Source organism: Arachis hypogaea, chromosome 17 (genome assembly GCF_003086295.3).
Source record: "Arachis hypogaea cultivar Tifrunner chromosome 17, arahy.Tifrunner.gnm2.J5K5, whole genome shotgun sequence".
Lineage (NCBI taxonomy): Eukaryota > Viridiplantae > Streptophyta > Magnoliopsida > Fabales > Fabaceae > Arachis > Arachis hypogaea.
The window spans coordinates 88,758,621-88,830,709 of record NC_092052.1 but is presented as its reverse complement, the minus strand read 5'-3'; the positions used below and the strand labels follow the sequence as shown (position 1 = coordinate 88,830,709).

The 72,089-nt window shown below is 40.1% G+C and overlaps 2 protein-coding genes across 2 annotated transcripts in view; one reads left to right on the top strand and one right to left on the bottom strand.

Annotated features, from left to right (window-relative positions):
* Window positions 1-34,821: 34,821 nt before the first annotated feature.
* LOC112763499 (uncharacterized) lies at window positions 34,822-35,430 on the bottom strand. The gene has a single exon (XM_025809153.1). It carries the CDS (start codon window positions 35,428-35,430, stop codon window positions 34,822-34,824), a length of 609 nt encoding a protein of 202 aa, XP_025664938.1.
* Window positions 35,431-66,342: 30,912 nt separating this feature from the next.
* LOC112763498 (uncharacterized) overlaps window positions 66,343-72,089 on the top strand; it is an 18,402-nt gene continuing 12,655 nt past the window's right edge. Inside the window, exon 1 of the mRNA XM_072221907.1 lies at window positions 66,343-66,447. Coding sequence (XP_072078008.1) covers window positions 66,343-66,447 — 105 coding nt within the window. The remainder of the gene's footprint in view (window positions 66,448-72,089) is intronic.

Here is a 72,089-nt window from a genome sequence, read left to right as displayed (position 1 = left end):
TGCCCTCACGCGTACGCGTCACTGCAAATTTTTCCAACTCCAGATTTGAACTCTTTATCATAGGCGTTGGACTCAATGTTGGTTTGGCAACGTTCCCTCCAACGTTGGCTTTGTCACGCGTGCGCGTCACCCACGCATATGTGTGTATTGTCGATTTCCCACTGTCACACGTGCGTGTCACCCATGCGTGTGCGTCGCAGCCAATTTTTCCAACATCAGAAATCAAAATTTATCGAAGACATTGGAGGTAACATTGGTTTACCAACGTTCCCTCCAACTTGGCTCGAAAACTGCAGAACATTTCCAGCAACGTTGGTGAGCGAACTTTGGCCACCAACGTTGCATTTCACACCTTTTTCCTCAACGTTTGAGGCAACGTTGGTGTGCCAACTTTGGCCACCAATGTTGCTTCCTCTGCTCCTTTCCTTGGCCTTTTGTTGCTTGCTTGCTTGCCTTTCTTCACCTATCATCAATCAACATATACATCAAAGCTTTGCTAGATTCACAAGAATTTGCATCATTTATAATCAACAAGTAGATATTGCATAAATCTTATGAAAATGCATCAAAATAACAATATTTGATTGAATCAAGGCATGCATGAAATTCTCGTCCAAATACTTACTTATTACCTAAGAAATGCATGAAACAACCTTAAAACAAACTAAAAATGGCTTGTGAAACTAGCCAAGATGCCTTGGCATCATGTACCAGTTCCTGTTCCTAATATTCTGCATGATTAAAACACACGTAAAACAAAGGAAAAATAGTAGAAGTCTTCAGTGGGAATCTTTTTGTTTCTCCATTCCCTGGGTACCTTCTTCTTTTTGGAAACCTCCTCCCTCGTGGATGATGCCTTCCCGACACCAAACTTTGGTTTGATGTAAGGGGGAATTTTGTTGATGGTCATCAAAGGAGGTTTGAGCTGTAGATTTTGTTGTGCATCATCAGGGGGTTTTGAAGGTTTGAATTAATAAGCTCAGTCTGTATGCACCTCTCCTCTTCACCTAATAAATGCATATCTTTGAAGACATGAAAGACCATTTGCTCATTATGCACTCTAAGCACTAATTTACCTTCTTCCACATCAAGCAGAGCTCTTCCAGTGGCTAGGAATGGTCTTCCTAGAATTATAGAGGCATTTTCATCCCCCCATGTGTAAGAATCACAAAATCTACTGGGAGGAGGAACTTACCCACTTTGACCAAGATATTCTCCACTAATCCATATGCGGGCTTTAGAGATTTGTCTGCCATCTGTAATGCTATCCTTGTGGGTTGTTCCTCTTGGATTTGCAACTTCTTCATCACAGACAAGGACATTAAATTGATGCAAGCTCCCAGATCACATAACGCTTTCTCAAAGGTTGTGCTCTCAAAGGGCAAGTTATTCTGAATGATGGCACTACATTCCTTAGTCAAGACCACTGTCTCATCTCCCTTTAAAGGATTCTTCCTTGACAGCAATTCCTTCATGAATTTAACATAGAGAGGCATTTGCTCCAAAACCTCAGCAAAAGGAATATTGATTTGTAACTTTCTGAAAACTTCTAAGAACTTTGAAAACTGCTTGTCCTTGGTCTCCTTTTGAAGTATCTGAGGATATGGCATCTTGGGCTTGTACTCAGGAGCTTTAGGAAATGTAGGATGAGTGTCAAGAGAGACTGGGAAGGGGTTATCTGCACGCCTAGGAGGGTGTGTACTACTGTGTCTTTAGTCTACTCTGGAGCTTCTTTTTCAACCGGCTCCTTAGTAACTTGTGCTTCTGTACTTGCCACTTGTCCACTTATCAAGGTGATAGCCTTACACTCCTCTCTTGGATTTGGAGTTGTGTTACCTGGAAGGCTATTTGCAGTCCTCTGATCAATTTCATTAACTTTTGTGGCTAATTGACCCATCGAAATCTCCATGTTCTTGATTGATGCTCTGGTTTCATGTATAAAACTCGCCATTAGTGCTTCCAAATCAGTAGTATTCTGAGACTGAGGAGTTGCCTGCTGAGATGACTGAAACTGGTGGTTATTAAAATTCTGTTGAAAATCACCCTGAGAATTATTATTAAAATTCTATGACCTCCAAGGTTGCTCTCTCTACCCAAAATTTGGATGATTTCTCCATCCCTAATTATAGGTCTTTGAGTATGGATCATTATTGGGGTGTCTAAGAGCACTCCCCATGTAACTGACCTGTTCAGAAGAAGACTGAGCATAATTATAATTCTCATGTTGTATAAAATTACCTGTCATGTCACAAGGGATCTCATGAGGTGTATTCTGGGTGTTGACAGCTGAAACTTGCATTCCACACAACTATTGAGTAATTAGATTTATTTGTTGAGACAAAAGTTTGTTCTGAGCAAGAAGAGCATCAAAAGCTTTCACTTCCAAAATGCCTCTCTTCTGAGGGGTCTCAGTTCACAGGATTTCTGTTGGAGGAATATAAGTATTGGTTGTTAGCAACCAACTCAATAAGCTCAGTAGTCTCCTCTGATGTCTTCTTCATGTGCAAAGAACCACCTGTAGAATTATCTAAGCGCATCTTGGACATTTCACATAAGCCCTCATAAAAAATATCCATCTGGAGGGCATTGCCTAGTCAATAGCTTGAATCTCTCCCAAGCTTCATAAAGGGTCTTACCACCTTTCTCTCTGATGATCTGAACCTCCACCCTTAGCTTAGTCAGCTTTTGAAGTGGAAAAAATTTATTCAAAAATCCAGTGACAACCTTATCCCAAGTATCCAGAGTCTCCTTGGGTTGAGAATCTAACCACAGCTTTGCTCTATCCTTCATAGCAAATGGGAAGAGCATGAGTTTATACACCTCAGGATTCACTCTATTGGGCTTCACAGTATAAAAATCTGTAGAAAATCAGAAATAAACTGATTTGGATCTTCCTGAGGGAGTCCATGATATTGACAATTCTGTTGCACAAGAATAACTAGCTACGGCTTCAGGTCAAAATTGTTTGCTTGACTGGAATTCAACCCCATAAAAAAATGATGAATCCATTCTTTTGGCAAGCACACCAAAAATTATCGTGAAGTAATAACCCACAGTGGAGCGGGATCGTAACCACAGAGATTGGTAGATTTGAGCAACTTTAATTGATTGGTGAATTAGTCAAGCTAAGCAGAATAGATTGTGATTGCAGAATTATAAAAGTGCAGAAACATAAATGGCTCAAAAGTAAATATAAGCAGTAAAGTGCAGGAATAAAAAATGACAATGATGTAAAGTGCAGAAATTTAAATAACTCAAAAGTAAATGGGAATGGGGATTTGCAGAATATAAAGAAAGCTATAAAAAAGTGAAAGATAAGAATAGGGGAATTCATTAAGATCAGGAGATGTTGTCTCTTTGGATTAACTCCAGTTCATATCCTCTTCAATCATGCAACTCATTGACCTCTTGGCAATCATGATTGATTGAGCCCCAATCCCTTGGGACTCACTCTCTCAGATCTTGATCAATAGCCAATTCCTTGGTCTAATTGCTCATGAAGAGAGATATGCTTGGTCCCTGATTATACCACACATCATCATAGGTCCAAGTAGAGGGAGGATTATATGTCACCATATCCAAACACCAAAATGCAGATCCTACTCAAGTGTGAGAAGGGATTTCTAGCATGGTTTCATGTTTCCTTTTCCAAGGTTCCCATAAAACCCATTTTGCATTCAACCCCTTTTCCAAGGTGATTGAACACTAGCATTAAAATGAAATTCCTTCTTGAAAATCAAAGAGAAGATGAAGAGAAGAAGAAATTCACTATCATTAATCCATCAAGTACAACAGAGCTCCCTCTCTCAATGAGAGGTAATTTAGCTACTCATAGCTCAGAGAAAAGTACAAGAGATGGAAGAAATGAAAGAGTGAAAATTAAATCTAACTATAGCTAATAGCTTAACTTCTTAACTCCTAGCACTAGAAAATAAAGAAAATACAAAAGTGAAAAGAAAAAAATACAATTTGGAGGGAAAAGAAACTCAATAAACATGATCTTCCAGCTGGCGAGTGACTAGCGCTTCAGTGGCGTGCCACGCCTAGCTCTAAATCTGGCTTGGCATGCCACGCTCAACTCCTCAAGTGGCAGGCCCTCCTTCATAGGCGTCTCTTGCGTGCCACACCTTTAAGCCCAAGTGGCATTACTAGGGTTCTTTAAGCATTTGTGTAGCCTGGCGTGCCACGCCTTCGACCTCAAGTGGCACGCCAAAGTGTTCTCCCTCTTCTTCTTGCTTCTGGAAAGTTAAACTACCGTGTCACGCCCGGGTTTGGCGTGCCACACTGATTATGTGTGCTAGGTCTTTCTCTCTGGAAAACTGAACTAGCGTGGCACGCCCAGGTTCTGGCGTGCCACGCCCATTTGTGTGCTCGGTTCCTTCATTGGCGTGCCACGCCCAGAACTCAAGTGGCACGCCCAGGTCTTCTTGTTGATGGGTGAAGTTGGTGTGCCACGCCTGAGGCTCAAGTGGCACTCTGAAGTGAGAAATGGTAGCTAGCGTGCCACACCTTCGATACCAAGTGGCACGCCCATATGGTTGGTCTCCTAACTCCTCCTCTGGAAAATATAACTGGCGTGCCACGCCCTGGCGTGCCACGCCCAGTATTTTGCCTCGGTCCAGTGACTGGCGTGCCACGCCTGGTCCTTCAAGTGGCACACCAAAGTGAGAGTTGAGAGTTGGCATGCCACGCCTTCGACACCAAGTTGCACGCCCAGCCTTTTTGGCTTTCAACCTTTTCTCTGGAAACTTGTACTGGCGTGTCATGCCATGATGCTCAAGTGGCACGCCCACTTTAATATGGCTCTTTCCAGCTTGGCGTGCCACGCCTGGCTCTTCAAGTGACACGCCAAACTGACAATTTGAAGCTGGCGTGCCACGCCTTTGATACCATGTGGCACGCCCGGCATATTGGGTCTTTAATGTTGTTCTCTGGAATCTTGTACTGGCGTGCCACCCTGATGCTCAAGTGGTACTCCCTTTTAGTGTGATACTTTTTAGCTTGGCGTGCCACGCCTGGCTCTTCAAGTGGCACGCCCAAGTGACTTTTGAAGCTGGCGTGCCACGCCTTCGATACCAAGTAGCACGCCAAGGTAATGATCTCTTCTGGAATGATGAACTGGCATGCCACGCCCATGGCTCAAGTGGCACGCCCATAGTATGTGATGGGCTAGGCGTGTCACACCCAGCATGGCGTGCCACGCCCCTTTAGTGGCCTTCAACATTACTCTCTGGAAAATTACACTCGCGTGCCACGCCCAGTTTCTGGCATGCCATGCCCATGTAAGGAATTTGGGCATCCTCTTCTGGAAAACTGTGCTAGCGTGCCACGCCCAGCTCCTGGCGTGCCACGCCCATGTAAAATGTTCAAATGTGCTTCTCTGGAATTCATAACTAGCGTGCCACGCCCATATAGATAGCTTGAGGATCCTTTCTGGAATTTAGTACTAGCGTGCCATGCCCAGCAACTGGTGTGCCACGCCCATACATTTTTATGGCATTTGCTCCAAGTGGCACGCCAGTTTCACACGCCCAGCTTGTTTTGTTATTTTTTTCCCTTTTTGATGTCTTTTTCACCTGAAATTCAACACAAACCCATTTCAAAGCAATGTACTATAATATTCATCAAATAATGCATGAATTGCAATGATCAAATAAGATTATGCTCTTTTATGGTCCTTTTTTATGCAAGAAAAAAGGGTAGATGATGCAAGTCATCACAATACCAAACTTAAGTTTTGCTTGTCCTAAGCAAATCACTTGGAGTAGTTTTTAGATAAACTGAGACTTGACATTGAATGGATGCAACATTACTAAGGATGAGGCTAAGTGTTTAACACATGAATATTTCTATTTCAATGTCACAAAGAACTCCTAGGTTCTTGAAGGTTATTCCAAGTATAAGCTTCAGGGGTCCTTTTTATTGATTGTCACCTTGAAGTAGCAAGAGTTATTTCTTTTTCTTTTGGTTGTTCTTTCCTTTTTCACTTTCTCTTTTTCATTTACCATGACTCTAAATGTTTTATCTCAAGACAACCTTTTACGTAGGCTTTCAATTAGCACTCCCAAGCCAGTTGGCTTTAGGGTACTAGGTGTTGAAACACCCCTAAGAATTTACTTGCCCATGTCTCTTCTTGACACATCTTCACCACAAGCATCTACTAGGTTTCATAACTCTTTTCAAGCTAATTTGTGTTTCTTTTCATCCTAGTAGTTGATGCTCAGAGCCTTGGGTCTTTATTACTTACTACTTCTCGGTTCTATAGATATTCAAGGAACACCTCTTAGCACCTACTTGTCATACCTTCTAAGCCTAGTTGTTCTTCATGACTCATTTTCTTTCCAGTTCATTCAAGGTTCTACACTTGGTTCCTTATTTCTTAGTTTTTGAACATTCCCACTTGGTCTTAGTCTCTTTTATTCTTGTTTTTGTAACACTCACAACAACTCTTATGGAAATAAACTAATCTTTTATTGATGTAGATGAACTTGAACTAACATTGCATTTTCTTTCTAGTAATTCAAAGGACTCATAAAAGACTTCAGGCATAAAATAAAACTAAGCACTAAACATAAACTATCCTAGCATTGCTATTTATTATCAAACAGAAAGTTAAACATAAAGAAACTAAACAGAAATCCAGAAATTTAGGAGTGTCAACCATGGAACTCAACAACCTTGAGCAGCTTCAGTTCATTGGCCCCTTTCCTTTGTCCTTCTTTTTGGAGGGGGAGGAGTCATCATCATCCTTTTTGGAGGATCCTTCTTATGCCTTTTTGTCCTTGGGCTTCCAGAATGCTAGCCTCCTCATGTGTGATTTTACATTTTCTTTGTGCTGATATGCAATTTCTTCCTGCCTAGCACTGAGCTCCTCTATCTTCTGCATGTAGGTTGGATAATTGGGGTTCATGTTGGCTACTGCATTGCACAAGTAGCTTAATTTTGTCTGTGCATAGCAGTCATACTCCCATCTTGCTATGGTTCTGGCTTCATAGAGGTGCCTAAACTCAGCAAGGCTCTCTATTTGGCTTTGTTGTCGCTCCAGAATTATTCCGAGGTTGCCTTGCATTTGTCCCCAATTGATCTGATCTTGCTGCTCCTTCAATTATTCCATGATCCCTTGGAGTTATTGTATGTTCTAGTTCACTTGGTTCCATTGTTGTTGTTGATTATCCTTGAGTTGGTTGACATCTTCTCTCAAATGGTGTATGACTCCCTTCATTTGGTGTATATTTCCCTGCAATTGCTCCTAGTTAAAACCTTCAGGAAATTGTTGATATTGTTGGTATTGTTGATATGGTGGTAGTTGAAGTGCTAGGTGATGTGGTTGTTCCTCTTCTTGTTGTCGCTACCCTTGTGGCACATAAGCATGTCCTGTATCCCTTCTCCTCTCAAGTGGGTTGACAGCCACCACTTTGGCCATCTTCTTGGCCGTTATGGGCTTGTCTTGTTCTACCAACACCTCATCAATAATCTTCTCCACCCCTACTTCATCATACAGCCTTTGGATGATGCTGGGGAATGCTAGCCTTGTGCTATCTTTGGTGCTTTTCAGCACCCTGTTAATGTTGTTGGCAATCATCTCCCCAACATTCACATTCTCACCTTTCATAATGCTGTATATGAGCATAGACCTTTCCACTGTCACCTCAGAAGTGTTTGAAGTAGGGGTGAGAGATCTTCTCACAAAATTCAGCCACTCTCTAGCTTAGGGGCTCAAGTCTCTCCTCCTCAGCTGGTTAGGTCTCCCATCTTTATCTCTGATCCATTGCACGTGCAACACACAAATCTCATTGAGGATTTCATAAAATCCTGGGTCTTCTTGCTTCATCCTTTCTTCATAGCTCCGAGTGGAGCTTGTTTGTCTCACCATGAGCATCCTATCTATGTTAGAGTGACTGTAATTAAAGGATTTCCCTCTCACATAGCTAAGATAGCCATAGGGTTGCCCTGGCTGAGGCACAGCATTAGCGTAGAACTCTCTTACCAAGCTTTCCACTACTTTCCTTGGTGGGTTGCATAAGAGTGCCCAGCCTCTACTGTTTATCTCCCTGTTTATCTCAGGGTGCTTGTTTCTCCCTAGTTGGAAATAAACTTCTGGAATGATTTGCCTCTCACTCACCCAACCATAAAATGGGTTTTGGTTGAATGATGAAAGGAACATGTATTTATTGTGGCTTGAGGACCCTGAGGTTAGTTCCTTGGTCTTTCTTTTCTTTGTTGATGAGGCTCTTGGTGGTGCCATTGTGGTGAAGAAAGTGTGTTTGAAGTGTTAAAGAAAGTTGAAGAAGTATGCGAGAGAGAGCAAGCAAAACACAGTTTTGCTCCAACACCAAACTCATGGCTTGATTGTCCTTAATCAAGTAGAAGAAAAGGTAAAGAAAAGAGGAAGGAGATGAAAAGAAAGAAGGAATTGTGAGGGTCTTTTCGTGTGTGAGGTTGGGGTTTGAAGTGTGAGGAGAGGTGGGAAAAAGTAAGGGGTTTTTATAGGGGTGGAAAGTATGGTCTGAATGGTGGAAAGTGGAGGCAATTCAATGTTTTCCCACTTGGGGAGTGGTGCCTAGCGTGGGAAGAGGTGCCAATCCTTATCCCACTTTGCTTCCTGCATGTGTTGAGTTTCAAAGTGCAAGTACACTTTGGCTCTCTTCTTGATGACTTATCAATCATGTTGGCCCCATTCTCTCTCCTGAAAAATGAAACCGAAAATCCCATCAGTAATGACAAAAGAATCCTTCACATTCCTTGAGCAAATGAACTTGAAACTGATGAGTGTCCCTTGGGACACCAAACTTAATTTCCTTGCATCTAATAAATTGTGTTCATTATTGGGTGTTTAATGTGTCATAAGGGTGAATTAACTTCTATCCTTTCACATTCTTTTGCTTCTAAACCCCTTCGGAAAACATTTAAAACCAATTTTCATACATTTATCAATTTATTAAATGCTTTTAACTTGGATGGCATTGGGCTTGCTAGGTGATCTTCGTATGGTGGTGGCCACACCAAACTTAATCTCTGGGCTTACTTCTTAAAATTTATTTCATACAAAGGGTTGTAAGCCTAGATTAAGTGGGTTGGTGGCCACTCCAAACTTAGCTTGTTAGCCAGTTCCTAGCCCAATTACTCATCATCAGAGAATATGTTCATCAAGTTGCATTTTCAGGAAAAAAAAAGAAACAAAATGTAAAGCTACTAACTACTAAAAATCGAAATTTAAACTTCCTAATCTACCACCTTCAATCTACTTTTATAAGGCAATGAAATAGAACATTAAACTGAGACCTAAACTACCTAAACTAATAAGTTTTAAGCTACTTCTAATAAAGCAGTAAATCAAAAGGATATAAGGTGTTGGGGTGCCTACCAACCAGCGCTTCTTTAACGTCGCTAGCTTGACGTTCTTCCTTCTTTAGCTGAGATGGTAGCTCACTCTCTTCTCATCTAGTGAGTCTCCCAAGTAATGCTTGAGTCTATGGCCATTCACAGTGAAAGTTCTTTGTGTTTTGTCTTCTATTAGCTCTACATGACCATAAGGTGACACTTTGAGAATGGTGAAGAGTCCAGACCATCGAGACTTGAGCTTCCCTGGGAAGAACTTAAGTCTTGAATTGTACAGCAACACTCTTTGTCCCTCTGTGAACTCTCTCCTTGTTATGTTTTGATCATGCCACCTCTTTGTGTTTTCCTTGTACATTTTTGCATTCTCATATGCTTGATTTTTAAACTCCTCTAGCTCATTGAGTTGCATTAGCCTCCTTTCTCCAGCAGCTTGATTATCAAAATTCAGCATCTTCAGAGCCCAAAATGCTCTATGTTCAAGCTCAACTGGTAAGTGACAAGCCTTACCAAACACCGATTGATATGGAGACATCACAATAGGTATTTTGAAGGCTGTCCTGTAGGCCCATAAAGCATCATCTAGCTTTTTAGACCAATCTTTTCTTGAGCTTCCAACAGTCTTTTCAAGAATTCTTTTGAGCTCTCTGTTTGAAATCTCAGCTTGCCCGTTGGTCTGCGGATGATATGGAGTTGTCACTTTGTGTTTCACTCCATATTTAGAGAGGAGTGCTTCAAGTTTCCTGTTGCAGAAGTGTGTTCCTCCATCACTGATGAGAGCTCTAGGCACTCCAAATCTGCTGAAGATATTCTTTCTCAAGAAGTTCATCACAACCTTGTTGTCATTTGTTGCTGTGGCTATGGCTTTTTACCATTTTGAAACATAGTCTATAGCCACCAATATATAATTTTTTGAGTAGGAGGAAGGGAAAGGTCCATAAAATCAATTCCCTATACATTAAACAATTCTAACTCCATTATAAACCTCTGTGGCATCTCATTTTTTTTGGGTAGATTGCCAGCCCTTTGGCATTCATCACACCTTGATACCAATTCCTTTGCATCCTTAAACATGGTTGGCCAATAGAATCCACATTGTAGCACCTTGGCTGCAGTTCTTTCTCCTCTGTAATGGCCTCCATATGCTGAGCCATGACATTGCCAAAGTATTTCCTGCCCTTCTTCATGGGAAATACACCTTCTCAAGATCCCACCAGCATATTTCTTGAACAAATAGGGCTCATCCCAAATGTAGTGTTTAGCATCTTTGATCAACTTCCTCTTCATGTGTTTGTTGATGTTAGTTGGTAGTTCCCCAATAGCCTTGAAATTGGCTATGTTCGTAAACCAGGGAGCTTCTTGGATCACCATCAACTGCTCATCAGGGAAACTCTCATTAACTGTAATTTGGGGTGCATCATCTTCTTCCTGTGGGATCCTTGAGAGGTGGTCAGCTACTTTGTTCTCTGCTCCACTCCTATCTTTAATTTCAATGTCAAACTCTTGGAGAAGCAGGATCCACCTTATTAGTCTGGGCTTGGACTCTTGTTTGGTAAGCAAGTATTTGAGTGCTACATGATCAGTGAATACAATTACTTTAGAGACAATAAGATATGATCTAAACTTATCAAAAGCAAAGACAATGGCAAGTAATTCCTTTTCTGTAGTGGTATAGTTTCTTTGATCCTCATTGAGGACTTTGCTAGCGTAGTAAATAACATGCATGATTTTGTCCCTCCTCTGTCCTAAAACAGCACCAACAGCAAAGTCGGATGCATCATGCATCAACTCAAAGGGTAGATCCCAGCTGGGTGGTGCTATGATAGGTGCAGAGGAGAGCTTGTTCTTAAGCTCTTCAAAGGCTAGCATGCATTCTTTATCAAAAATACAAGGTACATTAGAGACAAGCAGGTTGCTCAAAGGTTTGGCAACCTTGGAGAAGTCTCGAATAAAATTCCTATAGAAGCCAGCATGTCCTAGAAAACTTCTAATTGCTTTGATATTGCAAGGTGGGGGTAACTTTGCAATCACCTCCACCTTGGCCTTGTCCACCTCTAAGCCTCTTTTTTAGATCTTATGGCCAAGAACCACCCCTTCTGTAACCATAAAGTGGCATTTTTCCCAATTCAAAACAAGCTTGGTTTCTTGACATCTCTTTAGCACCAGGGCCAAGTGGTGCAAGCAATTAGAATGTGAATCACCAAAAAATAGAAAAATCATCTATAAACACTTTAATGAATCTTTTAATCACGTCTGAAAATATGGAGAGCATGCACCCTTGGAATGTTGCAGGTGCATTGCACAATCCAAAGGGCATTCTCCTATAAGCAAAAACACCATATGGACAAGTAAATGAGGTTTTTTCTTGGTCCTTAGGGTCTACAACAATTTGGTTGTAGCCAGAATAACCGTCCAAGAAGCAATAATACTCATGTCCTGCCAATCTTTCAAGCATGTGATCCATGAAAGGTAGGAGGAAGTGATCCTTCCTGGTGGCCTCATTAAGCTTCCTATAATCGATGCACATGTACCAACCGGTCACTGTTCTTGTAGGTATCAGCTCATTCTTCTCATTTGGTACAACAGTGATCCCTCTTTTCTTTGGGACTACTTGCACTTGGCTTACCCAAGGGCTGTCTGAGATCGGGTAAATCACCCCAGCTTGCCACAATTTTAACACCTCTTTTTGGACTACTTCATTCATGGTTGGGTTCAGTCTTTTTTGCTGCTGCCTTGAGGGCTTGGCTCCTTCTTCAAGTAGGATTTTGTGCATGCACATTGAAGGACTAATTCCTTTCAAATCTGCAAGTGTCCATCCTATAGCATTCTTATGTTGTCTCAGTACTTGGAAAAGCTCCTCTTCTTACTCCTCACTCAAGCTTGAATTAATGATCAATGGGTAAGTGTTGTTGTCACCCAAGTATGCATACTTCAAGCTTGGAGACAGGGTCTTCAGCTCTAGTTTTGGTGCCTCTACTTCCTTGTTATCCTTGTGGTTCAGCATGATTGAATTCTCTATGATCTCTTGGGATAATTCTACACCTGATGCTTGTTGCTCTAGCTCCATAATCTCTTCACATTGTTCTTCCTCCAACACTCCTTGAACTATCTCTTCTATGGTATCTACCATCATGCACTCTCCTATGGATTCTTTGGGATAACTCATCGCGTTGAAGACATTGAAGACCATCTTCTCTTCATGTAACCTCAAGACTAGCTCCCCTTTTTGAACATCAATAATGGCTCCAGCAGTAGCTAGGAATGGCCTTCCTAGGATGATAGATGTGTTGGCTTCCTCTTCCATATCCAGCACAATAAAGTCAGCTGGGAAAATAAACTCTCCCACTTTCACCAACAAATCCTCCACTTCCCCATGAGGGAACTTGAATGTTCTATTAGCTAATTGGAGTGCCATCCTTGTTGGTTTGGCTTCCTTAATCTTCATCCTTCTCATCATGGCCCAAGACATGAGATTGATGCTAGCCCCTAGGTCACACAGTGCTTTTTCAATGGTGATATCACCTATGATGTATAGAATTTGGAAACACCCAAGGTCTTTCATCTTCTGAGGAAGCTTCTTTTGTATGATGGCACTGCACTCCTCAATTAACACTATAGTTTCTTTCTCTCCCCAGTTCCTCTTTCTTGTCATGAGCTCCTTTAAAAATTTGGCATAGAGGGGCATTTGCTTTAATGCCTCAGCAAAAGGGTATGTTGATTTGGAGCTTCTTGAAGATCTCTAAGAACCTTGAAAACTGGCTGTCTTTTCCGTCTTTCCTTAGCCTTTTGTGGATAGGGTGCTTGTGGCACATAAGGCTTTAGGACTGGCTTTGATGAGGATGGTGCAGGGGTCTCTTCTTCTTTCCTGTTTTTAGGCTCCTTTGCAACTTCTTTTTCTTGATTGCTTTGATTTGGGGATGCCCCTTCTACAACTTTTCCACATCTAAGTGTGATGGCTTTGCATTTCCCTCTTGGGTTAACCATGGTATCACTGAAAAATGTATGTGTGGGCATTGAAATTTGCTTAGATAAGCTTGTAAGTTGTGCTTCCAATTTTGAAATTGCTGCGCCTTGATTCTTTATGTTTGATCTGCACTCTTCTTGATTGGTATCCATCTTCCTTTTGGCCTGTATTTGTCTATCCAAAACATTGGAAATAGCCCCTGTCAGCTGTGATGACATCTGTGCTATTGCAGCCTCTATTCTTTTAAAATTGCTTTTGATCTCACATGGCTGCATGGTCAAGGTTGACGCTTCTTAGTGGTGGGTATTGTGTGGTTGTTGGGTGGAGTGGTATGATGTATTTTGTGCATTGTGGTAGGGTCTGTTGTTGCTTGCTTGATGGTTGGAGTTATGGTTGTTGTACTGGTTGGATTGGTATGGTTTGGTATGGTCTTGGTTGTGGCTTTGTTGGTTTTCCCATCCAAAGTTTGGGTGGTTCTTCCAACCTGGGTTATATGTCTTGGAATTTGGATCGTATAGTGGTCTAGAAGAATTGTTCACATAATTTGCCTGCTCCCATTCATTTTCAACTTCTGGGGCATCTTCTTCTTGTAGTGGTGCTAGCTGTGCTGCAATCATCTTGTTTTGTGCTAACAAGGCATCCATAGGATTTAGCTCCAGCATTCCCTTCTTTTGAGTCCTTTCTGAAGCATAGAAGTATTCATCTTCAGCTATAGTCTCTATAACATCTATGGCTTCTTTAATGGTTTTCTTCTTGTTGAGTGAACCCCCTGAAGAGTGGCCCACATCTTTCTTTGCCTCATATGATAGCCCTTCATAGAAGATGTGAAGTTGAACCCATTCGTTGAACATATCTGGAGGGCACTTCCTTGTCAAGTCTTTGAACCTCTCTCAGGCCTCATAAAGTGTCTCACCATCTTGTTGTTTGAAGGTCTGCACCTCAGCTCTCAGTCTATTTACTCTCTGTGGAGGGTAAAATCTTGCTAGGAATTTATTTATAACCTCATCCCATGTGGTTAAGCTCTCCTTCGGAAATACTTCCAACCACTTTGCTGCCTTATCTCTGAGTGAGAACGGGAATAAAAGTAGCTTGTAGGTGTCAGGGTGTACACCATTGGACTTTACAGTGTCACAAATTCTCAAGAATGTAGTGAGATGTTGGTTTGGGTCCTCCTGAGCTCCCCTTCCATATGAGCAATTATTCTGGACAAGTGTGATGAGTTGAGGTTTCAACTCAAAGTTGTTAGCATGGATTGTTGGTTTGAGAATGCTGCGGCCATAGTTTCCTGGATTTGGGTTGATGTAGGAGCCTAAGACTCTCCTCTCTTGCCCAATATGATTACCAGCATCTAGACCAATATGGTTTTGTACTTCTTCTTCCATAGTGGCTTCCAGATCTTCCTCTACTACTTCCTCTCCAACTATGCCTTTGCCTCTTGCTTCTCTCCTTAATCTAAGGAGGGTCCTCTCAGGTTCATTATCGAAGGTGGATGAAGTTTCTCCCATTCTACCTGTCATACATTCAACAAACAGCAAGCAGAGGGCAAGTGAAGGAATCACTCTTGTTAGGATTAACGGTTAGCTTGGTTGATGCAATTAATTAAACAGTTAGAAGAATGGAAATATGAACAATGAATAACTAAAATCTAAAGTAAAGTCAAAATAAAACAGAACAGATGAAAAATTAAAGAACAAAAAAAATAACATGGTAATTAAAATGCTTAATCTAGCTCTTCAATTAATTTAATCATTGTCAAATTCAAACCGATCCCCGGCAACGGTGCCATAAAACTTGATGACCGAAATTCACCCTCATATAAAAATAATGAATCCTTTGTTTTGGCAAGCCCACTAAAAATTATCGTCAAGTAATAACCCAGAGTGGAATGGGATCGTATCCACAGAGATTGGTAGATTTGAGCAACTTTAATTGATTGATGAATTAGTCAAGCTAAGCAGAATAGATTGTGATTGCAGAATTATAAAAGTGCAGAAACATAAATGGCTCAAAAGTAAATATAAGCAGCAAAGTGCAGGAATAGGAAATGACAATAATGTAAAGTGTAGAAATGCAAATGACTCAAAAGTAAATGGGAATAGGGATTTGCAGAATATAAAGAAAGCTATAAAGAAAGTGAAAGATAAGAATAGGAGAATTCATTGAGATCAGGAGATGTTGTCTCTTTGGATTAACTCTAGTTCATATCCTCTTCAATCATGCAACTCATTGACCTCTTGGCAATCATGATTGATTGAGCCTCAATTCCTTGGTGACTCACTCTCTCAGATCTTGATCAATATCCAATTCCTTGGTCTAATTGCTCATAAAGAGAGATATGCTTGGTCCTTGATTATACCACACATCATCATAGGTCCAAGTAGAGGGAGGATTATATGTCACGATATCCAAACACCAAAACCCAGATCCTGCTCAAGTGTGAGAAGGGATTTCTAGCATGGTTTCATGTTTTATTTTCCAAGGTTTCCATGAAACCTATTTTGCATTCAACCCATTTTTCAAGCTGATTGAACACTAGCATTAAAACGAAATTCCTTCTAGCAAATCAAAGAGAAGATGAAGAGAAGAAGAAATTTACTATCATTAATCCATCAAGTACAACAGAGCTCCATCTCTCAATGAGAGGGAATTTAGCTACTCAGATCTTAGAGAAAAGTACAAGAGATGGAAGAGATGAAAGAGTGAAAAGTAAATCTAACTATAGCTAATAGCTTAACTGCTTAACCCCTCTCCTAGTACTTCCAGGGGTTATTTATACTACTCTTAGCACTAGAAAATAAATAAAATACAAAAGTGAAAAGAAAAAATACAATTTGGAGGGAAAAGAAACTCAATAAACGTGATCTTCCAGCTGGCGTGTGACTGCCGCTTCAGTGGCGTGCCACGCCCAGCTCTAAATCTGGCTTGGCGTGCCATTCTCAACTCCTCAAGTGGCACGCCCTCCTTCATAGGCGTCCCTGGCGTGCCATGCCTTCGAGCCCAAGTGGCACGCCCAGGGTTCTTTAAGCACCTGTGTAGCCTGGCGTGCCACGCCTTCGACCTCAAGTGGCATGCCTAGGCCTTCTCCTCTCATTATGTGTGCTTGGTCTTTCTCTCTGGAAAACTGAACTAGCGTGGCACTCCCAGGTTCTGGCGTGCCATGCCCATTTGTGTGCTTAGTTCTTTCATTGGCATGCCACGCCCAGAACTCAAGTGGCATGCCCAGGTCTTCTTCTTGTTGATGGGTGATATTGGCACACTGAAGTGAGAAACTAACTGGCAAGAGCACCGGGTCGTACCAAGTAGTACCTCAGGTGAATGAGAGTCGATCCCACGAGGATTGATGGATCAAGCAGTGTTCATACCCTGGGTCGAGCTATGCGACCTGGGCTGATTGAAGACAAAAGTGACCGACCTCCTTAGGTCAGGTCCCCCGACCTCTCCTTTAAAGAGTTCGGCCAAATCACCATAAGAAGCCCAAGCAAGCCCAAACGAAGGGACACAGCCCAATCTAAAGGCAGCCAAAGCCTAGAAAGATAAAGGCGGTTCCCCTTAAAGATAAGATGACTTCACTCAAAGATAAGATAAGATAACTAACTTATCTCAAAGGGAGGTCACTCCACATTACTATAAATACATTGGAGCACCCAGGAATAACTGGTACTCTGATTCTACAAAAAATACTTGCTCAAAGCCCATGCTAACTTAAGCATCGGAGTCTCTTGCAGGTACCACCACCCTCCGGTGACCAAGAATCAGCAGCACCACTAGAGTCAACAAGTCAGACACAACAGCTCCGGCCACCACAGCAGATCTCGTCCGAGATCGACCTTCAGTTTCAGGTAACCCTCGGAACATTAGCGCCGTTGTCGGGGAACCTGGAAGTCATCCCATCATCATGGCGGACAACCTTGACAATGATCACAACTCAAGTTTGGAATAAAGAACCCCGCTTAAAAATACGGTTGCCACATCAAAGGATGTGCCTCAAACCAAGGGAGACAAGCAATCTCCAAACACCGAAATCTTGGATGCCCTACAAGCTCAATAGGATCATCTCAAACAGCTCGAAAAAGAGGTCGAGCATCAACGGAAAGCCGAGAGGGACCTCCAGAGAGAAACTAGGCGACGTCGAGAGCTAGAAGACAAGCTCCTAAAGCTCGAGGCTGATCTCAAAGCTAAAACCGTTCAGTCCAGTCACGATGATAGCTCCCAGAAGGACCAACATCCCTTCACCAAAGAGATCATGAAAGCTAAGGTTCCAAAGGATTTTAAAGCTCCCGACATGACCCCATATGACGGTACCTCTGATCCAAGCCATCATCTCAGCAATTTTAGAAGCAGAATGTATCTTACTGACGCCTCGGATGCCATTCGATGCAAAGCCTTCCCAACCACCCTAACAAAGACATCAATAAAGTAGTTCGACAGTTTGCCTCCTAGCTCCATCACGAGTTTTGACGACTTAGCCAGAAAATTCCTTGCCAGATTCTCCATCCAGAAGGACAAAGCCAAACACGCCCCGAGCCTATTAGGGATCAAGCAAGGAGATCGAAAAAGTCTTCGCAACTACATGGAAAGATTCAACAAAGCGTGTCTGGACATACAAAGTCTGCCAACAGAAGCAGCCATCATGGGTCTCATCAATAAACTGCGAGAGGGATCCTTTAGCCACTCCATATCAAAAAAGCATCCAACATCTCTAAACGAGGTACAAGAACGGCATAAAAGTATATTAACATGGAGGAGAATTCTCGACTAGGAAAAATCTCAAACCTGGATTCTCCTACTCCTCTCGGGACAAGGATAAAGAGTCCAAGAAAAAGGAAGATCAACCTAGTGAGAAGCCTAGAAAATACCACAATTACACCCCTCTTTAGGTGTCTCTTGCAGATGTTTACCGAGAAATATGCAACACTGAGAAGATCCCACCACCCAGCCCAATCAAAAACAAAAGAGGAGGGGGAAGTCGGACAGAGTACTGTGAATACCACCGAATTTATGGACATCCTACTAATGAGTGCTTCAACCTAAAGAATGTCATAGAGAAATTGGAATGAGAAGGGCGACTAGATTGGTACTTAGCCAACAAAGCGGATGAACCAAGAAAAAGAAGAAGGGACGAAGAAGTCGGACGGGTTGAACGACCACCCCACACTCCTGAGAGACATGTTCATATGATAAATAGAGGATTCACAAGAGGAGTGATCTCAAATCATCTCGCAAAAGACACCTTAAAGAGGTATATCATGTCGAAGAGAGAGGTCATCCGACCTCTCCACTATTACTTTCACCCAAAAAGATGCAACAGGCATCATCCCGAGGCATGATGATCCCATGGTCATTACTATCATATTGGACAACGTTAATCTCCACAGAACACTGGTAGACCAAGGAAGCTCTGCGGATATCTTGTTTAAATCCACCTTCGATAAAATCGGTTTGCAAGATAAAGAGCTCAGAGCATATCCAAATAGCTTGTTCAGACTGGGAGATACTCCAATCCAACCACTTGGATATATCTCACTACACACAACCTTTGGAAAGGAAACCCGGTCAAGGACACTCAACATAGACTATATCGTAGTCGACGTGAGCTTACAACGCCCTAATAGGTCGGGCAACACTGAACCAACTCACCGCGGTAGTCTCGACTCCACATTTGTGCATGAAGTTTCCAACCTCGGAAGGGATCGCCACGATAAAAGGAGACAAAAAAATTGCGCGACGCTAATACAATGAAAGTTTGAACTTTAAAGGAAACCCCAAAGGAGAGGAAATCAACACCATTGAACTCGGGGGAGTTTGAGTTCGCGAGCAACTTCGTCCACAACTTGAAGGCGAGACTGAAGAAGTCCAAATCGGCAATGCCCGGGATAAGACAATAAATGTTGGGGCAACCTTAAAGGGAGACTTAAAGGAGCCTCTGATACAGTTCCTAAAGGATAATGCCGACCTCTTTGCATGGAAGGCCGTAGACATGCCGAGCATAGATCCCAAACTAATGTGCACAAAATGGAGGTATACCCAAGATCTCGGCCAGTGCACTAAAAGCGTAGGAAGCTCGAACCGGAAAGGTCCCAAGCTGTGGAAGAGCAGGTACAAGCCTTACTGGAGGTAGGATTCATAAGGGAGGTCAAATATCCACTATGGCTAGCCAACATTGTCTTGGTAAAAAAGTCAAATGGGAAGTGGTGGATGTGCACCGACTACACCGATCTCAATAAAGCCTGCCCAAAAGATCCCTACCCACTCCCAAGTATAGACACTCTAGTAGATGCCTCTTCCGGATACAAGTACCTCTCCTTCATGGATGCTTATTCAGAATACAATCAAATCCCGATGTATCCACCCGACCAAGAAAAGACCTCGTTCCTAACCCCAAAAGCAAATTACTGCTATATCGTCATGCCATTCGAGCTCAAAAACACAGCAGCTACCTACCAAAGATTGATGAACAAAACCTTTGTAGACCACATTGGAAAACTAATGGAGGTTTACGTAGACGATATGCTGGTAAAAACACAAAGTGAGGAATCCCTGTTCCTGACCTCACCAAAGTGTTCGACACCATCAGAAAGCATGGTATGCGACTTAATCCCACAAAATGCACCTTTGCGGTAGAAGCCGGCAAATTCTTGGGCTTCATGCTCACGCAAAGAGGAATTGAGGCGAACTCAGATAAATGCTGCAACGTCCCGTCCACAAAATACCTTTCTTAAGTCAGGGTATTTATACTAGAAAGAACATTACGTAACCTTTTCTAGTATTAACTACTTAATTATTGAGCCTTTGTATCGAAATCATGTTTTAGTTTTAATAAAATGCCAGAAAATTTTGTTTTTATTCACTAAAGTCATGTTTCAAAGATTTCCAACAAATAATAATAACATAAATATTATTAATAAAATAAAATCTCAAGGGATAACAGCGAGGGGACTCTATGAAAGCAATTAAAACCATAAAGAAAACCTACTAATCGCTCGCAGCTTCAAATTGCGTCTTCAAACCTATCACTGAAAGGGTGGAAAATTTAGGGGTGAGAACCAAACCAGAAGTTCTCAGTAGAGGTCGAGAATGCCGTAAAAGTAAAGAATAAATCGCAAATAGTTAATTTAGTTCAACAATATTCATTTTCATTAATTATATAAAACTCTTTGAAATTACGTTGAAAGAGAATTGGGTATTAGCTTATGTAAATCTCGGTATGAATAGTCAGCCTGTCCCAGACATAGGTTCATTAAGTCTATGCTGAACCAGTATGACTTTTCATATAATACCTAACCCTAAGCGAAATTCAAAAATAGGCAAGTAGAACACAAATAGACAAATAGAACACAAACAAACAAAACAAGGAACAAAAAAAAGCACAGAAATATCATAGAGAATAATGCACAAACAAGATGATGCATGTCTAGCCATAGTGCAGGTAATGAGCTCATCTGTCGGTTTCTACCCGCTCCCGACGTAACCCAGCATTACTAGCCGGATATGGCTTTCCTGTTGGCTATACCCCTGTGTACAGGAAATAACCCATCTGCCACCACAGGGTCCACTGCACGGAGAAAATAACACATCGGCCACTGCAAGGATGTATGCCGACACACCTTCTGTATACAGGAAAAAACCCTCTACCACTACAGAAATGGAACAGGTGGTCACGGTACTTCTGTGGCAGGAAATAACTCCTCTGCCTTACAGAAATGAAATATGGATCTGTACCGCAGGAAAGCATTCTCAGTGGTCGCACCACCATTTATCTGACTGCCTTCATGCAGCAGATGAATATATAAATATCTCTAAAATTGCCTTAGTGCAACAAATGAATAATCAACATCTCTTGGGTTGCCTCAAGCAACAAATAAACAAACATTTCTTGGTTGCCTCAATGCAACAGATCATCAGACAATAAGTACTTTACTCTTTCCTTTTTTTCCATAATTGCAAATACGCAAGCGGGACAAGACCCACGCCCTTGCCAACAATCTCATAAACCAAATAATCTTTTCAAAAGAATCAGTAAAGTCATCGTCTTTAAACAAGCCTTAAGTATTCATTTTGATTAAGTCCTTGTACTTTTATAAAATTCGGACATGATCTATTCTGAAAATAGGACTTAACCACCCTTACGGGTCCAAACCAAACAATTTACCAAATTCTTTTCAACCTTTTCAGCATCACATCAATCCAGAATCAAACAAATTTCAACATTTAATCAGCCATATAACGCTAATGTTCATCTTTATTTTATGAACTCATAACTGTCACTAAGACATCCTCAACACTCTATCTTCTTTTCTATTTTAAATATAGAAAATAAACTTGGAATTGTGCAAACTTTATGTCTAGGCGTTCATCTTTAAATAAGCTTTCTAACAAACCAGAGATCATAATTTTCTGATTTCTTTAGCCTTAGGAATAGAGGAAAAACCGTGACTACTCTACAGTGCATAAAACCAGAAAAACAACAGCAGCATGTGATATTCAAAATTCAATATAAAATCCAAGTTAAATCCAATGACTTTAAAAATTAGTATAGTTCAACTTCACTCATCCCGGTTTGTTTCTCAATTGGTTTTGAGTTAATACCATTTTTAATGAAGAAGTTACATAACCTGGAATTTAAGTAAAAATAAGTCAGAATCTCTTTTAGAAACCAACAAGCTTAGTACCTTTCAATTTGAATAACTTTTATTACAAAACTCCAATTAAGTAAATTTTGGTTTGGAACTCCTAGCTCATCAAGAAATAAGTGTGTTCTAGTTGCAACCCAATAACTATTCAATTCTAAGAGTTACAAGCATTGGAAGTTGATGCATTGCTTGCTGAAATCTGTTTCTTTCCAGCTTTGACCACCAATATTCAAAAATTCACAACTCCCAATCCTTAACTCCTAAAATTCTGAAGCTTTAGAGAAATAAACTAAGTTAATCAAATTTTATAACAAAATTAGTTTTGCTCCAAAACTCAGCTCATAGAAATCGCAGCAAGACAAACAAGTTGCTGCCCTGTTTGTACTTTTCTGCTGCAGGACAGATTTATCGACCTAACTTCAAAAAATCGCCATAAATTGTGTATTTAATGAAAATGCCTCAAATTTTCCAGTCCAGCTCTATACATTCCTATAGAAGATATCTCTGGTACAGGTTGAGAGATGGATCGAGAACTTGCGGGTTGAGGCAGATGCCGGATCGCTTGACTGGAGCAATGGGGGATGTACCTGCAAAGACGCTCCGACGCTCAAGTCAGAATGGATCTGAGAGGTATAAGGTGTGAGGAATGAATGAATACCTGGGGGGACCTGGGTCCTCTTATTTATAGGTGGTGATAGTTATCTTATCTTATCTTATCTGAGTAAGATAAGATAGGTGTTTGAATTCGAAAGTCGGTTGGGGGCTCTAGTCGGGCCAGTTCCTGGCCTTCTAGAGGGTTTTGATGGTCCAGACCCAGGTGGCCGGGTTTGGGTTTTATCCCAGGTCATGGATCTGTGGGCCGGATCTATAACAGTTACCCCGCAGCGGGAGAGCGAACGAGGTCGGTCTGTCGCTGGGAGATATGGTTTCGACCGTGAGCTAGGTCGGTTTGTCGCTGGAAGATGTGGTCTTGACCGTGCGCGAGGTCTCTAATTCCTCTTGGGTAGTCGTTTGACTCTTTTTGACGAGAGGTCGGTTTGCCGGCCCCGGTCTTTTAAGGTCGTGCCAAAGATTTGCCTGGCCGTTTTGGTCTGACGCGACTCTTGTTTTTAGGCGTCTTTCCTCTATTGCCCCTACGAGCCATTTTATTGTTCAGGGCTATTCGCGTCTTTGTTCCCCCTTTTGAAATCGTTTTGGCTTTCCTTCTTACTTCCCTCGTTCATTTTATTTTTCTTTCGTTTTCTCTTCTGAAGGAAAAATCTCCTTCTCTCTATGCCATTTTCTGGTGTTCTTTCGAGGTTGAGTTTCTGCTTCCCAGCTTCATTTTCCAGGCTCGTTTTCTGCATTATCAGGTTGGTATTCCTCTGTTCTGTCTTGCTTTCACTCTTGTGATGATTCGTTGTTTTGCATTTGCTATGCATTGTTTTGCCATTTTTTTTTGTAGGTCGGTCTAAGTGTAGTAGCGTCGTAAGTTGGCGGCGTTCCATGTTCTTGGGATTTCGTCGCCGTTAAGTCGTTCAAGCTTGTATGCTCCCTTTCTGATTGTGGCTTTGATTTTGTATGGTCCTTCCCAGTTGGGGTGAGTTTCCCTTCCCCTGGGGTCGGGGTTCCGATATCGTTTCGTCGTAAGACGAGGTCGTTGGGTATGAATTCCCGTCGGATAACGCCGTGGTTGTACCTTAGGCTGATTCTTTGTTTTAGGGCTAGCTTTCTGACATGGGCTATGCTTCTTTCTTCATCGATGAGGTCTCGTTCTGCATCTTCGTCGTTACCCCCGACCATTCTTCTTGGGCTGGGGTCTCCTATCTTTACTGGGATGACGGCCTCCACGCCGTATGTTAATCGGAAAGGGGTTTCCCCGATGGTCATCTGAGGGGTTGTTCGATATGACCATAAGACTTATCCGAGTTCGTTGGCCCATAGTCCCTTGGCCTCGTCGAGCCACTTTTTGAGCCCTTTGACGATTATTTTGTTTGCGGATTCCACCTGCCCGTTTGTTTGAGGGTGTTCTACGGAACTGAAACGGTGGGATACATGTAGCCCTTCTAGGAATTCTCTGAATTTTCTATCGATGAATTGGGTTCCGTTGTCCGAATTGACAATCTCGGGGATTCTGAACCGGGTTATGATCTGTCGCCAGAGGAATTTTTGGCATTGGGTTGCCGTGATGGAGGCCAGGGTTCGGCCTCGATCCATTTAGTGTAATAATCTACGGCGACGATGAGATAACGGAGTTGACCTGGTGCCGTAGGAAAGGGCCCGACGAGGTCGATTCCCTAGGTACCGAATGGCCATTCCGCGATATAATGCTGAGTTGGTGCGGGGCGACTTGGTGGATGTTGGCGTGCTTTTGGCATTTGTCGTAGTTTTTTACCAGCTGCATGAATCCCGGATGACCGTGGGCCAGAAGTTTCGGCCCTGATGATTTTCTAGGCTAGGGTTTTACCCCCGATGTGTTGGCCGCAGCAGCCTTCATGTATTTTGCGAGTATGTAGTCCGTGTCCTCGGCTCAATGCATTTGAGAAGGGGTTGCGAGAATCCGCGCTTGTATAGTTGTCCTGCGATGACCGTATAATTGGCGGCTTCTCTTTTTGTCCGTTTCTCCTCCTTGGGGTCTTCTGGCAGTGTTCCGTTGAGGAGGTATTGTAGGATAGGGTGGGTCCATGATCATTGGTTGGAGTGTGTCAGACAGGCATTAGTCGTGGTCGATATGGATGGTGACTTAATGACTTCCTGAATTAGTGACTTGTTGCCGCGTCCTGGTCTGGTGCTGGCTAGCTTAGAGAGGAGGTATGCCCTGGCATTTTGTTCTCTAGGAACGTGTTGTATGGTCATGTGATTTAATCCTTCTTTCAGTTTGTTTACCTTGGCAAGGTACTGTTGGAGTAGAGGATCTCACGTTTGGTAGTCTCCGTTAATCTGGGAACTGACTACCTGGGAATCGGTATTTACTTCTAGGACCTTAGCTCCGACCTCCTTGGCTAGGGCTAGGCCTGCCAGGAGGGCCTCATATTCAGCTTGATTGTTTGAAACTGGGAACTTGTATCATACTGACGGTTCGATTACGACCCCGTTTTGGCTTTCGAGTATGACTCCGGCCCCTCCGGAGGTGACGTTTGATGAGCGTCAACATGCAGTTTCCATGAATCGGGGGTGGGGTTTCCCGGCGTCATCTCGGTGATGAAATCGGCCATAGCTTGTTCTTTGATTGCGTTTCAGGGTTCAAACTTGATTTGGAACTGGACAGCTCGATGGCCTGCTAGCATTCTTCTTGCTAGGTTTTCTAGGCATAGGAAAATATTGTCGCAAGCACCGGGAAGCCGTGAGGAGCGCGAAGGCTAGTTTTTCTAGGCGTGAGTAGCGGGTTTCTGTGTCTTGTAGGGCTTTGCTTATGAAGTATATGTGTTTTTGTTCTTTTTTCTCGTTTTCAAGGATGAGTGCTGCTGTGAGTGACTCTTCCGTTATGGAGAGGTATAGGTAAAGGGTCTCCCTGGTTAGGGTTTGGCGAGAATTGGTGGTTCCGCCAGGACTCTTTTGAAGTGTTGGAATGCTTCTTCATATTTTGCTTCCCATTTGAAGGGGGCTCCTTTCTTCATCAGTTTGAAGAAGGGAATTGCTTTTTGTGCCGATGCTCCGAGGAAGCGGGATAGCGCAGTGAGCCGGCCGGTGAGCTTTTGGATGTCGTGAAGGTTTTTTGGGCTTGTCATGTCGAGGATGGCGCGACATTTCTCTGGGTTGGCTTCAACTCCGCGTTGCGTGATCATAAAGCTGAGGAACTTTTCTGCCTCCATTTCGAAGGCGCATTTTGTCAGGTTGAGTCGCATTCGTGCTTTCGTAGAGTGTTCATTATGAGCATGAGGTCGCTGATGAGTTGCTCTCCGGATTCGGTTTTGGCGAGCATGTCGTCTATATAGACTTCTAACTTGGTCCCAGACAGATTTTGAAATATCTTGTTGACAAGCCTTTGGTATGTTGCTCCGGCGTTCTTCAGGCCGAAGGGCATGACTGTGTAGCAGTACATCCCGTCGGGGCTTGATGATTAGACTTTCGTGTGGTTTAGAATTCACAAATGAATTCTCGTTGCAAGTATAGTTTCTAAACCAAACAATAGTCCTTTCATACAAAAATTTGTTTGTCACAAGTAACAAACCCCTAAATTTATAAACTGAAGTATTGGAACCTCGGGTCGTTCTCCCTAGGAATTGCAACAAGTGTCTTGTTATTGGTTATGAGATATTTTGGGGTTTTTGAGATGATGGACAAGAATTATAAATGGCAAAGGAAATAAACTAACAAAAAGGTCTTGGCAAGGTTAGGTGGTCAAGGATCTCTATCCTAATCACTAACCACAACATGAGAATTGGCAATGATCAATCCCACTAAGTTAACCCCTAACTAATAGTAGAGGAAAGTCAAGTGAGCTATATCAATCCAAGTCCATAAGTCCTAGTTCTACACCAAATCAATTAGTGAGATCTAGAGTTAATGGCTCCCAATCATCAATTACTTGGACATGAGTAACTTAAGAGTTCCTATGTTACCTTCCCAAGCCAAGAGCACTAAAATTCTACTCTAAAATCTAACTAAGCATTTTAACAAACACTTGGAAGGCATAAAAGGAAATCATAGTAAAATAACAAGGAAAGTAAATCTACACTACTCAATTGCAAGGAATTAAACAACACAAATCAAATTAACAATAAAGGAACATGAATCATAAATTACATTAAAGGAAAATGGAAGAACAAAAGTGCATCAACATAAAAGTAGAGAATTACAAGAATTAAATGCTAAACTAGAGAGAAGAAAGGTAGAAGAAGAGGGATTGCAATGAGAAAAGTAAATCAAAGCACGAAATTAAACTAGATCTAAGATGGAAATATCTAAGAACCCTAATTCTAGAGAGAAGAGGGAGCTTCTCTCTCTAGAAACTAAACTACATGATGCTAAGATACCAAAAAATCGCTCTCCTCTTTGATCAAACTTTAATTCTATATGAAATAGTATTAGAAATGAGTTGGGTTGGGCCCAAAGTGCTTCAGAAATCGCTGGGGGCAATTTCACTTTAGTGGGAAACGGGCATCATCGGTGCGCACGCGTACATGGTGTGTGCGTGCCCCTATACGCAGAGCAAAATATGGCAAATTTTATATCATTTTGAAGCCCCGGATGTTAGCTTTCCAACGCAATTGAAACTTCCTTATTTGGACCTCTGTAGCTCAAGTTATGGTCAATTGAGTGCGAAGAGGTCGGGCTTGACAGCTTTCCGGTTCCTTCATTTCTTCAAGTGTTCTCCCGCTTTGCATGCTTTTCTCCTCACTCCTTCCATCCAATACTTGCCCTATGAACCTGAAATCACTCAAAAAATATATCAAGGCATCAAATGGAATTAAAGTGAATTGAATTTAGCTATTTTAAGGCCTAAAAAGCATGTTTTCACATTTAAGCACAATTCAAGGGAGAATTATAAAACCATGCTATTTCATTGAATAAATATGGGAAAAGGTGATAAAATCCCCTCAAATAAGCACAAGATAAACCACAAAATTGGGGTTTATCAAATCTCCCCACACTTAAACTAAGCATGTCCTCATGCTAAAATCAAGAAAGAAGCAAAGGGACATCAACATTTATTCAATGCAAACTAACTACATGCAACCTATCTATATGCAATCTATCTACATGAATGCATCCACTTAGTCAAAATAAATCAATTCCCAAGAATACATATACAAACACAAGGGCTAAGGCAATAGCAATCACTCAACCCACAATTGAATTGAATTATTAAAAAGATTTTACAAACTTGCAAGAAAAGAGATGATCATGGGTGGAAACATGTAATTGAGCAATCGAACCCTCACCGAATGTGTATCCGCTCTAGTCACTCAAGTGTATGGGGTTAATTCACTCAATCCTCCCCTAATCATGTTTTTCAAGATTTGTTTTTCATCTAACAATCAACAATTATTTCATGCATGCATACAAATATCATGAGGACTTTCCATAGGTTGTAATGGGGTCAGGGTCAAGCTAGGATGCATATGGTCAAGTGGGCTTGATATTTGAATCTTTGATTAACTTAAACTTCCCACCTAACCTATGACAACCTATACAATTCTAAACAAACCTAACGACCCATTCTTCACTTTTTCACACACTCATGTATTCTCTTTTTGATCACCACCCATATGCATTGACTTTTACTGAACCTTACTTTGGGGCATTTTGTCCCCTTTTTATTGCAATTCTTTGTCTTTCTTTTTCTATTACTATTATTTATTTTAATTTTTTTTGAGTCATTAAAGTTTTTTTTCTTTTCAAACTAAAATATATACACAAGAACATCAATGCATATGGTTTACACATGATTAATACATGAGTATGTACCCAATTCCCAAGATTCTCAACACAAGTACAAAAATACAGTTTTATCTCTACCCAATGTTCCCAACTCTCCCAAAATGAAATGATAAACACTCTCACTAGCCTAAGCTAATCAAAGATCCAAATTAAGTGATATTTATTGTTTTTCACTTAGGCTTGTAATGTGCTACAATTAAGAACAAATGGGTTAAGCATAGGCTCAAATTGGTTATCAACGAAAGATAAAAGGTAGGCTTATTTGGGTAAGTAAGCTATTTGAATAATGGCCTCAATCATATAAATGCATGTATACATAAAGTAATGGACATAAAGAATCAAAAAAATCAAAGATTACAATCATAGGAAGAGAATAATGCACACAAGAATGAAAGTAAGTGGTTATGTATGATGTAACCACACAATTAGGCTCAAATCTCACATGCTTGTGTTCTTAGCTCAAAACATGATCGACAAAGTGTATAATTCAAGCAAGTTCTAAAAAATTTTTTTCTTTTCAATTGGGGTGCCCTATAGATAAAATCCTTGGAAAATATCATGATTTTGACTAAGCTTAATATATACATATGCATTGCAACCAAAAATCCTAAAAGACCTAAAAATGAAATGCAAAAGTGTTGGATTAGAAATTTGTCACCCAAAAATGCCGAGCGGTTGGACGACCTCCCACACTTAAAAGTTTGCACCGTCCTCGGTGCATCCAAAGATGAACAAGGGGGTTCGACAACTTTCCTAGTTGCTACCTTCAGTTGGTAGGTCAACCGGTGCTGCGTGTTCTTCTCCCACTTCCATTTTCTCTTATGATGATTCATCCTGAACATAGAAAACAGGAGATAATAAGACAAGTAAATGTACAAGCAAGGAAGCATGGATTGTTGGAATGAGGTAAATCACTAGAATTGAGTGAGTGAATTGGTGTGACATTAATGAAAAATAAGTGTATGGGTCCTAACTTGCATGCGGTTTAGAACTCACACTCTAGTATTTAGAAACCATGTCACAATTATACAAAAGAAGACATACATTTCACTCATTCTAGTGTGCTTGAAATACTTTAAAAGACTTGTAGGTGAAGTCAACCACAGAAGTAGCGAAGAGGCATGGAAGCATTCAAGCAATTAATCAAGCAATTGTGAAATTGGATAATGCATGGACATTGATTGATGTGTAGGTAGACTTAGTGAACAAAATGGTACATGAAACTCACACAACAATCAATGATACATATTAAAGTTGATGCAACACCTAAGTGACATAGAGGTGAAACACATTGATGCTATGGAACTTAGGAAAAAGAAGATAGAAGTGGAAATCAATCTCATAGCAAGCATGGCCCACAAAGCTTTACAAAGCTCAAAAATATGTCACTAGGTAAGCTTTGATCCAATTTCATAATTCCACAATCTCAATGCATGAAATTGGTGATGGTCACTTAGAACAAGCATCCTAAAAAAATGCATTGATAATGTACAATTGCCTAACAATAGATGATGAATGAATGGTGGCCAAAACATGAAATTCAAAGAGGTACGATGCATGAAGGCAATGTAACCAGTACTTGGTATTCAAAAGTGTTAAACATGAAAAATTCCAAACCAAGTAATAAATTGAAACCTCAACAAAGGAATCCAACAATGACAATAACGACAATGATGTTAAACTAACATCCCATTAGTAATAAGCAGCAGTAAATGGTAAACAAGATTAGGAATCCAACACTTATAATGAAAAACAAAAGTTAAACTAACTAAAAGAAATGGTGTTACATGATGCTTGGTAGTGTTGGATGATGATTGAAGGGTGGAAAGAGAAGAGAAGATGGAAAGAAATGGAAAGAGGAGAAGAAAAGAAGGTGAGTGAAACAGGGCAATCCACGCGTGTGTGTCATGTGCGTGTAAGCGTGGATTGATGAAAATAGAAGCGACGCATACGCGTACAGCGCGCGTACGCATGCATGGCAGAGCAGAGAGTTGACGCGGATGTGCATGGTACGCGTTCGCGTGCCCTGGGGCACAAAGTTGGCACACTTTAGGCACAACTCTCGGGTGAATGTATGGGTGGTGGAAAAAATCAATCCACGCGTACGCGTACATGGCGCGTCCGCGTGGATGGCTGAAATTGCTTGATTCACGCGTACGCGTGAAGTGCGCGTGCACGTGGGCGGTGCTCTGTTTTTCAAAATTTTTCTATGTTTTTGCACCAAACCAAGCATTCCCAACCTCCAAACAACTACCGAAACATCACAAAACCTTATTTGACCTACTAGACTCCCAATTAAACTCAACTAATCAAACAAAACATGAAATTAAACCTAAATTACCAATATTTACAAAGAGGAAAAGGGAAAGATGTTACCATGGTGGGGTGTCTCCCACCTAGTACTTTTGTTTATTGTCCTTATGTTGGACTTATGGGGAGCTCCTCATCAAGGTGGCTTGTGCTTGAAGCCATCTTGGAACATCCACCAATGCTTGGTTCTCCATTGTGCCTCAAGATTCCTTATCATTTGCACCAAGTGTTGATGGAGTTCTTCACAAGTTTGGCTCCCAAAATTGATTTTCTCCTTGTAATCCGGGGTCCCACACTTTGTTTTCACACCCGTCTTGAAGTTGACTCTCATTATTAGCCCATCCGGGTGGTGAGCAAGGTGAATTCTCTATAAAGTGACCAACAATCCTTCTAGACCCATCTAGGTGAGCACTACTCCAACCTTTATATCTCATGTTTGATGCATCAACCATAAACGAGCCTTGATTTGCAACGCCAACCATGAAACATCTTTCTTTTACGCTTCATCCCACAAAGCATCCTAATAAAGCTAATAGAAATGAGTTTTACCCACTCAAATGAACATGTACATGGCAACCTAGGCAAAGGTGATTCCAAGGGTCTTGACAAAGCGTATTCAATTCCCATCCTTGTCTTTCTAAGGACTTCCACCTCTTCACAAGATCTCTTAATTTCAATCCTTTGTTCAATAATTTTATCTAAACCTTTTCCCTTACTCAAATCATAAATGGGAGGACGAGAGAGATTTACCTCCACATTGCTTTCAAATACAATGGGGGAAGGTTCTTCATGTTCAAAGGATTCTTCACCACTAAGACTTGGTGCTTGATCTTCCTCACCAAGGGAACTCAATTCTTGCTCTATCCCATCCAAGGCTTCATATGGAATATGCCTTGGAAGGTGTGCACTTTCCTCCCTAGCATCAATTTCAATCATCTTGGAGGGGTTTTCTTCAACTCTATGTTCCCAAGGAGGTTCCTCATCTCCTAAGTCTTCAACCATCTCTTCCTCTACTTCAACAATTATGGCTTCCTCCAATTGTTCCAATACAAAGAAACTTCTCTTATTCTTCACTAATCTCTCCTTCATGTTATGCTCTTCATTTGATTCTCCACATGTAGCCATGGAAGTTCCTTGAGTGTTTAAGCATTGGGATGCTAACCAGTTTACCACCTCATCTAAGGCAACCGTGAATTGTTCTACATCCCTTTTCATCTCCTCTTGTCCTTGAACAAGAACATTAAGGATATCATCCATTGGAGGTTGGGGTGAATGGAAGGGTTCATCAATTTGGGGGAAGGATTCAGAGTCGGAAGGTGGTTCTTCTTGGTAGAGTTGTGGTGGTCTAATGTTTTCCCTTTTTTCCATTTGTTGCACAACACACTCCATGGTTGCTTGGAATTATTCCAATGTCTCCTTGAAACGATCCCTTGACTCTTGCTCCTCTTGGATATCATGAGTAGGATCATATGGCTCTTGGATTGAAGGACATGAGTATTCTTACATAGGAGGTTGTGGTGGAAAGTAGAGTTCATCTTGTGGTTGGAAATTTTCATACATTGGAGGTCGTTCATCTTGGTAATAATATGGAGGGGGTGGCTCTTAAAAATGTTGATGTTGCAATAGTGGTGGCTCTATATGTGGTTCATATGGCTCATATGGTTGTTGGTAGGATAGATATGGATTAGGGTTATATGAAGATGGTTGGTGAAAGGTGGCTTGTGAGTATGGTTGATGGCTATGTTGAGGATATGGCTCATAGGTGTATGGTGGTGGTTCTTGGAAGTCACAAGGGGATTCACCATAACCATTGGATTGGTATGCATCATAGAATGGCTCTTCTTCATAGTGCATTGGTGGAAGTTATTGCCAAGAGGATTGATCATATGCATATGGCTCCTCTCACCTTCGGTTATCCCATCCTTGATGCACATCTTCATTGAAGTTCTCATTTCCTACAACATAGTTGTAATCGCACTCATAGCCAAAGTGAGAATTCATAGTGAAAAGTGAAAATAAGAAACAAAAGCTAACAAGAAATAATGAAACAAAGTCCTAAAACTAACAAAAATTAACAAGCAATCCAAAAATCAAGCTATTCACAATATTCACATGTATACAATAACCAATAACATAACACCATTGCAACTCCCCGGCAACGGCGCCATTTTGATGATTGAACTTTCGTGTTGTTTAGAATTCACAAATGAATTCTCATTGCAAGTATAGTTTCTAAACCAAACAATAGTCCTTTCATACAAAAATTTGTTTATCACAAGTAACAAACCCCTAAATTTATAAATCGAAGTATTGAAACCTCGGGTCGTTCTCCCTAGGAATTGCAACAAGTGTCTTGTTATTGGTTATGAGATATTTTGGGGTTTTTGAGATGATGGACAAGAATTATAAATAGCAAAGGAAATAAACTAACAAAAAGGTCTTGGCAAGGTTAGGTGGTCAAGGATCTCTATCCTAATCACTAACCACAACATGAGAATTGGCAAGGATCCATCCCACTAAATTAACCCCTAACTAATAGTAGAGGAAAGTCAAGTGAGCTATATCAATCTAAGTCCATAAGTTCTAGTTCTACACCAAATCAATTAGTGAGATCTAGAGTTAATGGCTCCCAATCGTCAATTACTTGGACATGAGTAACTCAAGAGTTCCTAAGTTACCTTCCCAAGCCAAGAGCACTAAAATTTTACTCTAAAATCCAACTAAGCATTTTATCAAACACTTGGAAGGCATAAAAGAAAAGCATAGTAAAATAACAAGGAAAGTAAATCTTCACTATTCAATTGCAAGGAATTAAACAACAATAAATCAAATCAATAATAAAGGAACATGAATCATAAATTGCACTAAAGGAAAATGGAAGAACAAAAGTGCATCAACATAAAAGTAGAGAATTACAAGAATTAAATCCTAAACTAGAGAGAAAAAAGGTAGAAGAAGAGGGATTGCAAAGATAAAAGTAAATCAAAGCATGAAATTAAACTAGATCTATGATGGAAATATCTAAGAACCCTAATTCTAGAGAGAAGAGGGAGCTTCTCTCTCTAGAAACTAAACTACATGATGCTAAGATACCAAACAATTTCTTCCCCCTTTTCTCAAGCTTGAATTATGCATGAAATAGCGTTAGAAATGAGTTGGGTTGGGCCCAAAGTACTTCAGAAATCACTGGGGGCGATTTCACTTTTGTGGGCCACGGGCAGCATCGGCATGCACGCGTACATGGCGCGTGCATGCCCCTATACATGAAGAAACATATGACAAATTTTATATCATTTTAAATCCTCTGATGTTAGCTTTCCAACGCAACTAGAACCGCTTCATTTGGACCTCTGTAGCTCAAGTTATGGTCGATTGAGTGCGAAGAGGTCGGGCTTGACAGCTTTCCGGTTCCTTCATTTCTTCATGTGTTCTCCCGCTTTGGATGCTTTTCTCCTCACTCCTTCCATCCAATACTTGCCTTATGAACCTGAAATCAATCAAAACATATATCAAGGCATCGAATGGAATTAAAGTGAATTGAATTTAGCTATTTTAAGGCCTAAAAAGGATGTTTTCACATTTAAGCACAATTCAAGGGAGAATTACAAAACCATGCTATTTCGTTGAATAAATGTGGGAAAAGGTATAAAATCCCCTAAAATAAGCACAAGATAAACCACAAAATTGGGGTTTATCAAGGGTGATGAACGCTGTTTTTTTCCTCATCGGGTCGGTGCATCGATATTTGATTATAGCCGAAGTATGCGTCCATAAAGCTCAGGAATCGGTGGCCGGATGCAGCGTCTACCAATCCATCGATGTTTGGTAGGGGGAAGGCGTCTTTTGGACAGGCTTTGTTGAGGTCCGTGTAATCGACACACATTCGCCACTTTCCGTTGGACTTCTTTACTAGCATGACGTTTGCTAACCACGTCGTGTAGGGTAGTTCCCTGATGAAGTTCGCTTCGAGTAGGGCTTTTACTTGTCTGTTGACCTCGGCTGCCCAGTCTGGGGACATTTTTCCTCTCCTTTGTGCCACGGGTTTGGCCTTGGGATCTACAGCTAGCCAGTGGGACATTAGGTCAGAATCTATTTCGGGCATGTTAGCTGGTGTGAAAGCAAACAAGTCTCTATTTTGCCTCAAAAATTGGGAAAGATCCTCTTTCAGGTCGTATGGGAGGTTCCTGTTGACGAAAGTGTATTCGTCTTTGGTTTGCCCTATTTGTAGCTTTCCATGTCGCCTTCTGGCTTTGGCCTAGGCTGGTCGTCTTGTCGGGCGTCCAGGTCGGCGAAGAATATCCTGGCCGCGTCGCAAGACTTCTTCCGTAAGGCTAGGCTGGTATTGTCACATTTTGCTGCGACTTCCCGATCTCCGTGGATACTTCCGACGGAGCCGTCCTCCGTTATGAAATTCATAAAGAGGTATTTGGTAAAGATGATGGCCGAGAAGTCCTTGATTGTTTTTTTTCCGAGGATGATGTTGTAGGCGGTGGAGTCTTTTAGGACCACAAATTCGGATAGAATTGTCTTCCTTTGGTTGCCTGTCCCTATGGTGAGGGGGAGGGTGATGGAACCGTCCGGTTTGAAGAAGTTTTCTCCGAGTCCCGTGACGCTGTTGCGGTAGGTTTGGAGATTTTCATTGCGAAGCCCGAGCTTGTCGAAGGCTCCTCGGAAGAGGATGTTGGAGTCTGCACCGGTGTCCACCGGTATTCTTCGAACCAGTCCTATTCTGATCCTTGCCGAGATGACGAAAGGTGCGTCTTCGGCCGTGGTGCCGTACTGGCAGTCCTCGGGTAGGAAAGTTATCGTTTTGTCGGCAGTGGTCATTGGGGCTTGATCCCTGACGGCCAAGACTTTGAGGTCCTTTTTTAATGTTGATTTTGGCTTGCCGGACACGTCTTTTCCTGTGATGACGTTTACTATGATGGTCGGGTCATCTTCTGGACTTTCCCTGGGAGGTTGTTTTTGCGTTCTTGGATTGCGTCCTTCTCTCTCAAGTGACCTATCTTTTTTTTCGCATTTTGGTTTTTTGATGATTTTGGCAAACTTTGGGAGCTTGCTGTCTCTTTTGGCTTGTTCGAGGACATCTTTTAGGTCGAAACAGTCTTATGTCTTGTGCCCGTAACCTCGGTGGTAGTCGCAATAAAGTGTTTTGTTGCCACTAGTTCTTTCTTTGAGTTGTCGTGCTTTTGGGATGATACCTCGATCTGCTATCTAGTGGTATATCTCAGTAATTGGGGCTGTCAGGGGTGTGTAATTAGAGAATTTGCTGATTCTGGATGGTCGGTTTGTGTTTGTTTGTTTGGGCTAGTCTCTCTGATTCTCTCTGGGTATTGGGTTTTGCCGGGATGTCGGGTTGCCGTATTGGGTGTTGTCGTGGTGTCGTTTGTTGGTGGCAACGACCTAGCTGGCCTCCTCCTCGTTTATGTAGTCTATAGCGACGTTCTGGATCTCGTGCATAGTCCATACCGGTTTGGTGGTAAGGTGTTTGCGGAAATCTTCGTTCAGGAGCCCGTTGGTTAAACAGAGGCTTGCGACGGAATCCGTGAGTCCGTCTACCGTTAGGCATTCATCGTTGAAGCGGTCGAGGTATTTTTGTGTGGATTCATCCTGCTTCTGTGTGACCCCTAGCAGGCTGATGGGGTGTTTAGCCTTGGTGATTCTGGTTGTAAATTGGGCCATGAACTTTCGTGAAATATCGTGGAAGCTAGTTATGGATTCGTTAGGGAGGGCGTTGAACCATTTGATTGCCGGTCCAGCTAAGGTTACCAGGAAAGCTCTGCATTGGACTGCGTCGGCTGCACCTTCTAGGTTCATCCTGGCCTCAAAGGCCGTTAGGTGTTCCTGGGGGTCTTTGGTTCCGTCGTACTTCATGTCCGTGGGTTTGTCAAATCCTTTAGGGAGTTTTGCTTTTAAGATCCTCTCCGTGAAGGGAGTGGCTACCATTATTGTATATTCGTTTCTCGTGCGCTTAGTTTCTCGGTGTCGCTGATCTTCGTACGAGTCGTGTTGATGGCTTGGATCTCGGGAAACACTGCGGTTGTACCTTTTACTATGTCGCCATTCTGGCGATTTTTCATGTCTGGGGCCACGCGAGGTGCTATGATTGCCTCTTCCGTCGTGTTGTCGGGTTGGTGATTGGCCACGGCGAGATTTTGATATAGAGGTGTCGTGGCTTCCGTTTTCGGCGTTGTGTCTTTCGGTGGCCACTCTGCCTTCGAGTTCCTGGACTCGAAGGCAGAGATCTTGGATTATTTGCGCTGCTTTTTCCCTGGTGTTTTCGGGGTGCCGTGGTTCTGCGACGACGTGTTCGTTTTCTTTATTCTGCATTGGAGTGGCATGGTGGATGGTGCTTGCTATCCTTCCACGATTCGTGACCTCTTGGTGTTCGGGGGTCGAGTTTCTTGTTCGAGATTTATGTTGGCTTAGCGAGGTTTCTTCTAGTATGTCCCCATTCCGGCTTAATCGGCACAAGTTTCCAACAGACGGTGCCAGTGTACAAGATATCTCTGGTATGGGTTGAGAGATGGATCGAGAACTTGTGGGTTGAGGCAGATGCCGGATCGCTTGACTGGAGCAATGGGGGGAGGTACCTGCAAAGACGTTCCGACGCTCAAGTCAGAATGGATCTGAGAGGTATAAGGTGTGAGGAATGAATGAATACCTGGGGGGACCTGGGTCCTCTTATTTATATGTGGTGATAGTTATCTTATCTTATCTTATCTGAGTAAGATAAGATAGGTGTTTGAATTCGAAAGTCGGTTGGGGGCTCTAGTCGGGCCGGTTCCTGGCCTTCTAGAGGGTTTTGATGGTCCCGACCCGGGTGGCCGAGTTTTGGTTTTATCCCGGGTCATGGAACCGTGGGCCGGATCCGTAACAATTTCCATGCTAAATCCAGACTTAGTTCCATGCAATTCCGATCATCATAGAATTAGTTATAGCTTTTCAAAGTTTCTGACTTCGTTTTAAAAGTAATGCAGAAAATCAGATTTTAGAGTTCAACTTTGAAAAATCATAACTAATTCTCTAATTGATACGAAACCATCAAAATTGAATATTAATAACTATACTTGTTGTAGTTCGATTAGCTTTTAATCTCATAATTTTCCAATCTCTATTAAGTTGTTGGTTCACTTTCAAAGTTGCCATTTAATTTCAAAACTCAAATTTTTCAGCAAGCAATTCAACATATCAAATTCAATCCTTTAAACATTCTCTAAAACCAATTCCAATCAATCATCAACGAAATCCATCGCCAATACAATAATCATATAACCAGCTCAACAACAACAAATCCAACATAATCCATCAGGATTCAGCATTCCATCAAACAGTTCACAACCCACATAATCAGTCAATATTACTAATCAATAATTCCAGTCACACTTCATAGGCACAATTCAGCATCCATATCATCAATTAATCACTCACAACAATTAAACCTATTTTCAATTTACCCAATAAACCTTGTGAGCATTCTTAAATTAAAACTGTTTACTTAAACCCCCTACCTCGATGTCGCAACAGTCCCTTTTATTCCCTTTTATTCCTAATTCATGGCAGCAACTGCAACAGTGACGCCAATGACCTTCCACAGCAGCGACATTAACAATAATCGCAGTAACGGTGGCTAAACCGATACAGAAACATTTGTAGGTGTTCTTTCTATGACAGTGAAGCGGCAAGCAGCGATAATAATCAAGATAGGTCGTGAATGATACCGAATTTAAAGACAAGGACGAAAGAGGTTGTGGTGACCGAGCAATACCAGGACAGCAGCTGAAACAGTTCACAGCAGCAATGATTCTCAATCAATCGTAACAATCCACAGCCCAGCTCGTGATTCCGGCGGCAGCAGTGGAGCATCCTTCGACGGTGATGGCTAAGAGAATACCCACCACCAAGCGTTCTTCTCCTCCTCTGGTTGTTCACGGTTATCTCTCTCCCTAACCTAATCGACGACGCAGCTTCGGAGATGATGGTGGCGGTCTCCATGGCGACCGTTACTGCGAGCTCGACGGCAGCTGAACTAACGGCAGCGACAGGCAGGCGAGCTGCAGCGACTCCCTTCCCCTCCTCTTCTCTTCTTCTTCCTGTTTTACCCTCTGCTTCTCGTTTCTTTCCTTTTCTCTGAACATATGTAGCGTGACTTTTGTGAAATTAGGGAATCAATTAGGAAATTTGAGATATTAGGGTTAATATTAGGAATTTTTAGGACTAGCGTAAAATATATACGAATGATATAACAATTTTATAAAATATTTGTGATAGAATAATCATTTAGAATTTAAATATAATGCTATAAAGATTACTTTTAAAACACATAAAATTTTATTCTATAAATATATTAACGAGCTCAAATAATTATTTCTAATTTTAATTATAAAGTAAGCATACTAATAACATTTTACAAAATACAGTTAAACTCGAAATATTAATTATCTAAATTGAATCATAACCTTTCATTATTTTTCTATCTTCGAGACTTTAATTTTAATTTAAATAAAATAACTAATTAAAATAAAAGTTGTACATAAAAATTAATTGACTTAAACTTAGAGTATTTACAAAAATCCATTTAATCATTCCTAATAAATTAATCTCTAAGAGCTTAAACTAATAAAATAAACCATAATTTATTCATAATAGAAATTTCTTAAATTTAATTATATAACACTTCAAATACTGAGTCCTAATTTGAAATTATATAAAATAACCAATTATAAAAATTTACGCAAAAATATTAATTAACTTAACTCCAAATATTAATAAAACTCATTTAGTTATTCTTAATTGATTAATTTATAAAATAAGATATCAAATTAATAAAATAAATCGTAACCTTTTAAGAATAAAAGTTACTTAAACTAAATTATACAATTCTTTCTTATTTTTCAATTACTAAAATTATACAAAATATTCTATTATATAAAATTACTTAAGAATATTATTTGATTTAAAATGAAATTATCTCCGAATCTATTTAATTGTTTCTAATAAAATAATTTCTAAAATTATAAAGTTTAAACTTAATAAAATAAAGTCATAATCTATTCATAATTAGATTTTCAAAAATGCGGGATGTTACAAATGCTAGGCTATTCTCGACATGAAAAGTCCGACCTGCGTCAAAGAGGTACAACAACTCAACGGAAGACTGGCATCCCTGTCCAGGTTTCTAGCTGGGTCAGCCATAAAATCTCTCCCCTTTTACGCCACATTAAAGAAAGGAAAGAGGTTTAAATGGACCACAGAGTGCGAGCAAGCCTTCCAAGATTTCAAAAAATTCTTGAGGCAACCACCCATTCTTACTCGACCATGGGAAAGAGAAGAACTCATATTATACCTCGCAGTAGGAAATCGGGCAATAGACTCAGCACTAGTCAGAGAAGACGAAAGTGGGCAACAACCCATCTACTTCATCAGCAAAGCTCTACAAGGGGCCGAGCTAAACTATCAAAAGATAAAAAAGTTTGCCTATGCTCTCATACTCACTTCTCGACAACTTCGCTCGTACTTTCAAGCTCACACTATCAAGGTTCGGACCAACCAGCCCATAAAAGGCATCCTACAGAAGACAGACTTAGCTGGAAGAATCCTGCAGTGGGCAGTCGAGTTATCCAAGTTCGATCTTCAATATGAAGCTCAGACAGCCATCAAATCACAGTATCTGGCCGACTTCATAGCCGAGTACACTGATACCCTGGGAACTCCCACAAAATGGAATCTCTACATAGACGGCTCTTCAAACAAAACCGGGAGTGGCGCAGGTGTAATAATAGAAAGCGATCAGGGAACCCAAATCGAACTCTCGCTAAAGTTTGAATTCCTTTCTTCAAATAATCAGGCCGAATATGAGGCATTACTGGCTGGTTTGAGGTTGGCTAAGGAGGTAGGAGTTCAAAAGCTTACCATCTTCAGCGATTCATAAGTAGTTACCTCACAAATAGAAGGGAGCTACCAAGTTAAGGATCCTACCATGAAGAAATATCTGGACAAAACTAGAGAACAGCTCAGATAATTCGGGGAATATGAGGTCTAACATATACCTCGAGAACAGAATGCTTGGGCGGATGCACTCTCAAAACTAGCCAGCACCAAACCAGGAGGCAATAACAGAAGCCTCATTTAGGAAACATTGCAAAGCCCATCGATCTCGGAGGAAGAAAAGCTCCTAACCATATCAGATCAGGATCAAAGATGGATGGCCCCCATAATCAACTACCTCAAGTAAGAAACACTCCCTACAGACAAGAAGGAGGCAAAGAGGCTAATACGAGAAGTGCAATACTACACTATAATGGGCGACATCTTATATAGGAGAGGGATCTCAACACCCCTCCTAAAATGCATACCGACTTCCAATACAAGGGAAGTCCTAAAGGAAGTACACATCGGCATGTGTGGCAACTACTTGGGAGCACGAGCTCTTTCCAAAAAGGTACTCCGAGTAGGGTTCTTCTGGCCAACTTTGCAAAAAGAAGCAACCGAGTTCGTTAAAGCGTGCCCACCATGTTAGAAGCATGTTAATTTCCATATCGCTATACCAGAGGAGCTCATCAGTGTTACATCACCCTGGCCATTCGCAAAATGGGGGCTCGACCTCCTCGGACCCTTTCCCCAGGGGTCGGAACAAGTCAAGTTTCTCATTGTAGGGGTAGATTATTTCACAAAATGGATTGAGACAGAGCCCTTAGCTAATGCCACCGCTCAAAGAAGTCAGAAATTTCTATACAGGAACATTATAACAAGGTTCGGGGTCCCTTACTCCATCACCACAGATAATGGCACCCAATTCATTGACACAGGTTTCAGGAACTTGGTAGCTGACTTGAAAATAAAGCACCAATTCACATCCGTAGAACACCCACAAGCCAACGGACAGGCAGAAGCTGCCAACAAAGTCATACTAGCTGGGTTAAAGCATAGACTACAGGATGCAAAGGGAGCTTGGGCCAAAGAGCTCCCACAAGTCCTATGGGCATATCGGACAACTCCGTACTCCACCACAGGAGAATCACCCTTCTGACTCACTTACGGAATGGAGGCAATAATCCCAGTGAAGATAGAAGAGGGATCTCCCAGAATGATCCTCTATAATGAAGAGGCCAACTTCCAAAGGCAAAAGGAATAGCTCGACCTACTTCTAGAAGTCTAAGAAAGAGCTCGGATTAGAGAAGAAGCACTAAAGCGTCGAATGGCTTCAAGGTATAATCAGAAGGTAGTCCAGCGAAGTTTCACCAACAACAATCTTATCTTGATCTGAAATGATATCGGAGCTGGTCGATTAGGAGAAGGGAAGCTATCAGCTAACTAGAAAGGACCTTACCAAGTTATAGAGGTACTGGGAAAAGGCTACTACAAAGTGTCTGACCTCGAGGGGCGAGAGCTACCAAGGTCATGGCATGCCTATAACCTAAGAAGGTACTATAGTTAGAAAGTAACAAAGATCTTAGGCAAAGGTGCACTCTTTTTCCTGAAAGGGTTTTTTAATGAGGCGCCAGGCCAAGATCCACAAAATTGCCCGACTTAGAAGGGTAAGTGCTCATATGTATATATGCTTGTCTATATTCCTATTTTCCATTTGAATAAAATTTTTCAGATTCCCTAAAAAGTTCCCTACCAAGACGAATTAATATGAGCGCATAAATTCATCGCCCGATTACAAAGAAGTCGGCAAGGTGAAAATCAAATTCATCGCCCGATTACAAAGAAGTCGGCAAGGTGAAAATCAAATACATCACCCGATTACAAAGAGGTCGGCAAGGTGAAAACCAAATTCATCGCCCGATTACAAAGAGGTCGGCAAGTTGAAAACCAAATCCATCGCCCGATTACAAAAAAGTTGGCAAGGTGAAAGCGATAAAAACATATTAATGCAAGAAGTTATAAAAAGTAATCCATAAAAAGCAGCCTGACAATGTCTGACTAAAAATGGACTACTAAAAATAATTTAAGGACCGACAGGAGAAGTCTGACCAATGAAAGGATCACTAAAAAGGGACAAGACACCTCCAAAAGGTCCGAGCCGCTTAGCTATAAAAGTACAAGTCTTGCAAAAAAGACACTACCTAAAAAGAAAAAAACACAAGTCAAGACGGCACTAAAAAGTCATCCAAACAAACTATAAAGAAAAGGTTCCTTAGCGGAACACTGCCTAAAAAGTTGTTGGAATGTGACTAAAAAGCCCGGGTAACAAAGTCCTACAGGTCGACATCGACCAAAAGGCGCAAGCACAATCTCAAAAGAATAAGCCAGAAGGTTGAGAAACAATCTAAGGCTTAAAATGCTTGGCAAAAGGGGAACAACTCCATTCAAAACAATGGAACAGGGCTACAAGGAAGTCGATAACTAAAAAGGTTCTAGGAGAACACTAAAAAGTTGTCAGAAAAGTCAGCCGGGACACCAAGGGATCACCTCACTCAAGTAGAAAGTAAAGTGTGATCCAACAAGAGCCAAAGGCCACACTGCAAAGGAGGTCGGACAGTACAAACACCAAAATCCACAAAAAGTATAAATTTGTGATCAACATATCAAAGAAACATATCCAGCAAAATAAAACATTAAAGACTCAAACGACCACCTAAGGGGCAGCCTCTGAGTTTAAAAGTGTTTTGTTTTTTCAAAATAAAGTTGCATAGAAGCAACCAAAGTATTAGAAAAGTCACCCACATAAAGAGTTACAAAAGATAAAATTTTAAAAGTCCACAGGCCGGACTATGCAAATATAGAGAAAATCACAAAGGATCTAAAGTCTCCCCGGTAGCAGCATCCGTGGCTGAAGGAGGAGGAATGGTCTTCAAAGGAGTGACATCCACAGTCGCATCCTCCCGATTGAGAATTTGAACATCAGGATTAGATTCAGGATGGTCGACCTCAGCTGAAGGAGTTGAAGAAGTCATGGTGGCAGAAGCTTTGAATGGCGGCGCAGGGGGAGGTCCGTCATCTTCATCATTCGGGACAGGCACAATTTTTCCGTCCTCCACTACATTATCCAAACTGAAGAGAGTCAGGTCGAGTTTGGGGGCAAGGACCCAGACTTGAGCCTTCAAGTTCTCATAAGCATCAGTCACACTATCCACCAGGTGACCCTGATGCTCGGCATAATCAGCATGGGCGAATTGAAGCCTTTCCCTGATCTCTAGCAGCTCGCCATATGTGCGGGTGTAGCTCTCCTTGTGTTTTTTATGTTTCCTCCACCAAGTTCGTAGCTGCCTTAGCTCTGGTAGCTCGGGACTTTTCCTTCTCTAGATCTAACTCCAGCTTAATTACCTTAGCATCAAGCTCATTCTTCAACCCCTTGATTCTATCAAATTCCGATTTAGCATCCTCTATAAAAGCCTTAGTAGTATGGACCGGGGAACCCTGAATAGTACGGAACAAGGCTGCACCCATATCGGCCATCCGAACACTATTGCTGGTAATGAAATCCAAGTGGCGAAGGATGTACACGTCATCCATTGGAAGATGGCCATAAGGAGCAATCTGATTGTCAACAAACCCCACGGCGTCAAAATCAGAGGCATTCAAGTCATAGGGATCAATAGTCTTTTGCTTTTTTGGAGGAAGACCAGAAGTAGGAGCAGAGGCAGCACCAGAAGTCGGCTGGAGAGGGTCGGAAGGAATCACGTGAACCTGGGGAGTCGGAATGATTTTCCTCGGCCCGAAAGTGTCCAAAGTCGGCTTCTTCAAGGGAACTTGAGAAGATCCTTCTCCAAAAGCCTGTGCCGAGATGTTTTGAGCAGCTTTTGCTTTCTTAGCCCTACGAAAGTGTTTCATGGAGTCCATAGATTTCACCATCTCTGCAAAATAGAAACCAAGAAAACAAGTCACAAACAGAAAGGGGTAAAATTCAACCACAAAATAAAACCACAGAAAAGAGGTCGACCACTACCCAGTTCAGCACGAAGGTGGGAAGGATCTCCTAAAAACTTCTTCGTATCGAGATGAGGAGGCTCTCCCCAATTCTCCTCTAACACACTCACAAAAGCCTGTTCAACCTCATCCAGGCTCTCCCAAGAATACATAGTAACAACTACATCTTTTTGCCAACACAAAGGAAAAGTCGGCTCGTTATTTTCATCTAAAAAGAAAGGGTGCACGTCTTCAACAGCTCGGACTTTAAAGTAGTAATTCTTAAAGTCCCAAAAATATTCATCATACATAGAAAATACATTCTTTTCCTGGGTACCTCAGAACGAGACCCAAGAAGCCTTTTTCTTGGCTACTCCAGGTTTGGTCAACATGAACAGATAAAGGAAGAGAGATATGGAAGGTCGGACACCCAACTCTTGACACAGCAGTTGAAAAATCTTAATGAAGGCCCAGGAATTCGGATGAAGCTGGGAAGGGACTACATTACAAGACCACAACAGGTTGGTTTCAAAAGCAGTAAAAGGGATAGTGATATTTAACAAACTAAAGAAATAGTCATAGGCATAGAAAAAGGGCCGTTCTCCCTGAGTTAGGGATGGAAAGCTAACCCTCTCCTCAGGGTCAGGCGACACCAATTCATACTTCTTCTCCTCGTCCCTATTACTACAAACCCTATAAGACCTCCTAAGTCTCACAAAATATTCAAGGTCAGCCACTGTAACACACATTAGGACTATAGAGTCCAGCCAGTCAGACATGCCTTCAGGGACCTTGGTAGACATTTCAACAATATTTTTTCGTGAAGACATAGGCCAACTATCCCTACATTAAGAAAAAAAGAAGAAAAAAGGATTACTACCGAACAACTCAGGCAAATAAGGAAAAAACTCAAATCAGCAAGTATAGGCAGTAAAAGGGAAACCCCAAGACTCACGCTGAAGTCCAAGGGCACCTGACGTGGCGGAAATTGGCGAGTTAAAAAATTATTATAAGAGATACGTCGCAAGTACAGTTCTTAACCAACCGAAAATCCGTTTACCAATTCAGAAGGGTTGTCACAAAATTAGAAATAAAATACTGGGAGTATGAGTCCCAGGTCGTCTCCCAACGAGTTGCAGAAAAATGTGCTATTTTATTAATCAGATGTTTCAAAAATGGTTTGAGTTGATAAACAGGAAATTAAATTAGGGAATTTATGTAATTTTAAATAAAGACCTTGATCGGGAGTAGATTAGTTGGAAGCCCTATTCTTGTTGGAGTACTATCAAGATTAATTGATGATTGAAGGTTATTCTACTTAGTTATCCCTTACTAGGTAGGGGAAAGTCAAGCAAGTTGGAAAGCTATTTCTATTCACAAGTTCTAATCCTCTCTCTTGGAAAGGGTTAGTGTCAGTGACTAGAGGACAATCCAACAATAAACCCAATTACAATTTTTCTCTTGAGCATTCCAACTCAAGGTCCTCCTTTCAATCAACTCCCTATCAAGTTATGGAACTACTAGCTCATTATGAATGTAAACTTCACAAAATAATAAAGAGAGATAAAGAAAGACATGATAGATAATAATCAAAAAGATCAATTTAAAATAAAAATGGTTCTTGTATTAATAAATTCTAAAGATAATCCAATAGTAATTCTGAATAAATTAAGGACATGGAAGAGTAAGAGACAAGTAAGGAAAAACAAACTAGAATAATGAAGTCTTGACAGAGGTAATAACTCTTCTCAATATCCCAATCCAAAAAGCAATGAAAACAAAATCCTAAGAACTACTAATGTGTAGAGAGAAAACCTAGAGAAGGAGTAAAATCAGATCTAAAACTTGAAATTATGCGGAATGAATGTTCTCTTGGTCTCTGCATGTTCCCTGACTCTAATCTGCTTTTCTGGGCCGAAAATCGGGTCAAAACAGGGCCCAAAATCGCCCCCAGCGAATTCTGCAGATTCTGCAGATCGCGCTCGTCACGCGATCGCGTCATCCAGGCGTTCGTGTCATCCAACGTTTTGCCTTGGCACGCGTGCGCGTCGTCCACGCCTTCACGTCACGTGTGCAGTTTCCAATCTACGCGGTCGCGTGAGCCATGCATCCGCGTCACTGCAATTTTCTCTATGTCACGCGGTCGCGTGAGCCATGCGTCTGCATCACTTCTCGCTGGTCATCTCCTTAATTTCTTGTGTTCTTTCCATTTTTGCAAGTTTTCTTTCTAATCTCCAAGTCATTTATGCCCTATAAAGCCTGAAACACTTAACACACAGATCACGGCATCAAATTGAATAAAGGAGAATTAAAATACAAAATTAAAAGTCTCTAGGAAGCAAGTTTTCAACCATGAAGTATTTTTAGGAAGGAATTATAAATGCATGCTTATCATGTGAATAAGTGGGTAAAGATTTGATAAAACCGCACAATTAAGCACAATATAAACCATGAAATAGTGGTCTATCAGCACCCTTTGGAGGCAATAACAAGGCAAGAATTCAGGAAAAGGAAGACGACAGTCTACACCCTAACACCCCTCAACGAAAAATATAAAAAGTTCAACTCTTTTCTGATAACATCACTCCATACAAGCAACAAGAAAACCACCATCATCAACAGACCATGCAAAAATCATCAAAGCTACAATCTCTTTCCTATCAACAGTTCAACAAAGGCTAAAACTTTGTACAAGAAGATTTCATAGAAGGGTGAAAAGAAATAGCGACAAACAAAAACCCTACGGAAAGCAAGATCACCAAAAAGAACGCATTTTCCTCAAACAGAAACAAGTAAAGGGAATCACAGCATTGATCAAAAATAAAAAGATGCAAACTTTGGTAGAAAGGATCAAGCTTTTCAAAACAGACTTGGTGAAAACCAAAAATTTCACAGACATGCAGTATAAAGGCTACCATCGAAATGAAAAATGAAGAAAGAAATATCAACCTGAAAAGAAAGAGGGAACAAGCGCGAAGGAAGACGCAACAATCAAAATCTATACCAGTAAAACACTCTCAAGCAGAGAAGACAGAGAGCTTTGGGGCGTGAGAAAACAGATGAAAGAAGCACCTCAGTGGATAAAGAAGCAAAGAGCGAAGAGAAAAGAAACTGAAAGATGATGCTTTGAAATTCAAAATGAAATGTAGAAGAGGGAAAGAAAGAAACGGCAAAGAGGAGTTAATGGGCTTTAAACCTTCGCACATTTCCAAGAAAAAGCACAAACGCTCACTACAATTAAAAAAGGAAGAGAAACGCTTCGTATTCAAAGAATCCCAACAGGAGATCGATTTAAAGCAAATTGCTCGAACTCGACTTCCTCAAAGAGTCGATGTTTAAAAAACACGACCTCAAAGGAAAGAACGAGCTCAAGCAGGGGCACTGTTTATACCTTGGGTCAGGCTTTGCGACCCGGGCTGATTGAAGACAAAAGCGACCGACCTCCTCAGGTCAGGTCCCCCGACTTCTCCTTTAAAGAGTTCGGCCAAATCGCCATAAGAAGCCCAAGCAGGCCCAAACAAAGGGACACAACCCAATCTAAAGGCAGCCAAAGCCTAGAAAGATAAAGGCGGTTCCCCTTAAAGATAAGATAACTTCACTCAAAGATAAGATAAGATAACTAACTTATCTCAAAGGGAGGTCACTCCACACTACTATAAATACACTGGAGCACCCAGGTATAACTCATACTATGATTCTACAAAAAATACCTGCTCAAAGCCCATGTTAACTTAAGCATCGGAGTCTCTTACAGGTACCACCACCCTCCGGTGACCAAGGATCAACATCACCACCAGAGTCAAAAAGTCGGACACGACAGCTCCGGCCACCACAGCAGATCTCGTCCGAGATCAACCTTCAGTTTTAGGTAACCCTCAGAACAAGCAGCAACTGTCAAGTGATTTGCTTAGTCAGACAAACAGAAAGTAATGGTTGGGTCTCAATTGCATTAACAGTAAATCAGAGAATCAGAAAGTAAACAGTAAACAAGTAGTGAATAGTATATGGAGAAACAGTTAAGGCTTCAGAGTTATCTATTTTCCGGATTGACTTTTCTTACTAACTATTTTAATCATGCAAGATTCAATTCGTGGCAAACTATATGTCACTAAACCCTAATTCCTTAGACCTTTTTAGTCTCCTCTAACCTTCATCAACCACCAATTCCTTGGTCACTTAATTCGAATTAGAGGGTGAAGTTCAATTCTAGTTTTATGCCACAAAAACCCTAATTACCCAAATAGAAGAGAAGAGAAGAGAGAGCCCGAACGGCTAATTTTTTTTCCTTTTATATCTAATATTAATTAATGTAAAAATATATTTCCTAAAACTAAATAATATATTTTCCTAATTATAAATAAAATAAAATTTAATCAAAATTTGCAAAGCCTTCATGTTTAGTGCATCTTGGGACGAGTGGGGATCATTGGCTTCATTAAGGGTGGTGCCAAACTTGGAAGAATCCAAGTTTGGTGTGGAGTGGTGCATAGCCTTTCTTTGGAGTTCTTGTGTTGGCGCCGAACATCAGTAAACTCAAGTTCGGCGTGGAGATGGCAGCGTGATTTCCCTTGGGGATCCTTGAGTTGGTGCCAAACTTGAGCTTCCACCAGTTTGGCGTGAAGTGGTCCATACGAAATGGAAGAAAAGGGTAAAATATTATATATTGTTGGAAAGCTCTGGAAGTTAGCTTTCTAATGCCGCTAGAGTCACATCAATTGGACTTGTGTAGCTCAAGTTATTCCTATTTGAGCGTAAGGAGGTCAGGGTTGACAGCATCATTTGCCTTCATCCTTTTCTGCTACAAAACTCTGTCAAATGCATCCAAATGCTACCTGAAATAAACGGAAATTGTAAACAACTCAAAGTAGCATTTATAGTGGCTAAAGGTAATTAAATCTTGATTAAAATCAACAATTTGAATGCAAATTCACTAGAAAAAAATAGAGAAGATGCTCACGCATCAGCTGCGTTACCAGAGCTGAAGATGCAGCGAGCTCTGGCATAAGGGAAGAGTACAATGGAGCTCAAGAAGTTGGGGTATGGATAGAGAAGAAGGAAAAGGGAAGGGAGAGATGGTAGGCAATAGTGGTCGCCGACGGTGGTGGCGGTGGCGGAGTGCTAGGGTGGTGTGGTGTTGTCTCAGGGTTGGGTTGGGATGAGATGGCGCAGGGCTTATAGTGAAGAAGAGAGAAAAGGGTTTGGGGGGGGGGTTAAAGGCGTGATAAGTTCCTCTTTCAAATTAATGTTCGAAATGCATCTTGCGCGTACGCACAAGAGACTGTGCGCACGCACACTAGGGAAATCAAAGTATATTCCTAAGCACAATGATGTGCGGGCACTCCTGACAGGAAGGGTGTTAATGAGTGTGCATACGCACATGGTTGTGCACATGCACAGAAAACTTTTTTTTCTTCAGAAAAAGGATGAAGTGTGCATGTTCACACGGGCATGCGTACGCACAGAAGGCAAAAGGGATGGGTACGGGGGCACAAGCAGGTGCGAATGCTTCTAGCAGAAGAGGTGGTAATGGGTGTGCATACGCACCAGGTGGTGCATATGCACAGATGACAAAAACTAGGGGTAGTGTGCATACACACAAGAGTATGCACATGCACAATGCGCTGTTTCTGCAGAAATTTTAGTGCCTCTAAGGCTCCCAACATGGCATCCAAAATAGGTTTTTCAAACCCGAAAATATGGTAAAACCCCAAAAACGCATTATTCCATTAAAACCACTAAATTAATACCAAAATGCAACTAAAATAAACTTAGCAAGATAAGCAATTATTCAAGAAAGAAAAGCTAGAAGAAGGTAAGGGTTAGAAAGATATTACCATGGTGGGGTATCTCCCACCTAGCACTTTGGTTAAATGTACTTAGGTTGGCTTTTCGAGTGAAGCTTGTGTCAAGGTGGCTTATGCTTCCACTCATCCCTGAGTTGCCACCCATGTTTGCTCTTGATTTGACCTCTGGAGTCCCAAATTAAGGACATGAAACTCTTAAGCAATTCCAAGCAAGTAGTTAGGATCCATAAGTGTTGATTGTTGAAACTTATGCTCGGATCCCATACATTAGTCTCTTGTTCATCTTCTTGTTGATCTTCATTTTTGCACTTGGATGAACGACCTCTTAAATCACCATTGGAGCAATCAAACACTCCCCGGAATTCACTCAATTGAATCTTGTACCATATTTGAACTCCAAATGTTGAATTGCCTTCTTTGATAAACTTTTGATTTATTTTCCAACTCACATTCCTCTCTTCACCATCTAACACTCTAAGAAGGGTTTGAAGTTGATGATCTGTCTCCAAGATAGCATATTGATATGCACCGATGAAGCTCCTTGATGAAATTTTCACCCACGCAATTTGCTATTGCATAAGTACCTTCACTTCTTGGTAGTTTAACTCTTCCTCATCAACATTTTGTAGCTTTTCTTCATCAACCTCCTCTAAGTCTTCCTCATCATCACTCAAATTAAAAATTGGAGGTTGTGTGAAGTCCACATCAACATCTTCTTCAAATTCAATGGAGGGAGGTTCATGAAGGTCATTGAGGGGGTTGACCAAGGTGGACAAAAAATTATTGATGATGAAATCCACTTGATCAATTTCCATCAATTCTTCATTTACCTTGTCTTGTACTTCATGTCTTAACTTCTCATCTTCCACTTGATTTTGCAATCTTTCCTTCACTCCACACTTTTCACTTGAGCTTGGTTCCTTACATTCATCCACAAGAACTTCTTGGTTGTGGCATGAACGCAACGAAGCTAATCGGTTTAAGGTTTCTGCTAATGTAGACATAACATGCTCTTGCTTCTTCCGGAACTCTTTTTGTTCTTGAATAAGCACTTGGAGTGCTTCCTATGTGGATTGATCCATACACGAAGATAAAACTTGAGGTGATGAAGGTTGAAAATTAAACTCATCAGGGTAAGAGTTTTGGTTTTGTATATAGTGAGGTGGTGGTGTATAGAATTGGTGATTAGAAAGATAAGTGCTTAGGTTCCATGGGGATGAATTGTGGTAATGGTGTGGATAAGTCATAGAGAAAATATGAATAGAACTACCAACGAAAAGAAAACAAGCAACCAAAAAGTGTTGTTTACAATATTAACATATTTACAACAACAAAAAATATGACACCAATTGTATTGTCCCCGGCAACGGCACCTAATACCTGATGTGAATGGCCGAGAGCGGGTTTATAATTTCAAAAAAATAGAGTTTCTTCGTTGGAAGCATAGTCCAGACCAACACTTAACCCTCAATCAAAGTTTCATTCAAAGATTGTCACAATCCAAAACAAATAATAACCGTGAGTTTTAAATCCCGGGTCCTCTCCCTTGGACTATGCAAACTAGATGTCACACTCTTGGTTGTGAGGAAAAAGGGGTTTTCAAGAATAGGAATGGAAAATTAAAAGAACTAAGGAATAAAAGAACTAACAAATGATCAAAAAGGGAATTAATGCAAAGTAGAAGAAGGCAAGATCAAAACTAGTGAAAATGCGATAAATGTGTAAAAGAGCCTTGACTTGGGAATGAGAATTAAGTAATTCTATCATCGTCATAACCACAACTATGACAATTATGATGAGTTAATCTCAATTCGTCAACCTCTAACATCAAGGAGTAAGTCAAGTAAGCATAATTGGCCTTAATCCATAAGTCCTAGTTAACTTAATAATTAACTTAGTAAAAAAGTTACAATCAATGGAAACAAGAGCCAACTAATAACCCAAGAGTTACTAGTAAGTGTCGGATACTATGACTCTAGTATCCTAGGAACTCATTTTCCAAGCCAAGGTGTGAAAATCTACTCAAAATCCATAATTGGCATTTTCACAAACACCTTGTGTGCGTGAAAACAAAACATGGCAAATTGCAAGGAAAAATGAAAACTATAATAAAACTATTCACAATATCAACAATAAAAACTCAATCAAGCATATATAAATCATAAAAGACCAATTTATAAACAAAAGATTCAAGAAGTCAAAATTGCATATATTAACAAAATGACTTGAACCATAAGAAAATGTAGCGAGAGTAGTGTAATCAAAAAGGAAATTGAAGAGTACTTACAATGAGTTAAGCAAAATCCAATATCAAAACTAAAAGTATAAAATTCTACAATGAAACCTAAATAAAACCTTAAGAGAGAATTTCCTAAACAATACTACTCCTACTCCTAATGTGTTATTCTAATCTCACTAATGTCTCTTAAAAGTCTCATCAAAGTCCCCCTTTGATGTAGCACTCCAAGTTGCTTCAGCAACTCTAAAAATTGGTCCAGGAGAGCCCCAAATTTGCGAGCCATGTGCTTCATTAATGAAGTCACGCATTGGGACTTGTGCACATGCACAGATGTGTGCGTACGCACACTTGCTGATTTCTTCACTTGTTCGTACGCACAGGAGGATGTACGTACGCACACTTCAGTGTCTGCTTCTTCTTTGTTTTTTTCATGAAATCTCCCTTTTTGCATGCTTTCTTCCACTTCAACCAAACCATTCTTGCCTAATTTACCTGAAATCACCTAACAAAACATATCACGGCATCGAATGGAATAAAATCAGAATTAAAGTGATCAATTTAAGTACAAAAAAGCATGTTTTCACATTTATGTCCAATGTAGAGAGAAATCACAAAAGTATGTTGTTTTGGTGTTTAAGTGTGATTTTATGTGATAAAATCCATCCAATTTAAGCCAAAAATCATCATCAAATATGAACTCATCAGATATCACAGCCAATAGGAACATGCATTCAACATATGCATTTTCTATATATTTGTTTGCTTCTGTTATGCCTAAATTAATCACATGCCTACTTGCTATTTGTTTTACTTGTTGTATATGTATATTACTTGTGCTTTACTTGTTTGAATTACTTGTGTATTTTGCTGGGATTGAGGAGGTTTGACAGGTGGTGGTGATGAGATCACATAGAGTTTAGGTTGGCAAAGGCTGTGATATAGCGGGGTTTTGTTAGTTATAAATTCCATAAGATAGATAACTCTTTTATGGTTTAAGTTACTTTAAGTTTGAATCTTATGTTTGATGTGAAGTTCTAGGATTGCCTTTGGCATCCCAGAACCTCATATCTTATATATTGGGCACTGTTACCATACTAAAAACCTCCAGATCTCATACCATATGTTGTCAGTGTTTTTCAGATGCAGGTCACAACACTAATAGAGCGGGGGATGGCTTCTCTTTTGTTTTATCCTGCTTTACTTTTGTTGTAGTTAATCTCTCATCATTAGTATACATAATTTTGTTGCCTTAGAGGCATATGTTTTAAAACTTCGAGAGATAGGAGTAAGCATTTTATAAAACTCTAATGTATTTCTTGACTAGTCGGCCTAAACTCCGTAGGTTGTGACTAGTTCCTTTTGTATATCACATATATTTTTTACTTTGGCTATTTATTAGCTACTACCTTGTATATTAGGGCTTTAATGCAAGGTTGTATATTTATATATTATGTTCTTATCTTGCTTATGCATTTGGTTATCGTGTCTGAACGCTTCGCGCTTTGTAATTCTACTTTATGCAACTTTGAGCTTTTATTCCTTCATTGTGCTTCTAGCATTATTATTTCTTTCCATATATATGTTATTGTATGAGCTATAGAACTGTCGTGGAACTTTGTTATCCTTTTCTTTATGGCTAGAGGTAAAGCTTAGGGTGATAAGGTGTTATATTTAGTGGTATTAGAGTGGTTCGTCTTGAGAGCATGAGGGATAGACCGATTGTGCTTCGTTGCTTACTATGGGTCATTTTTCTTTCGTGCTATTTATGATATCTACTTGATATGAATAGCATGCTTGTTTATGAGTGTCTCTTTGGGATAATTGAAGCACTGAGTGTGGAATATTGAGACTGATCACTTTGATATTGATTGTTTAGTGTAGACAAGACCTTGAATGGCAACTCGTGGACAAGGTTGTACACGTACTCGAAGAGAGAATGAGGATACCCACGTCTGATTTTTGGTTTTTTCGCATAGATTATAGGCTTGAATTTAGCTCGGTTTGGCATTAGTTGGCATTTGATTTTAGTTATAATAAGTGAGAATTCATTGGTTGTTTAGTATATGTTGTTATAGTGTTGCACTTAAGGATGATTAACCTGAGTTGGCACCCTGGTTGTTGTTGAGGTCCTAAGTAATGCGATGATTGAGATTGAGGATTTAATGTGATTTTGATTTTAGGAATAGAGATACTCTAAGTCCCTAAATTATGACTGAGTCTTAGGATGGAGGTAAGCGTTATTTGGGTCAGGTTGAGAAACTTCAGAAGAGAGCCTAGGTTTTTGTAATCTAAAAATGGAGTACTGTAAAACCCGAGAGATTAGTAAATGATTAGCAAATAAATTAGTTATTAATCAGAAAAATTAGAAACAAAATTTTATAGTTTAATGTGGTATAATTAATTAAAATATGAATTTAGACACAAATTTTAAAGTTTTTGGCCCAAAAATGGGCCAATGAACCAAATTGGTTTGACTGGACCCAAACTGGGCCCAAGGCCCAATATATATAAGGATGATTTAAGCATCCTTCCCCTTCCAACAACACATTTCACGCTACAAAGAAATGGGGGAAGTAAGAACCCTAACTTCATTTCCAATTCAATCTTCAAATTCTTGTAACTTTCAATCTGGAGCTCCGATTGCCGCACCGTTTGTGGCCACGCGACCATTGTGACGAGCTCTACAAAGCTCAGTTCTTTATTAGGTATGAAATTCATTTTTCATTTTTAGTTTCCTTCTCCCCAATTTCAAAACTCAATGTGAATGTATGTTGAATTTTGTATGATTTTTGTGTTTAGTTTTGAATCAGCTTGTGGGTTTTGTAGAGTTTAGCTCCCTTGGGATGTGAGCAAGGTAAGATTCTTTAATATCTGGGTGTAATGTTGAGTAAGTAAATTCTATGTTAATTATAGTGGTAATTATGTTGTTAGATTGAAAATTGGTTGAGAAGTGGAATTAATTTGAGGATTTGAAAGCTTGAGATTGATTTTGGAAGCTAGGTTCATTGGTGAAGGGCTTTGTTGATAAGCTTGTGGTGTGGGATCGCTTGAGGTGTTCCGGGTTTATAAGAAAATTGGCCAAAGTATGGTTTCAGTTTCTCGTATATAGAATATAATGTATCGTGAAAACTTAGGCTAGTTGACCGTAGGATAAGGTTGAATTAATTGTGATGTTGATGATTATTTATGATGTTGTTTGGACATGAATTTTTGTGGGAAGTGATTATAATTATGACTTGGTGTGTTGGGTAATAGTTGAGGGGTGTTGATTTGATTGGAAAACATATCAGTACTTGTTGTTAGTGTTGTTGAGTTGAGTGGTTGGATTGTATGTGATGATTGATGATAAGTGTGTCGAGTGAGGAATTTGATGAGAATATGTGGTGTTTGATGATGACATGAATAATGTTTGATGTCTAAATGAAAACAAAATGTTAAATAATGATTTTAATGATGATTGATAAGGTGATGTGAATGAATTATTTATGAGGTGGTACATTGATGCATTTGTTTGGATAGTTGAGAAATTCGTATATGAGATTGTTTAGAATTCAGGTATGATTGGTTATGGTAGGATGTGGGGGTGTGCTACTGTGTTATAGTATGAGTTGGTGTTGATTATGGGTATAGAAAGTTTGTATTGAATGGTGAATTGATTAAAATAGAGGTTGGAGTAATTTTGTAAAAATCAGATTTGGCTGAACTTCGACGAGCCATAACTCGGCTTCCGGACCACTAAATTCATTCAAATCTATTACATATGAAAATTGGGTTCGTGAAGTTCATGACGTTCAAGGAAAAGATGAAAAATGTTTTAAAACCAAAAAATTATGTGCGTCGGAAGTTCGAGTAGGGTGCTTGCGTACGCGAGCAGGACCCACCCATGCGTACGCATGGCCCACGCGTACGCGTGACCCCTATTTTCAGCAAAGTGGATGATAAAGCACAATTTTATGGTTTATTTTATATTGTAATTGGTGGATTTTATCAACTTTTTCCATATTTATTCACCAAAATATCATGCTTTTGTAATTCTTAGTAATTTGTATTTAATGATTGCAAACATGCTTTTTAGAATTTGATTTGAAAAAAATTTTACTTCACACTTTTCGTTTACTTTCTTTTTCTCTTCTAATTTTCTATTTAGAATTTGAGATCTTAAGATCAGATCTGGGTTTCTTTTTCTTCAAAGTTTCATTTTCTTTCTTCTTCAATCTAATCTTTTCTGTTTTGACAAGAGAGCAATTGAGCTCTAGGCTTTTTCTTTGTTTTTGTCACTTCACTGAATTTGTCAATTTTTCTTTAGGATTTCAGAATTGATCTAAGTTTCCTTGCTGTTTTGAATTCATCTGTAATTTTCTATTTCTGTTATGCTATTGAGACCCTGATCTGAATCTCTTCATCTCATAGTTCTCTGATTTACTTCAATTTACATTTTTCAGCTCAATTTTGAATCCCAGTACCTAAATCCCCTTTATTCTTGATGAAATTTAAGTTTCCTGTCAATTTAGATTCAACAATTTAAATTTCTTGCACTTTAAGTTTCAGTTATTTACCTTTCTTGCACTTTAACTTTCAGCTTGTTTAATTTCTTACACTTTAAGTTTCTGCAATTTACTTCTTCTGCACTTTAAGATTTTGTCAATTTACCTTCTCCCTTTTATTTTCTTGCAATTTTACTTCTGTTAATCAAGTTTCACTCAAATCATCAAATATTCGCTTAACTAAATTCATCACCATACTAAAGTTGCTCAATCCATCAATCCCTGTGGGATCGACCTCACTCTTGTGAGTTATTACTACTTGATGCGACCCGGTACACTTGCCTGTGAGTTTGTGTGGAATCGTTTTTCCCTCATCAAGTTTTTGGCGCCGTTGCCGGGGATTGATATAGATTGACAATGATTAAGTAGGGTGATAATCTAGATTAAGCATTTTTCTTTATTTTTGTTAACCACACTAACTGTTTGAGTTTTTGTTTAAGGTAACATTAACCTCACTCTAGTAGTAGAGTGAATTGCTTTTGGTTTCTAGTTTTGTGTGTGTTTTATGTCAGGAGGAAGAAGAGGTAAATCCACATCTTTTGATCCTGAGCCAGAGAGAACACTCTTGAGATTGAGAGGAGATGCAAGAGAGAAGGGAGTTGTTGGAGAAGAGGAATCAGAGGAAGAAAATCAAGAAATGGAAGGGAATGCCCCTAATCCACTAGAAGAGGTGGCTAATAACAATGGCCAGCCTCAAAGGAGAGTTCTAGCTTCCTACAACTTTCCCAATCCAAGAAACTGTGGGAGTAGCATGTAACAACCCAATTTTCAGTACGCCTAGGACATACCAGAAACTGAGTGCTACCAATTTGTCATCCTAATTATTATCTATTATTTATTATATGAGCCTGATTTGTTGTTAGAAGTGTAGTTAGTTAGCGAGGTACTTTTTTTTTTTGAAAATGTTGAATTAATAAACAGAATCATTTATAATCAATTCACAAATAATAACAGATAAAACAGTTATAAACAACCACACATAAATGCATCACAAGTAGTTGACAACATTCGGTGATTCAGCCTTTATTAGAATATAGACTGTTAGTTAGAACACCCCTAGATATAGCTAAATAATATCTATATACATATATATACATACAACATCCCAGGTCCTGACCTGTTCAAGAGGTCCCTGGGAGTGGATCCTCTCCAGTGAATAAAAAACTGGATGGTGTGCAGTGTTTAATCTAACCATTCACCATATTCTCTCTCTTATTTATTTCTGGTCCCACTATTAAAATCAAAGGTGAGAGATTGCACTGTATTTTATCAAGTGTTGAAAAAACTGGAGAGGATCCATTTTCAGAGGTCCCTAAGCTGGCACCTAGGCTAGCCTAGGCTATATACTCACCTAGTCCCTCTAAACTACTAAAGCGAGGGAAAGTACGTTCTAGGTCTTCAAAACTCAAATCAGGTGGAACATCACCAAAAGGTTGAACATCATCTACTACTCCTCTGCACGATCAGTCATTGCCATATGACGTCTCTCTGGTACCTCATCAAGTAGCCACACAACATGAGTCTCGTATAAAGGATTTAGGTTAAAGTTCACGTACAAATGGGGTATAGACATTAGCTGGTCTCACAGTATATACATGTAAACAGAGAACGAGATTCACCCTAGACTCAGAAGACTATCTAGAGCGGAATCCTCTTTGCAGAACCATCATCAACGAACTACGGAAGGGTACTCATACTTCCATCTAAAGGGGGAAGGGAGAGAGAAGGGGTAAGAACTGGGGAGTTCTTAGTAGGGTCGGGGTTATTAGTTAAGTTCATTAATTATATGTTGTTTTGCAAACGAATGGAAAAATACAGAAAGCAGTAAATAGAAGATGAAGATAAATAGAGGAAATAGAGAAATAGAAAACAGAACACAAACAGAAGGATACAAGAAAATACAAAACAGACACAGAGAGTAGAATACAAACAAGGAAAGCATACATTCATACCACAATCATAACAAAGGAAATGCACAACCAAGTATGATGCATGTCTAGCCCTAGCGCAGGTAATGAGCTCATTTGTCGGTTACATACCCGCTCCCGACGTTACCCGGAGTCCTCTGACCAAGTAAGGCTTCCCTGTTGGCAATGCCCCTCGCAAGAGTCCTTTGACTTGTGAGGCAAACCACTGCAAGAGTCCTTTGACTTGCATGGCGGAGCTAGTTAACTTATATTTGCCCAACACACTTTCTGTAAGAGCCCTTTGACTTACAGGAGCATACACACACTCTCACTCTAAGAGTCCTTTGACTTACAGGAGTATATGCTAGTCGTGTGTTCTCGATACCTCTGTAAGAGTCTTCTGACTTACATAATAGCATTATAGCTAAGTGTCCCAGGAAAGCACTCTCAGTGGTCGTACCACCATCTATCTGACTGCCTTCACACAGTAGATCATCACATAATCATTCTCATTATCATCATTCATTATCATTCTCATTATTCATCATCACTTTAACATTCTTATGCAGTACCTCTTTCTTTCTCTGTTCAATCATACTATACAAACTTTACATCTTTCACTTTTACAACATCTTAACTCAAACCATTTCTCTTTATCAGATTACTCTTTTCTCTTTGTCTTTCTACTCTAACATGATTACTCTTTTCTCTTAATCTATTTACTCTATTATGGTTATTCTGTTCTCTATATCTCTTTACTCTGCTCTGGTTACTCTTTTCTCTGCTTAACATATGTATTGAAAGCTTATGTAAATTTTGGTATGAATAGTTAGCCTGTCCCAAGTATAGGTTCATTAAGTCTATACTGAAACAGTTTAACTTTTCATATTATACATAACCTTAGCCGCAACTCAAGGACTAATTATGTTTCCCTAGTTCGTTCACTAATTTCTATCTGTTTTTCTGTCATTAAAACTTTACAGACTTTCTCTTTGATTTCTGTCTTTTCTTTAACTTTTTATCTTTCATTTATCTATGCCTCACTAACATGTTATTACCACTCCCTAAGTGTTTTATGAAGGTAACTATGAGATTCTGCGCTTAAAGTTGTCTTTCTAAAGCTTTTACAGAAAACTGCCTTTTTCGTAGTATTTTATTATTTTTAATTAAATATTATTATTTAATATTTTATTATTATTTATTATTTTATCATTAAATTTTCGAAAATTACCTTATCTTTACCTTTAACCTTTAAAATTCACTTTTTACCACCCGTAACTTTTAATATTTCTACTTTTACCACCCTAACTTTCAGAAATTACCAAATAACCCCTCAAACACCAAAATAATTACTTCCTTGCCCTTTCTAAGATCTAAAAGGTATTCTTCAATGTTCTTCACCACACTCAAAGTGTTCTTCATGTTTTTCATAAATTCATCAGATTCTTTCTCTGTTTTTACCCATTTTTCAGTCTTTTCAACAACCGATTTTTACCATAATTCAAATTAAATTAGCAGCCACTAAAACTCCATCTTTTCTACATGATTTCAACATAAATTGGACCTCAATTTAAACCTAGGGTTTCTTTTTCCAGCAGCCATAAGAACACACATTCATAGCTTGAATTTCATCAAATTTCATCAAATTTTCACCAAAATTTCAACAAGAATTACTCATACAAACAATAAATTTCAAGCACAGCCAAACCATATCATTATCACACAACTCAACCACAATCAATCAAGATTAAATTTGTCAAACCCTACCTGGTTTTGCTGCTCCTAATTCAATTAGACTTTCAGGTGGTCCTTTAGCACTTTTTCCTCCTAAATCACATCAAGAACAACTTTAAATCCAAAAACCCTCAACTAACCAAATCTCCCTCAGCACATTATCAAGTGATTTCTAACCTTAGACTTGCTGGAAATTCACATTTCTTGGCCCTCAAGTCAAGTTAAGCATGATTCCTAAGGAAGAACATCAAGAAAACACATGTTTAAGCATGTTTCCTTGAAAACCGAATTGAAAGGGGAAAGGAACAGCCATCTCACCTTATTTCCAGCCTTGATAAGTTACATGGTTATGTAGAGGGAGAAGAGAGGATCAGTTTGGTGAAATCGGAGTTTTGATTTGAGTTTTAGTTCAGAAGAAATCAAGCTTTGAAGATTAAGTGTTCATGAAAGTTTCTCTCTTTTCTCTCTTCTCATTTTCGTCCAAAGGGATTAAATGACCAGCCTTGGAGTGTCTTGGGGGTGTAGGGTGAGTTGTGATTGGTTGGCTTGGAGGTGGGTTAAAATAATATTAAAATATCTCTGGTGTATAACTACTAAAACTAGGTGTATCCGAACACTTGTAAAAACATCTCTAAAAATTATTTTCTGAGCTACTAGCATAAATGACACTAGTAACATATTTGTTATGAGAATAGACCATGTATGATGAGGCCTTAGCATTGCTAAAGTCATCAGAGAGTGCTGGTGCTAAGCTGCACCAGCAAACTGTGAACCCGGTTAAACCGATTTTCTGTTTTTAACTAAAACAGACTAGGTAATCTTATAATATCATTCAAGCATCTTCTAATACTAATATAATGATAATATTATCCTATTATCTCTCTTCTCTCATGAATCGAGTCCGGTTTGTAAAACTGGGACTATTTACGAAAAACAGAATCAAAACTCCTAACCAATACGGTTCAAAAACAAGGTTCTTCGCGATTGCGTTATCGAGCTTGCCTCAGAAGAGGTTCTAGCTTAAGGATGACATAATGAAAATGATGATTGAGATACTTTATGTTATATAAGAGGTGTTCCCCTTACTGATTTTCCAGAGAAATTTGTGCCTTCAGAAAAGATCTTGCGTACTCGATAAATCGGGGTTGTTACATAGCATATTCACTCCAAATATTAATACAAAAAACTTTGAATTGAAGCCTCAACTCATTACTCTGGTGTAGAATAATTGTTCCTATGGAGGAGGTCCACTTGAAGATCCAAACCAGCACATATCCACCTTTCTGAGGATATGTGACACAATGAAGACAAATGGTATACATCCAGACATCTATAAGTTGCTGCTATTCCCATTTTCATTAAGGGATAAAGCTACCCAATGGTTGGAGGCATTTCCAAAAGAAACCATCGACAATTGGGAGGATCTAGTGAGCAAATTTCTAGCTAAATTCTACCCACCTCAGAAGATTATAAGATTGAAGACAGAGGTACAAACCTTCACCCAAATGGATGGAGAGTCATTTTATGAGGCCTGGAAAAGATACAAAGCCTTGATCAGGAAGTGCACCCCAGAGATGTTCAATAAATGGGATAAACTTCAGAATTTCTATGAAGGATTGACACTGAGAGCTCAAGAGGCCTTAGATTATTCTGCTGGAGGTTTAGTGCAGCTCATGAAGACAGCTGAGGAAGCCTAAAATCTCATAGACACTGTGACAAATAATTAATACTTCTATGCTCATCAAAGGCAATGCCAACCAGCTCAAAGGAAAGGTGTATTGGAGCTGGAAGGTGTGGATACCATTTTGGCTCAAAACAAAGTGATGCATGAACAGATCGAGCAGCAAAAGGAGATGATGGCTAAAAGGATTGATGGTCTTTAAATTGCAGCAGTGAACACTACAAATCAACCACCAGCTGGGTGGGGACAAAATGAGAAAAACTATAAAGAGCAGCAGCAAGAGCAAGTTAACTATATGCACAACCAAGGAGCTGGACAAAATGAGTTCCATGGAGACACTTATAACTCATCTTGGAGGAACCACCCAAATTTGAGGTAGGGAGACAACCAAAACCAGCAGCCTTGGCAGAAAAACTCAAACCAGAACAATTCTAGAAACACAAACCATCAAAACACTAACCAAAACTAATACAGAAAACCACAAAATATTCAACCCCAACCCAACTACTATCTACCCAATAACCCATCCACTAACTAAAATAACTATCATCCACCCTCAACATCCAATAATCAACCACAACCACCCCAAAAATCTCAAAGGATGTCTAACTTGGAGATAATGATGGAAAAGATGATCAAGCATCAAGAATTGGCCCATAAGAACCATGAAACTTTACTGCAGAATCTAGAGAGGCAAATGATCCAATTGTCCAAGCAAACAGTGGCTGAAAGAGTACCCAATACATTACCAAGTGACACCATTCCCAATCCCAAAGAAGAATGCAAAGCAATCCAATTAAGGAGTGGAAGAACCTCGAAGAATGGCAAAGAAGCTAACAAGAAGCCTGTGGAGAATGATATTGGCATCAAGAAGCAAGTAGGAGAAAAAGACAAGCAATACCAAGAGAAGTTCAAGGAGAAAGAGGAACAGCCACAAGCTTCAAAGAAGGGAAAGCAAGTCATGGAGAAGCAATCACAAGAACAGAGGAAAATGGTGAAGCCTTACACACCTCCTCTGCCATATCCTCAAAGATTTCAGAAGGAGATCAAGGATCAGCAATTTCCCAAGTTTCTAGAAGTTTTCAAGAAGCTAGAAATCAATATTCCACTTGCTGAAGCATTGGAGCAGATGCCTCTATATGCAAAGTTTCTCAAGGAGCTTATCAATAAGAAGAGAAGCTAGAATGAAAAAGAGATAGTGATCTTGACACAAGAATACAGTGCAGTGATCCAAGAAGGCCTCCCACCAAAACTCAAAGACCTTGGGAGCTTCTTCTTGCCTTATACCATTGGTAAGATAATCATTGACAAGGCACTGTGTGGTTTAGGATCTAGTATCAACCTGATGCCTTTGTCTATGATGAGAAGGCTATTTATAGAAGAAGTGAAGCCTACACAGTTGTCATTGGAGCTAGTAGATAGATCTCTGGTAATCCCAAGGGGGTGATTGAAAATCTCTTGGTCAGAGTAGGAAAATTCATATTTCCAGCAGATTTTGTAATCATGGACTTAGGTGAAAAGGGGAATGACTCTATTATATTAGGAAGACCATTACTAGCCACAGCAAGGGCTATCATTGATGTGGAACAAGGAAAAATGACTTTGAGGGTAAATAATGAGAAGATCACTTTAAATGTCTTCCAGGAAATACAGCATTCTGTTGAAGAGAAAAGCTGCATGAGGGTTGAAGAAGAAGATTTACATTGGAAAGAAAAACCCAATGAAGCACTTATCAGCTCACCTCCGAAGGAAAAGACAAACAATGGAGAAGAACAAAAAGGAAAGGAAGATGTAAAAAATGAGAAGAGAAGGCAAGAAGAAAGTGAGGAGTTGATCATAAGGAAGACAGACCCTGATATAAAGCCTGTTGTAAAGACAGAAGAGCCACCAAAGAAAGGAAAGAAGAGCAAGAAAAGGATTTCAAAAGGGTGGAGAAACAAAAGAATCCCAACTGAAGGGTTCTCTAAAGGAGACAAAGTGCAACTGATATACCAACAGTTGGAGACAGGTCCACGAATTGATGATTATTACACTGTCAATAAAATACTCTCGTTGGAGAATATAGAGATTGATCATCAAGGCATGGAAAGAAGGCTCATAGTGAGAGGGGACAAGCTGAGGCACCATAATCATCAACCACCCTAACAAGGACACAATGTCAAGCTAGTGACAATAAAAGAGCACTCCATGGGAGGCAACCCATGATTTAATATTCTTGCTCTTATTTTAATTTCAATAATTAATGGTTCTTCCAGCATAAATTTGAGCCCTCATGAGTAGATTTGATAACTGCACACATCATTTTGAAGCATATGTTTAATTCCTAAGTTTGGTGTGCCTAAAAGCACTCTAAAATAGCTTTTCAAGCATGCTGATCATATAACAATCCTAGGATATATACTCATTCATTCCATTGAAGTATATAGCCAAACATTAAGTTTGGTGTCTACATATGCTATGAATTTCAAGAAAATCACTTTTGCTCAAAGGCTTCAAATTCATAAATAGATGAACCATATATTGCATCATTTTATGAGTTTATTGCATTAAGGTAGAAAATAAAATGTTTCTTATAATGAATATACTAATTATGATAGACATTCATTAGGTATCACATGAATCACTTAGCAGAAAACAAGTTTGGTGTTCACCAAAATTTTGTTCAATTCCTAAGGGGCATTGTTGGTTTTTCATAAATAAGGAACATATAGCAAATTTTGTTTTTCTTTATTACTTTTCACTTGATAAACACCACCGTACGAAATTTAATTTTTGGCTTACCATTGCCTTGATTTAATTGGATAGGTATGAAGAAGATTGAGAGGAAAGGACAAAACCACATCATGTACGGTTGTCACAAGGGGGAAAAGTGAGTCACATGTGCTTAGGGAATTGTGTTCTCTTGGAAACAAAATCTGCAAGGTTCAGCACCTAGGAGGCCGAACCATATGCCCAATGAAGGAGTGATCCTTGTCTTCATCCATCTCTACATGCAAACCGTTCATTCCATGAAGTTTTAATAAAGACATGCTCAATCCTCACCCTTCATTGCAACTTAACCAAATCCTCCAACCCATTGTTCTGTTTCAATAGTTCATGTCCCTTCTATAAATTGGTAGTAACACTTCTTAAGCCCACATACCATTGCTTTCTTCATAAAAGTCCTCCATAATATTTACATCATTCTCCTCTTACCCAAAGACATCACACAATACCCAACTTCTTCTGCCCACCATCCTAAACTGTGCCTTAACCAAAGTTTATCCTTTCTTCTCCCTTCCTTCCTTCCTAATTCATGGCTTCATCAAGTTCCAAAAGAAGGAAAGGAAAGGAACCAGTTGAAGCCAAACCACTAACCTATGATACCAAGAGATTTAAGTCTCAATTTCATGAATCAAGATATCACAGGTTAATGGAATCAAAAGAAGTCATTCCAGAGATGGGTTTCATATTGAAAGGTGGAGAATACCCCATCATGAGAAGAATAATCGTAGAGAAGAGATGGGAACTTCTATGTGAACCTCTCACAGACATAAGTGCAACCATGATAAGGGAGTTCTATGCAAATGCTGTGAGGTCAAGCAAGACCAACCTTCCCTACAAGAGCTATGTTAGGGGGGTTGAGGTAGATTTCAGCCCACCATCCATCATGAGAGTCTTACAGATAAGAGTAATACCCTATGGAGAACCCAGCTTTGATGAAAGAATGACAGGTGAGAATGATCCTGATGAGATACTAAATGGTTTATGCTTTGAAGGCAAAGACTAGGAAAGGGACTCAGAGGGGACTCCGAGCCACTTGAAGAGAATTGATCTCATACCTGAGGCCAAAGGGTAGTATGAGATAGTGAGAAGATCCATACTCCCTACTGAAAATACATAAAAAGTCACAATAAAGAGAGCAATTCTGACATATTACATACTCAAGGAAGGAGAAATCAATATACCACAACTCATAGCAAATAGCATCCAAGAGATGGCTGAGGATAGTGGCAAATCAAGAAGACTTGGTCACCCAAGTACCATTCTGAGGCTGTACAATAGAGCAAGGTTACTCTTTGAGGATGCAGATACAGATCGGGTAAAGGGAGGCAGAGGAATCACCAAGCAAAAAATGGACGATATCACTGAAACCCAGGAAGAGAGAAGAACTTAAGGAAGAAGAAGGAGACTACAAATGGGGGGAGAACAAGCTTCTGGTGCAATGGACTTAATCCAAATGCAAAGAGCCATTGAAGAAATGTCTCAACAATATATGAGAGCACAGGAGCAACAACAGGAGCAATATTTGAAGCAACAAGAGCAGTACTTGAAAGCTTAAGAGCAGCAAGAGCATTGGCGCCAGCAAATGATGGAGAAGCAAGAAAACTTCCAGCTCAAGATTTTGGATCAACAGAGAGAATTTCAAGCAAGAACTCTTAATTGGCAAAGGGAATAATCGGCATACTCTTAAGAATCATTTAATAAATTGTCCCTACAACAAGCTAAGCAAGGATAGTACATCCAAAATCTTTACCAATGGAAGAATATATATCATACAATTGGAGAGCATAGGAATTTGGACAGAATGAAGTATGATATAGAAACTCAAGCAAAGTTAGACTATGTAGTCTGTGGCATGCTAATATTGAACCGAGAGATCAAGCCATATGTTCAATGCTAAGAATTGGTAGACCATCAGAGAGCAAAAGCCAAGAAAAATGCAGCACACATGCAACAAAGATTGAAGGATGCTGGGCTCTGGGATCAGGTAGACCACATTTGGGATCGTAGATGCCCTGTTGAAGAACCCCAAGAAATAAACAAGAAACGGAAGCAGGAGCCAAATAAGAAAGGAGAATCTCGTAGAGGAAAAGAGCACAACAACTAGAGGTGGTGGAGTCCCTTTTATAGTTTTAATTAAATAAGGATGATGCATTTCTAAAACATGATATGTCTCCAAATATTTTATGTTCTGCACTTTCATATCTTAGTAGATTTCTTATTAGGATCTATATTATGCTTGTTATCACTCATCTGCATTAAATTCTGTCTTGTTTCCTTCCTGCATCAATAAGAGAAAATGTTTGAAATAGAAAGTGATTGTCCAATGTAATAGGAATAAGAATAAAGTTCAGTGGTGGTAATTGCTTGATTAGATGATAAGCTCAATAATAAAAGCTGCAGAATAGAATGTCTTTTGTAGTGTGAACTAAGTGGCTGTTATAAAATCTCCAATTAATGGACATCCCTGGAAAGTAAAGAAAAGTAAGAAAGAAAAAGAAAAGAAAAGCCAAGGATTGGCAACAAAAATGAAAGAAACAAATAATAAGGCTAGACACCAATAGCTTGGACCTTAGGACATACACTTGTGGTGCTTCTTGTACTAGGATCTGCTTGGACAATTAGGTTCTGAGGAGTCTTTTAAAACTTGGTAACTTGGAGTAACTAATCCAGGATTACCAACCGAAAGTCCATTATCAAGAGCAACCTAGTTACAAAGCATTTAGTAACCCAAAGCGGTACTGGGCATCAATGTTCCTAAAAAGAATTGTGAGCCAAGTGTCTGTAGTGAAGAGGTGTTAAGAAAAATTGAGCCAAAAGGCTGCTGCAACACTTGACACTGAGCTATTATTGAGAAATAAGTTTCTAAGCAAAAGAAAGAAGGAAAAAATCTAACAGGGATCAATAAAAGAGCAAGGAATTATAACATCAACTCTAGTGAATCCTCAAAGAGACATTTCATTGATGCCAGGGCATTTTGGCCAGTTTCACTGACCTTTTCTTTACTGTTTTTAAGGTAGTTTCATGCATTTTCTTAGAAAATAAGCTAGTTTTGTGTAGATATTCACTTACATCTTGATTCAAGCATACATTGTGCACTTTACATGATTTCATGAGATTTTTGCATGAATTATATGACAAATTGGATGATGCATGACTCATGACTTGGACTAGAACTTTGATGCACTTTATTGTTTGATTTTAGGACAAAGGAAGCAAAGAAGAACCACGTTAGCAGTCACGTTAGTCCCACTAACGTGACCTCTAACGTGAAATGGGTGCTAACTTGCAAAGTTAATGAGAAAGGTAATCGCCAATAACGCCCTCGAAGCCATCATAAGCCCACGTTAAAAGTCACGTTAACTAAGTTAATGTGAACTTTAATGTGGAAGAAGACAACAAGGCCAACGTTAGTGACACTCTCCTTTGTCACTAATGTTGGACCAAGCTCATAATTGGCCACGTTAGTTGCCACGTTAACTTAGTTAACATGGACTCTAACGTTAAGAAGCAAAAGAGAAGCCAACGTTAGTGACATTCACCTTTGTCACTAACGCTGGCCAAGCCTCCATAAGCCACGTTAACTCCCACGTTAACTTAGTTAACGTGGAAGCTAACGTGGAGAGAGCAATTGATAGCCAACGTTAGTGACACTTACCTTTGTCACTAATGTTGGGGTGCACCACCAAGAGCCACCATGAGCAACGTTAACTCCCACGTTAACTTAGTTAACATGGAAGCTAACGTGGATAAAGAGATAATGAGCCAACGTTAGTGACACTCACCTTTGTCACTAACGTTGGAGATGGCTAGCCTGACTACGTTAGAAGCCACGTTAACTTAGTTAACGTGGACTCTAACGTGAGAAATAGGGGCACATTGGAACGTTAGTGACAAAGGTAAGTATCACTAACGTTCTCGAAGGATTGGCATTACTACGTTAGAAGCCACGTTAACCTAGTTAACGTGGACTCTAACGTAGGGACAAGGGAGGACTCTCCATGTTATTGGGAAAGGTAAGTCCCAATAACGTGTGCGAAGGACTAAGAGGCAACGTTAGTGGTCACGTTAGTGCCACTAAAATTGAAGTCAACGTGATCATATTTGGGTTAGGAACGTTAGTGAAAAAGGTGATTGTCACTAACGTTCTCGAACCCACACTTTCACTTAACGTTGACACCACTAACGTCCTGAGTCAAAGTCCCTGCATACTTCACCTTTTTTCTTTGCAAGCAAAGCTAAGCCCAATGAAAATGATAATTGCTTCAAACTCAAGATTCGGAGGCCCATACCCATGACTTGAAGAGCCAACTAGAAGATGAGAAGAGTAGTATATATAGGAGTAGCTTTGAATTAGTTTGGGAGTTGGAAACTTTAGGGAGCCTTTGGCATAGAGCTACTCTCTGTATTTTACTTTCTCTGCACTTCTAGTTTTACTTTCATCATGTATTCTCCATCTTTGTTTTCATTTTCCAGAGCTATGAACAACTAAACCCCTTTCATTGGATTAGGGAGCTCTGTTGTAATTTGATGGATCAATATTAGTTTTCATTTTCCTTCTTCTATCTTTTCTCTTGATTTTACTAGAAAGCTTTCGATCTTCATCCAATTGGGTAGTTATCTTGGAAAAGAAGCTATTCATATTTGGATCTCTTTTGAACCTTGAAAGAGGAATGAAGAGATCATGCTAGAAATGCTTTCTCATGCTGGACCAAATTGGGTTTGGATGGATATGTGACTATAATCCTACCCACACTTGATTTGGGAAATGCATGTGGTATAATCAGTGACCATACTTCATCTCTTCTCATGAGCAATTGACCAAGGAATTGGCTATTGATCAAGATTTGAGAGATTGAATTACCAAGAAATTGGAATTCGATCACTTAAGATTGCCAAGGAGATCAATGAATGCATTGATTGAGGAAGAGATGAAAATGAGATTAATCCGGAGAATGCAACATCTCCTGAGCCCAATGAACTCCCCATTTCTAATCTTACCCATTCTCTTTAAATTCTGCCATTTACTTTTATGAGCAATTACCCCATTCCCGTTTAAGATTCTGCAATTTACTTTCCGCCATTTACATTCAACTCTTTATTTCTAGCATTTACTATTTCTGCTATTTACTTTCCCGCCATTTAATTTTCTGATTTCCAAAGTTATTAATTGAGGGTAAGCCTGGAAGAATAGAAGAGTTACAGATGAATTTACAAAAAAAACTCAATTGTGTGAAAAAAATCTCAAATTAAATTCTGGTTCGCTCAACTAGAACATTCCTTTAATTAAAGTTGCTTGATCAATCAATCCCTGTGGGATTCGACCTCACTATATTGTGAGTTATTACTTGACGACAATTTGGTATACTTGTCGAAGGGAAATTTGTTGAGAGACAAGTTTCCGTGAGTATCAAGTTTATGGCACCGTTGCCGGAGATTAATTTTGTATCAACAATGATTAAGTTGGAGGATCACTAGATTGAGCATTTGTTATTCTGTAGATTTAAATTTCTGTTTGAGCACTTTACTTCAGTTATTTCAGTTGTTTACACTCTGTTTCACTCACCCACTAACTGTTTGATATATTGCATCACTAACACTAACAGCATTTTTTTTAAAATAGTCTCTGGATCTATTTCCTTGCTTGTGCCTTGTTGGTTGCATGACAGGGAGAAGAAGCGGGGCTTCAATTTCCTTTGATTCTGAACCTGAGAGGACCTTCCTTAGATTAAGGAGGGAAGCAAGAGGAAAGAGAGTAGTTGGTGCTGAGGAAGAGGAAGAGTACTTTGAACCAAACATGGAGGAGAATATGGAGAACCATCATGAAGAAGAGGCTCACAACCATGGCAGAGAAGGTCTAGCAAATCATGCTGGGCAAGAGAGAAGAGTTCTGGGTTCTTACAACAACCCAAACCTAGGAAACTGTGGAAGTAGCATCCAAAGGCCAACCATACATGCCAACAATTTTGAACTAAAGCCACAGCTCATCACCCTTGTTCAGAACAACTGTTTATTCGGAGGGAGTGTCCAAGAAGACCTCAATCAACATCTAACCACCTTCCTGAGGATATGTGATACTGCAAAGTCTAATGGTGTTTATCCTGACACCTATAGACTACTTCTGTTCCCTTTCTCACTCAAGGACAAGGCATCTAAATGGCTGGAGTCCTTCCCAAAGGAATGTTTAGCAACCTGGGAAGAGGTGGTGAACAAATTCTTGGCAATATTCTATCCTCCTCAACAGATTAACAGGCTAAGAGCTGAGGTGCAAACATTCAGGCAGCAGGATGGTGAGACTCTATATGAAGCATGGAAGAGGTTTAAGGACCTAACAAGGAGGTGTCCACCAGATATGTTCAATGAATGGGTGCAGCTACACATTTTCTATGAAGGTCTTTCTTTTGAATCAAAGAAAGCAGTAGACCACTCATCCGGGGGATCTCTGAACAAGAAGAAGACCATTGAGGAGGCCATAGATATCATTGAAACTGTAGCAGAGAATGACTAGTTCTATGCCTCCGAAAGAGGGAACACTAGAGGAGTGATGGAGCTAAACAATGTAGATACTCTGCTGGCCTAAAACAAGCTCATTACCAAGCAGTTGGCTGACCTCACCAAGAAGATGGAGAGGAACTAAGTAGCAGCAATCACCACCTCATCAACAACCCAAGAGGGAGTGAATGCAGAGGCAGAGAGTGAGCAGGAGCAAGCCAACTACATTGGGAATTCACCTAGACAAAATCATGACCCATACTCCAAGACCTACAACCTTGGTTGGAAGAATCATCCAAACTTTGGGTGGGGGAATCAACAAGATCAAAGCCAAGATCAGAGACGTCACAACCCCAACAATAATGCAGCTCACCAACAATTCATACAGAGAACATATCAACACCACCATAACAACACCTCTCCACATCCATATCAAAACCAGAATAACACTCCTCATCCTTCTACCTC

Coding starts and splice junctions, on each gene's coding strand:
- LOC112763499 (XM_025809153.1), bottom strand. CDS start 35,430: ATGACCACTGCCGACAAAACGATAACTTTCCTACCCGAGGACTGCCAG.